The sequence below is a fragment of the Pararge aegeria genome, chromosome 24 (assembly GCF_905163445.1).
Source record: "Pararge aegeria chromosome 24, ilParAegt1.1, whole genome shotgun sequence".
Taxonomy (NCBI): domain Eukaryota; kingdom Metazoa; phylum Arthropoda; class Insecta; order Lepidoptera; family Nymphalidae; genus Pararge; species Pararge aegeria.
In genome coordinates, this window is record NC_053203.1 from 11,639,371 (window position 1) to 11,711,459 (window position 72,089).

The following is a 72,089-nucleotide window of genomic DNA, read 5'->3' on the forward strand; positions in this document are numbered from 1 at the left end:
CGCCCGCTGAGTGACTAAGCCTTTTTAAGAGGCCCATAGTAAGCGAACACGTTTCGGATCCGTATGTCATAACTGGCAACGCGCACCGCTCGAATAGTTTTTTTTTCTATGGTCTTGGACGTACTCAGCAATGGACGTAAATCGGTTGAAGTGACCATGATGACGAAGAACTTAAATACAGAGAAAAGTGCTAAAAACAGCATATTATACCATCCTGGTACGTTTGATTGAAAAAAAAAAATAATTATCGTTCAATTTTTATGTTATTATTCAAGGTGCAACATAAAAATGAAAAACGAATAAAAACTTTACTGTACTTACAGAAATTAAATTATAAACAAAAACAACACAATAAAACACGGGTACAATGGGCGGCCTTATCGCTAAGAAGCAATCTCTCCCAGGCAACCCAACAAAGGGAAAAAAACACAGACTTAAGGCTTAGGTTAAAAATTTAATTTTTTTTAGTTAGGTTAAATATTGGAAAATCCAAAAGTGCACGCCTCATAATCTCATTCATTACAATAAAATTGAGATTATTTGTAAATAATAATTAAACTGTATCTAATTATACCGTGAAAAGTATTAGGCTTCTATTCCTCAAAATACTGAAGCCTATAAAAAAAACCAACTCCATAAGGGAAGTATTTCGCTCGTTATCGTGACCACAAGATCCGCACATACAGACAAACGGACGTCCAAGACAGAACTTTTTTAAACAAATTTTTTAATTAGTTTAAACAATAAAAAGAGATTTAATAATATCATGAGTGTTAAAAAAAGTGTTTTTTCTCAACATTTGTCTATTTATATTTACTTATAAAAGTAGATAATAAAGAAAATAAAAAAAAGTGACATTTTAATTTAGAGAATCACTCTGGGATGTATCATGTGTAGCTTTAAATTATGATTGAATTAATATACTTTTATTGCACACAACAAAAAGTACATAGAAAAAAAAGAAAAGTATAACAAAACAACGCATACAATTTGGCGGCCTTATCGCTACAAAGCGATTTCTTCCAGGCAACCAATGGCGAAGATAAAAGACAGTTACAGAAAAAAGTTAGGTGGTGCATATATACATATACCCATATAATACATATTTCATTACTGTAATATATACATATAATATATAAAAAAAACAATATTTGTAACTAAAGACAAATAAATAAATAACTACAATGATATACATAATACATATATAAAAATAATATAATAGATTAAATATGAAACAAAATATAAGTAATTATCCTCAAATAAAAAAAAAAAAATTAATAAAAGAGAAGAAGGGAGCAGTGAACTATCCCGGTCATTAGTTAATAATTTAATAATTTTATTAATTATCTTAAAGTATCACACACACAACAGGTAATGTAATGTATCTTTCCCTCTATTCCATTGGTAAACGTCTCGATTGACGCACTTTCCAGCTGCTAAGGTGTTATACAGGGTGTTGGTATTTTTAACAAATAAATAGATATACTACGACAATACACACATCGCCATCTAGACCCAAAGTAAGCGTAGCTTGTGTTATGTATATATATTGTACATATTGTACAAATATGACTGACGATTATTTTTATGAATAACTAGCGTACCCAGCCAGCTTCGCCGGGCTAGATTTTGCTTCATTTTATTTAAAGAATAAACTTACATACTTAATTAAATTTTTAATTTAAGTCTCATAATATATTAAATCATTTATTTCTCTCCGTATTCATTCTCTTCTATTCTCTTCTCGAGCGGGTGAAGATCATTATCTACACCCATGTACACCCAACAATAGAATATCATCATAGTAAATAAAAGCTGTATTTGACAGTTTGACAGTTCAAAAATAGGAGTCCTCCGATCGACACCCAACTTTACAGGATTACTCGCCAGGTCAATCCGGAGATTCCCTGAAAGTTTCATTGAAATTGGTCTAGCCATTTCGGAGCCTATACGGAACATACCCACACACTTTATTTTTTAAATATATAGAAGATATACATAAATACTCATAATTAACAGATAAACACCCAGACACTGAAAAACATTTATGTTCATCACAAAAACATTTTCCAATTTTGGGAATCGAACCCACGGCCTTGGACTCAGAAAGCAGGGACTCGCTGCCCACTGCGCCATTCGGCTGTCCAATGTTGTAATAAAATGGATCTGTCGAGATACTTATTAATAAGTTAAATCATATGATGAATATCAGACGAAAAATTTTGTGATTATTTCCGGGAGTCAAGATCAACGTTTACCAAACTTCATGGTCTAATTAACACAACAACAGTGGGAACAGATTGACCTGCTGTACCTTTAGGACTGTACTATTTGTGTCTCTGTCTATCACATAAACATTTTGAACACCCTTTTCGAAGAGAGATGTTTAGTAACGCAAAATTTATTGAGATGTATTAAGATCTATCGAAATATAAATGTATATTTTCGTATCGCTCAGCATCTTAAGATACGAAGATGTAAAATATACATTATAGTTGTCGTGTGTGGTCTCCTGAAGATTTGTATGGAAATATGTGATGAGATGTATTTTGCTATAATATACATCTTTATATTATAGCTGCCGTGTGTGAAGTCGTTTAGTCAGCGATGCAATTCGATTTATAACCCTACCCAAATCGGTAAACGTTCAAGGTACGTACTGTTACGTAATACGTACCTATTACCTATTTTGTATTCAAGGACGATGCAACAACGTCAATATTAACGAGTTCGATTTTGTAGAAAATTCCAGTAGCTTCTCTTGTATCGCATCCTCACTGGAATAAAAATAATCAAAGCAATCACAACCATAAAAGTAGGGCTGATAGACGTCCCTTTCTGACCGATGTAAACACAACATCTGCTATCTCGTTTTCGCGCGGCCGCTACCCTTCGGGAGCTTTCGCTAGTGATACCAGTTCAAAATTTTAAACTTCCACTGCGAATAAATAATTTAAATGTTTAATGCCAGCACATACTGGCTATTTGATTGATATAGATTTTCCTCGCAATATTTGTAGTCTCTATATAGTATAAAACAAATTTGATTTCCCAATTCTATCTGCTTATTCGCTAACTTCTCCTCCACCACGAGATAATTTATCACAGATTTTTAAATGTATAATAAAGCCTCATCGATTGTTACTGTGTTACAGTATATCATTCTGATAAATAATTAAGTATAAATCGCTAGAAAATAATTCAGAGAATAGCTCGGCCGCGTAGTTTGTTCATATTTCTTTAAAAAAATGTCGACATTTTTACATTACATTTTTTAAAAACCCTTAAATGAGTAGTATTTGGAAAACAAGTTTGTATACATACATACACACTGTATAATAATTAGTCTGGAAAAGCTGCTGGTAAAAGTTAAACATGGGATTTAAAAATAGCATAGCATATCTTGCATAGGACCGCTTAACAAATCTGCATCGGAAAATGGATTTTAAAAGGCGTGGGCAACAGCTAGTTAACGATAAAAAAGCTTGCTTATGAATGGTTCTAAATTCATTCAGTTTGTTGTGGGCCTTGGCGCATTTGGAATCCACGTAGCCTTAGTTTTATGATCACCATCCTCTCACAATAATGGAAGCATATAAGTATGAACGCTTTATAAGTGCCTGTGATAGGTCTACATAAATAAAGAATTTTTGAATTTGCGCGTATAATTTATTGTACTCTAAATTATACGCGGATGAAGTAACGAGCAGCCGCTTACTCGTTATACATTATAATTATAGCTATAAACTTTTATATCAACTTGGCTTTACTTAAATTTTGAGCTCTGTTTGAAGAACTCGTAACATGATAAAAAAATATTTTCATTATATTACAAAAGATCTCATTTAATTTCCCTGAATATGGGTAAAATCTCTAAGCTTGCAACATAATTACGCTCTTCTACCGATATACCTATCTCTTTCTTTCAGAAACGTTCTGCGTTCTTATTGGTTGACCTTACAGGTTCTAGAACCATCGACAAACATCATTCGTTCATTGGTTCGATCTCGATCAAGGTAGAATTTTCTCGGTTGCGGATTCGTTTAATATATAAGCGGCGCGCTTGGCGCGTAAACTCAGAATTATTTGAAATACGAAACTGTGCAGACGTGAGAGACCGGTGCAAACCGAAGTGAATATTACGAGTACTATTACTGTAATCCAAGTGTTTATACATTCTACGTGTGTTTATAAGAAGATTTGAATCAAAATGCCAGCTATTGGGATCGATCTTGGCACCACATACTCCTGTGTTGGTGTCTGGCAACATGGAAATGTGGAAATTATCGCGAACGACCAAGGCAACCGTACTACACCATCGTATGTTGCTTTCACGGATACCGAGCGACTCATCGGTGATGCAGCGAAGAACCAAGTGGCCCTGAACCCTAACAACACAGTTTTCGACGCCAAAAGGTTGATCGGACGCAAATACGACGACCCAAAAATCCAGCAGGACATGAAACACTGGCCCTTCAAAGTTATAAATGACTCGAGCAAACCAAAAATACAGGTGGAGTTCAAAGGTGAGGTGAAGAAGTTCGCTCCTGAGGAAATCAGCAGCATGGTTTTGACGAAAATGAGGGAAACTGCAGAGGCATATTTGGGTACATCTGTAAAAGACGCGGTTATCACAGTCCCAGCATATTTCAACGACTCGCAACGCCAAGCTACGAAAGACGCTGGTGCCATCGCAGGTTTGAACGTACTCAGGATCATCAATGAACCCACAGCAGCCGCCTTGGCTTACGGGTTGGATAAGAGCCTCAAGGGCGAGCGCAACGTTTTGATCTTCGATTTGGGAGGAGGTACCTTTGACGTCTCCATCTTGACCATCGACGAAGGGTCACTCTTCGAGGTCAGGTCGACGGCTGGTGACACTCACTTAGGAGGTGAAGACTTTGATAACCGTCTAGTGAATCACCTCGCTGAGGAATTCCAACGGAAATATAAAAAGGATTTGCGCTCGAACCCACGCGCCTTAAGACGCCTACGCACAGCCGCCGAGCGCGCGAAACGAACGCTTTCATCCAGCACTGAAGCCACTATCGAAATAGATGCCCTTTACGAAGGAATCGACTTCTATACTAGGGTATCCCGTGCTAGATTCGAGGAACTGAACTCTGATTTATTCCGAGGAACATTAGAACCTGTTGAAAAAGCTCTCAAAGACGCTAAACTAGATAAGACTCAAATCCATGACGTCGTGTTAGTTGGAGGTTCAACACGTATACCAAAGGTACAGAACCTGCTACAAAATTTCTTCTGCGGGAAGAAACTCAACTTATCAATCAATCCAGATGAAGCTGTTGCATACGGTGCAGCAGTTCAAGCTGCTATTCTAAGCGGCGAGACCGATTCGAAGATCCAAGATGTTTTATTAGTCGACGTTGCACCATTGTCACTTGGCATTGAAACAGCCGGCGGAGTGATGACCAAAATCATTGAACGAAACTCTAAAATACCTTGCAAACAATCACAGACCTTTACTACTTATTCGGATAACCAACCTGCTGTTACCATCCAAGTTTATGAAGGCGAGAGAGCGATGACCAAAGACAACAACTTGTTAGGAACCTTTGATTTGACTGGTATTCCCCCAGCGCCGCGAGGAGTTCCAAAAATCGATGTCACATTCGATTTAGACGCAAATGGTATCCTGAACGTTTCCGCCAAAGAAAATAGCACTGGACGCAGCAAGAACATCGTTATAAAGAACGATAAGGGAAGATTATCCCAAGCCGACATAGACCGAATGTTATCAGAAGCGGAGAAGTACAAGGAAGAAGATGAGAAACAGCGTCAGAAGGTCGCAGCTAGAAACCAGCTGGAGTCATACATATTCAGTGTCAGGCAAGCTTTAGATGACGCCGGTCAGAAATTATCTGACGCGGATAAGAATAGCGCGAAAAGCGAGTGCGAAGAAGCCCTTCGTTGGTTGGATAACAATACTCTAGCGGAGAAGGAGGAATATGAGCATAAGTTAAAGGAAATCCAGAAGATTTGCTCACCCGTTATGAGCAAACTACACGGCGCTGGCGGTGCCCAGCCGAGCGGACCCCAAGCTAACGGACCTACTGTTGAAGAAGTCGATTAATGCTTCGAATAAAATTTTATGTGCGTAAAAGATTATCAGTATTGATTGAATGTGATATTATTTGTGTTTAAGACTGATTTATTTATTGTTGTCTAGTATGAATGTTAAATAATGATCACCTGCTGGTTTTGGTTAAACTTTAAATCACCTGTTGTATTAATTTAAAATAAATGATACCTATTTTTAATTTTAAACTTTTGTTGTTTTATTATTATGCCGATGAATGACATGATTAGACAGCCGGTTGGCGCAGTAGGCAGCAAACCTGCTTTCTGCGTCCAAGGCCGTGGGTTCGATTCCCACAACTTGAAAAATGTTTGTGTGATGAACATTAACGTTTTTCAGTGTCTGGGTCTTTATCTGTATATAATAAGTATGTATGTGTATTATATTCATAAAAATATTCATCAGATGCTATGTTAGTACCCATAAAACAACCTACGCTTTCTTTGGGGCTAGATGGCGATGTGTGTATTTATTTATTAATAATATAAATACTACGACAATCGTAGTATATTTATTTATTTAAAAAAAAATATACTCTATGCCTTCTATTATAGTAGAACTGCCTACTTACTTTTATTCCATAAATACACAGTCTTAAGATGGAATGCTTGTTAATAAACAACTGTTATAAAAAAATAGCCTCAAACTAATAAGGTAGAAGTCTGTGGTAGAACCGTGTGCAAAATATTTTGTGTAGGTTTGCTAGCTCAGTAGCACGGATAGAACCTAGATGAAACCAATGAAAACCAACGAAAGAAAGAAAAAGAAACTAACCTTGCATAGGTATTTACCATAAATTAACTCAACCAACCAACCAACTCATTTATCCTTTCATATCTAGTTAAAGCTGTGGTCAAAAATATATAAATGACACCCAACCAAACTTATCTTATTATTGTATTTATACATGTTTTTAAAATTATTATAAATTAAATAAACAGGTTTGCTAGTTAACCAACTTGGTTGGTAAACTAACTTTTTATATAAAACGTGCTACTACTAAAAATATTGGAACAATTATTTATTTATATTGAAAGTAAGGTAACAAGAAATAGACTGTGTAGTCCTTGGCTAAAACCAAAGAGGATAGAAACTAAAGCTCACACAATCCAATTTTTTTTAAAATTTAAAGTTAATACGGAGATCTTTATTATTATCACGTACCTCAATTTAGAAAACAGTAAATTAAAAATATCAGAAAAATATTCTTGTCGTTTTTAATTTCAAACAAAATTCCGTACAGAGAAGTGATGTTGTATTATTATTATCAAACACCAGAGACCATGAAAAATAACAGTAATTGCTGAAATTATGAAAATTATAAAAAGCAATTGAAAATTCATTAATTGTCCAAAAACAGCGCTACTCATCGGTAAACGGCGATACAAGTAATCATTTTTGTTCTATATTTAATGGAATAGAAAGTGGTTAAATTTTATGATTGTAAAATTAAAACATATTTTATTATTTTTCTTTAATAATTTAGTGTATGACAGGCTGAATGCTCTTAAAACTTGTGTTGATTACGTGAAGTTTATAAAACCACCGATAGATGATGTGCTTAAAACTTAAAAAAAAGAGCTACTCTATAATAGATGGCGTTAGTAGTATGTGAAAAGCTCATTAAGTGCTAAAATGTTACCGTAATGTATGGTAATTTATAAACGAAAATATAAAAACCTATATATACCCATTTATATAAAATGAACCAATATCTAACCGGGATCACGTAACGGTGTATTTGTATGAAATGTTTCCAAGGATGATATTTCCCTTAAATGTTCTATTAAATCAAAAATAATGGCCTTCATACAAACCAGTTTTGGCTAAACCGAAAATTGCAAGAGCACGCTAGAGCATTCTATCAAAAATTAATAAAGCGACGGATTGTATTTCATTAATTCTGTTTAAGATAGCCCTAGACTGTAATTGCATCAAGGCGCTGTTACAGTTCAGATTTTACAACTAACTCGTCTTGCTTAGTAGGTATACTTAATTAATTATTTAAAATGATTTTATATTTTTGTTTTTTTTTATTATGCCACAAAAGGTTAGCCCTGCAATTTCACCTGGTGGTAAAATATGGTAGCGGGGTTTCCTGTTAGAGAGTACAGTTGTCATACCCCGAATCGGTTTTACGCGACATCGCACCGGAACATTAAATCGCTTAGCGGCAAGTCTTTGTCGGTAGGGTGGCGAGCTTCGGCCACCAGACCAGACCAGGGAAAATTCAGAAATATAAATTCCTAAATTGCCCCTGCTGGTAATCGAACTAGGGACCTCTCACTTAAATTCACAGCGTTCACCTTTGCAAGTAGTGTTTCTCATATACAAACCATCAAAATTCACAATAAAGAATCCGAGATTGTGATTTTTTTATTACCAATAAAAAAATAAAAGAACCGCACCGCAAACCAATGCGCAAAAGAGGTTATGATAATATACTTGCACTTATCGGGTAATCAATCCAAGACAATTGCTACTTGTTCCGATAAAAGATTACCTACGTTACTTTCAAAACATCTTATCTTATGTTGAGGATGGTAAAGTAACTATTTCAATAATATCATAATGACCATTATCAAAGCTTTACCGGTCTCCTTTCAGCACGGATAGCATGGGCAGGAGACAATAATATCCCAAATTACAAATTTATCTTCTCTTACAGCTGTATCAACTCTCAGAGCACTGAACCACAAGTGAGAATAATATACAAATGATATACGTCTAATTATAAACGGGGGTAAACTTCTCCTATTTATCCTGCCTCAATTATATCACTTGTCAAGGGATTTAATGGTGGGATATAAATTTTGTCTCCTGCCTTTGCTAGCTCTAGACTGACCTCGACCTCCTTGGTCTAGACCGTAGTCCACAACACAAGCGAAGTGCGTATTGGTAGACACACACCTTTGAGAACATTATGGAGAACTCCCAGGCATGCACGTTTCCACACGATGTTTTCCTTCACAGTTACCGCAGGTGACATTTACTTGCATTAATTAAAATAACGCACATAGCTGGAGGCCGATGTCCTAACCACAATGCCAGTGCCGGATTAACCACGTAGCAAGAGTAGCAATTGCTACGGGCACGCGCGAAAGGGGGCCCAACATATTTCAAAGTCAAAGTCAAAAATATATTTATTCAAGTAGGCCCATATGTGGCACTTTTGATGCGTACATAAGAATTACACGGTAGTGAGATGATGGCGATTTAATACCGCTCATCACTGCCTGACTGAATGACTGACTGACTGACTGACTGACACACGCACACGCACACGCACACGCACACGCACACGCACACGCACATAAACACGCGCACACGTACACGATAGCAAACACGTATTGTATTAAAGATACGTTTATGCGTATTTAAGATACGTATTCGTCATACGGACGTGGATCCTTATCACGGTCACGGGGGCGTTCGGACTAAACAATGATTAGTCCAAAAGTCCACCAACACTCAGATTAACGTCGAACTTAGCCTAGGTCCGAGCCCTTGCAGAAGTGGATAAGTGTGTTGATTGTTGATGAATTTTTAATTGTGTCAATATTTTCATCTTGATAAATTAATTTTAAAATTATACCAAAAACTAAAGTTAAAAAAAACCACGCACGCACTGCTCTACGGAGTTATATTGTATTGCTTTGTGTTATAATAATTATTGAAGGGAAATTAGAACCGTTGTGATTTTAAACTCGATGTAACGCAATGCTTCACGATCAAGAGACAGATTTATAGACGACACATGTATGGGAGGGAATGAGATAGAATACCTACATTACACATTTTGTTTCTTATTTAAGTTACCAAGGAAACCGAACAATATCTAGATAAAGAAACAAGCACATAAAAGTATAGGTCAGAATGAGATATAAAACATTATACATTTTTTTAACTAGTTACCATAGAAACTACATGATAAACTATTTGATACTCTACATCCACCTCAATCTCTCGTAGGCTACTTTTCAGAAGTTACACTTCTGCCGTGTGTAATTAAAATGCACAGGATTTTTTTTTAATTTTTGTTTTTTTTTCGGTTGTTTTTTGTTACTTATATATAACTTTTGCTTAGTTTATTATTAAATTAAAATATTAAAATTTGGTCAGTAGATGGCTACGCATTTCACTACAGTGTTGTCACCTGGTACAAGGTGCCCCACTGGCGCATGCAGCACAATGCTGAGCTGGCAGTTTTTTTCTAGGTTATGCCACACATAACATACGTGGTCGTTAATACTTTAATGTGTGGCGCAATATAAAAATAAATTTTTATTTATTTATTTATTTCTTTTTTACTTCCCCGGACGAGACGTCTAAGAAAACTACTACTTCTAATTCTTGATTAAATTGTGCTATTTTCGCGGAGGCTAACTTGGGCAAAATAGCGGGAAACAATAAGCGATTTAATAACATTCTAATCATCTTAATCCACCGTATCTTAGTATTAACTCCCTTTGTTCGAAGCAATACAAACATACTTTAGTACTTACATAAGTATTTAATAAGTACCTTATTGGCTTATCGCACTGAGTTTATTTTGCAACCATTAACTGCCCACCTATAATAATCTTATAAAGAAGGTTTTTTATGTTTGTTTGTTTGTATCGAATAGGCTCTAAAACTACTGGACATATTTGTACCATTAATTTACAAATAGAAAGCTTAATTATCCGGAAGTAACATAGGCTACTTTCTTCACCCTTTCTGGATATACGAGTATGTCAACACCGGAGTTGCCGACTTTTATATAAGCCTTAATCCCGCTGACATTTGCTCGTCGCAAGACTGTCGTGTTTCTCACACGACCCGACCAATGGATGTTCATAAAGTCGACTCTAAGACCTTAATACAATAGGGTCTAGAACCAAGCCACTGTTCTAGGTAAAGCTATACTAATAATACGCAGAAGTGGTAGATCTTTTTGCGACAGATCTAGTCCGGGGAAGTAGTACCGCCATGTTTATTTCTGCCTTCAAGCAGCTGTTCGGTCTCTTTGTAAGACAATATCCTTGCCCTGTGAAATGCTGCTCTGATTATAGGCGACGGTTTTCCATTTACTATCAGACTGGCCATGTAGTTAATCCATCAATTTTAATTTTATTATCATTATCCCATAACCGGCCTACTACAGGGCCCGGGTCTCCTCCCACAATGAGAAGGGGTTAAGGCCGAAGTCCACCACGCTGGCCCAGTGCGGTTTGGCGAACTTCACACACCTTTGAGAACGTTATGGAGCACTCTCAGGCATGTAAGTTACCCTACGATGTTTTCCTTCCCCGTTGAAGCAAATGATATTTAATTTCTTAAAAACGCACATAACTTGGAAATGTTAGGTGCGTATAGCTGAGATTCGAATTCGGGACCCCGAAGTCCTACCCACGTGGCTATCACCATCCGTCCCAGTTATTTATAAAAACTGGTGGTGATGGTGGTGGCGAACTTGGTGGTGATCGGCTTAATTTTTTGGAGTAACCTTTTTTAACCAATCTTTAAAAGACTCAATATTTTACCCTTACCCTGTATGTAAATTAATAGGAAATGTGCCTATTTGTAAAAAAGTATGGACATTACTTCATAACTAAAAAAAGTACAGCAGGCGAAAGATTGTAGGCGGGGTAATTAATTAGTATGGCCCAAAGTAAGCCTCACTTTATATAAAATAAATGTTTATTGTATGGCAATAACAAATTACCAAATACTTTAATTGACATCCCTCCGCCTAAATTTAAGATTAAAATTATTGAATGGCTCATGCTTCATCAATTATATTCAGTAGACGAATATCTTAAATTATTGTATTTCTAGGTTTATATTTTGGTTTACTTTACATTATTTAATTTTAAGTTGACATTGTAATTTAATTTCACAACTTTTGATACCTTAATTTTCTGACAGTTTGTATAAATTGGAAAAATTATTTTATAATTAAGGTGTTATTATAATTTGCATGCCATAGAATGGCAGATTGTAGCACGTAACTTGTTATGTTTTATTATAAGATCAAATTTGTTAACCTCAATCACGCAAATAAAGATTTGAATTTGAATTTGAAAGGCCCTTGGCAGAGAGAGCAAAATAGCTACTAGGAAATCAGGGCTTTGAGGAGATCAACTGAGTTGCACTGTGTATTATCGGACGTATGTATGTAATATAAGCGGTATCTAATCGCTTTATCTTTAAAATATCACTGGCATATTAAACACATATACAATTATTAATCCAATACAAGAATATACGCGGAAAGTGGCAGATGTAGGTCTAGCAGTTCAACAACTATGAGAGATATAATGCGTTTTTGATATTTGGATTTGGATTTCAAACAAAATGGTGAAAATCGAAGAGGCTAAAAGTTACACGCCTGTTTTGAGACAGGTAAGTAGGCACTTACCCCTTTTCTAATCTTTTTTAATACATTTTCTCAAAAAGTAGACTTTTCTGCACTAGTGTTTTTGGTTTTTACGCCAGACATAACATCCAAATGCATTTAGATTTTTGAATCAAAAAGTTTCTGTACAAAGGTTTATATGAAATAACTTTTTTACAGCATAAATATAAATACTACTACACTAAAACTATATATTTAAAATATATATTAAAATTATTTCGAATTTAGAAAAAATATAGAAGTTCATCAATTCATTCCAGTAAGCAGTTGACAGTGATTATTTTACCTCTAATGTTCTAAACGTTTACCATAAAATGGGAAAATGGGAGAATTTTATGAGCTAGCAACATTCCGAGGGTGTGAAGTGGGACGTGCGCTAGACGTTTTTACTGTTTTTTTACGCTTTTACTGTTTTTGGACACAATGCACTGCATGCAATTATGGCTGATTTAATTCAAAAAATAACTGCTCTAGGGATGGAATTAAATAATACTATGTTTCTATTTTTGCTATCCACTGGCCCGATTTTTAAGTAAATCAGCTTATATATGTTTTAAGGTCACTGAAGTTTGTTTTAGTAATAGTTTTTTTTATATATTTTTTATTTCATGAGGAGGTACCTAGTTATTTTAATAGCACATCAAGAAAGTTTTAACACTAGCAGTTGTTCAAATACTATAATAATAGGCTTTTCAATAAAAAGTAGGTGCAAGCTGTTCAAATACTGCGGTCCGGGTTTTATAACAACGAAATGAAACCGCCTACTCGAAAAAATAGAAACACTATAAATATTTAGAAACACTTTGGCCAGGGAGTCGAAACTAGGACCATTGTGATTCGCAAAAGAACGTGCTAACTTCACTAGGTATTTTTACTCCCTAAATTTTCTAGAGTCATCCGGATCCGGTAGTATAAATCTTTATATATATATTTCTTGTGTGTGTGTGTATGTCACTGAACTCCTCCTAGACGGCTGCACCGATTTGAATGAATTTTTTGGTATACGTTTGGGTGGCACCCTGGATGGTTTGGATTCACAAATTAGCCCGACAGATGGCGCTGGGGTCCGCTAGTAAAAATATAAAAATTCGCTGTTCTGTAAGTCTTAATTGAAGTGAAAATAATAACGTACTTTTGTTCAATAACTCTGTTTCATTTTTGAAGCGTTTAAATTAAATTGTCTTGTGTCAGTTGTCGCCACTCCAGAACGTCCACTGGTGTCTTACGAGCCTCCTCTATGCTACTACTACCATGTACTGCGATCACCCACTAGCCTGAGTGATTATCCCTTCACTCCCGTTAAGAAAGCCTTTTAGTCCAGCATTGTTATGGGCGATGATGATAAAAGTAAATTGTAACCTTAATTAAAGATTTAAAAACTAAGATTCTCGTGGTTAATCAACATTTTTTAAATACAGGGGGTACATATTATCCCAAAATATTAATTACCGTGGTATTCACCCTTTGAACTATATTTAAGAAACGTAACCTTAATTCTAACTAAAATTTAAAAAAAAATTCTAAAACGTTATTATTATATTATATTCAACATTGTGAAATTACGTTAAAAAAACTTATATTTCTTACTCCATTTATAACGGTAATGTTTTCATTTCATAGTTAATCACCCAGTTAATCCAAAAGTGATAATTTATTTTGAGATTATTAAGTTATTATACCTAATTTACAGCCAAGGGTTACTGAATACCGGATTATAGAGTTATATAGGCTTAATATAATCCTACCATAACCCATATACTTACGCGAAACCGTGATAGCCCGGTGGATATGACTTCGACTACACTTTCGGGAGGCCGAGTTCGTATCCCAGCTCGCAACCCTAACTTTTCCAAGTTATGTGCGTTTTAAGCGTTTTAATTTAAATATCACTTGCGGTTGAGGAAAAAATCGTGAGGAAACCTGAATTTTTAGCGCGGCTGTTGTAGACTCCACACGCCTTTGAGAACGTTATAAAGAACTCTAAGGCATGCAGGTTTCCTTAAAATGTTTTCCTTCAACCGATTGATACCCACTGCCGGACATAGGTATTTTGTAAGTTCCAAAATCTACGGTCAAGGGCAGCTTGTTTCCAGCGGTTCCCGGCGACTCGTTTGATGTCAACGGTCCACCTCGTTGGGCGCTGTGATTGCTGGTCACACCGGATTGCTGGTGGATTGATCACCATTCCAGCACCTTAGGACCCCAACGTCCACGGAGCTTTGTGCCCCACCCATTGACACTTCACACCTCGCTAGCTCAAGTTCTTTTACGAATCTCCTCATTTCTGATTTGATCACCTGAGTCACTTCTAGCAAGTGTATATTTGCTTAAATTAAAAATTCACATGAATCTGGAAAGTTATAGGTGCGTGCCGTGAACTGGTAAGAACCTATATTATTTTTCGAAACAAAATATCTTCTGCGGACTTCCTCAAAGGATTGTCTAATAAGACGGTCTTGAATTCAGAGTGACATTATCTCTACATATTGATTTAATCTCTTATCACTGTTTATCTTTTTCCGAGCTTGACATTAACATAGAGATAATTTCCAAAATTGATTTGACACCTTGTTGTTATGACTACGTAAATTACTTTATCTTGCAATACTAGGTTATGCCCGTGTCATTAGCTCTGGTTAGTTCATATCGGAAGCCGAAGTACGTCGCTGTCATTTTCTCCATTTTAATCTAAATTTTTATCAAAAATCATTAAAATCTACCAAGCGGTTCATGTACTTGCTCCAACAAAAGACAAAATAATAATAAAATAGAGTCCGGTCATATTAGCCAGAAAAACCAATTTCCATTATAATGAAATTGTAAAATATCCTATAGAGTGCAAAAAATAAACACCAAGAAGATAATATAATTTATTATCTTTCAACTACAGACACATTTCAGGTAATTTTATATTAATAAGTAGTGAACGAGTAAAGAAAAATGGGGTACCACAGGGTAGCTTCCTAGAACTTTATCTATTTCTAATATATACTAATAAATTATTTAAATAAATACTTATTACACATAGTGTACTTTATACACCTTAAATGGGAGATTATTTTAGTTACAAAAAAAAAACATTACAGAAATGGAGCGAAGATTTAGTATTACGAAAACAGTAAAAGCGCAGAAAAAAACAATTACACGGCGTATTCGCCGGCAACTAAAGTGAACCATATAATAATATTTGAATTTAGAACAAAAGAAGAAGAAGAATATTCAGTTTTCAGTTGTGTTAAAGGATTAACGATTTAAGATATGGTAGGTGTTGTAATGTATGCCTTAACAATATATGCACATGCGTTGCAATTTAAATGATTGTTTTTAATATAGACAGTTGATACGTACATAAAGAAAGTGGCACTTTCATTGACCTAGCATCCTACCTATTCGTCAAGGTCTTTTGATATCCGCGATTATAAAAACAGCAGTCAGTTACTAGGCCGCGATATCTTTGGCAGATAAAGTAATAATTATTGCTTTTGGGACTGTGGATCATAAAATATTGTTCTTAATCCGTGACGTGGTTCTATCTATCTTTGATAGCTGAGTAGTTCCTTGATCAGAATGTGTTTAGAAAAGCTTTTGTCTTGTGTTTTCACTTGAATCTCCATAACATTTAGTGAAAACATAAATGAGCATCATTTACCAAAATCAATGCCCAAGACTTTAAATTCTTAAAATATCCTCAAATTTGTGTTGTGAAACCTCTTTGCAATCATTGTGATTTATTTATTTAATCATTCGCTTTATTGCACAACCAGAAAAAAAGGGTTTACAAAAGGCAGACTTATTGCTAAAGCTTTTTCTACCAGCCAGCCTTCGGAGTGAGGGTGGGGCAAGTGAGATTTTTTAGGTCAGATTGTCCGCGGCTGTTTTGTGAAAACTGACTTTCTTAGAAGGACCTCTATTATCGATACGGAAGCCAAAACTGTATTTTTTTTTAATTTTGGTCTGTCTGTCGGTCTTTATCTTGGCCTATTATGAAAATTACTCCGCGAAAATTAACAAATTAAGCTTAATTTCACAATATGTCATGGATTTCCGTAAAGTAAAGTCTTGGCCGCCATACATTTCCAGGGGGGGCAGATGCCCCATGGTACTCCATGGGTATGCCCATGCTGCTAGGTATTATTCCAATTATCTTTCCTTACATTGTATAAAACAAAGTGGCCTCGCCTCCCGCCATTCGTAAGCTTAGATATTTTAAACTACGTAATTCAAGAGGAAGGTTCCTATGTCGGTAATAAAATATTAGTAATACAGTATACAGTTAAGAAACCCCAAGAAATTCAAAGATTAACAATGTCCTAACAAACGGCCGATTGGCGCAGTTTGCAGCGACCCTGCTTTCTGAGTCCAAGGCCGTTGGTTCGATTCCCACTATTGGAAAATGTTTGTGTGATGAGCGTGAATATTTTTCAGTGTCCGGGTGTTTATATGTATATTCTAAGTATTTATGTATTATTATTCATAAAAATATTTATCAGTCATCTTAGTTCCCAAAACACAAGCTAAGCTTACTTTGGGGATGGATTGCGATGTGTGTATTGTCGTAGTATATTTATTTATTTATTTTATTTATAAACATAGTTTTCAACGCTTACCGGGCCTCTATAATATAGTTGTGAAATATTTTAAATCATTTGTGTATACAAATTTGGCAAGGTGCGAGAAATAGCACCTTGTCAAATACTTCATGTTCAATTAATAGTAAAGTTATCGCTTTAACTGATCAATGATTAGATTTCAATCGACTGTGCCAAGGCATAATGATCCGCTCTATATTTTACCGAATCCTATTAATTGATTTTATCAGCAGATAAAACTATTAGTAATTATTAAAAATGTTTTATGACATTTTAACTATATCGAAAGTAGGTGCTATTTATTACGGTAGGTAATAGCTTTTTGTGACAGAGCTCGTCCTTGGAAGTACCTACTACCACCTCTTTATCAAAGTCGAAGTCAAAAATAAACTTATTCAAGTAGGTCCATAGATGGCATTTTTGGTGCGTACATTACCTGAGAAATGCATACACGGTAGTAAGATGATTACTGTATTCGTAAAATTAAAACTAAAGCTACGAGGGTTCCAAATGTGACCTGGTTTTCGAAAAAGCCCACAACAAACATAGCCGGGTGTACTTTTTTGTTATCACCATGTCACATGGTCATTTAAAAAAAAACGAGACACCTGCTATATAAAAGCGAAAAGGTACATGTTTTCCATTTAAAGCTATGCTTGAAGAGAACAATAAGATAAAGAAAAAATCAAATTAGATTTTAAACCGGACAGCATTGAGGAAGCGTTTAAACAAGATGTGTTTCGGAACCACCCATAGAAGACTGATTACAAAGTCCATCGTGCACAATAGTCATTTCTTATGTATTAAATGCAAAACTTAGGCGTATGCGTAAAATGTAACATATATGCTACATTTTGCCTACATACACTTTCCCTCAACCTGAAGGCAAAATGGAATTTGTCAAGGTTTTACTTTTTGAGTCGTAACACAGTTTTCACCATTTTCAAATTAAGGGTTGTTATTTGAAAGTTTGTTTTATTTATTAAATTATCTCTCAAGACTGAATTAAAACAATAAATTTACGCTACGTAATTTTTTTCTATTACCAACCAAAGTTAGATCTTCCATATTGCCCGCCCTACCGCTAAAGATAACTAATACTTAAAAGTAAATATTTTCCGTATTTAAAATACATATTCCGAATTAACTTTCATCATGAATTCATCATCATCGTCATATCAACCCATTACAGGCCCACTACAGTGTACGGGTCACCTCGCACAGTGAGAAGGGTTAAGGCCGTAGCCCACCACGCTGGCCCAGTCTGGATTGGTGGAATATTAGGTAACTATTGGTTCGGGGCAATTATTTGTAACTTATTTTTCAAGGAAGCTATCAATTTTTATAAAAGAAAATCTTTAAACTATTTTTACCGTGTCCTAAGCTGGAAAAAGGCGAAGGGACGACCTTTGAAACGATGGAGTGACGATATTGGATAGAAGCAGGCGTTACTTTGCGGAAATCCATGATATATTATCAAAATTAAGCTTAATTTGCTATACTCCGCGAAAAGCAGGAGAATCTGTGTGGTGTAATTTATAATTTCTTCAATCCTTATACCCCACACCAAACAGATCTTCGGCAATATACCCTCTACGCACGTTTCGCTCCGAAACCGGAGCATCATCAGGAGATGTTGACTTTACAATGAATAATTGTTCTTAACAATTATTCATTGTCAAATTAAGCTTAATTTTGATAATGGAGTGACGATATCCTAAACGCAGCAGGTAAAGAGTGGATCGAAAGAGCCAAAGATGGGTAAATTGGGACCAAACTGGAGGAGGCCTATACCCAAGAAGGGTTATAATATTATATATCTATGTAGTTTTAGAAGTGAATAATGTGCATAAATAAAAGGTTATTTTTTTTATAGATAATACACATAAATGTAATTGTGATGAATATATATAATTTATATTTCGCTACACCATAAGTTCCCGGAGGACTGTACAGACCTTGGCGAATTAATGTGTGTAAACAAAGACTCGGTATTGAAAAATGACAGAATATTCTATCCTGGGAAAAGTAACGGTTCTCGTGGGAGTTATTAAAAACCGAAAATGTCGATGTATCTTTGATGTTTTTATTCGGTGGTGGTAAATAAAAAGGCTTTATTATTGTTATAACCGTGTCCTCGACTTTAAATGAATTTGTTTTTGTCGGATAGTGATCAAGCTAAAGTGTGGTGATAAGATTACAGCAATAACGTTCTACTTACCAAGTTCCTTACCGCACTCATCTCACGATGTCAAGGATATTGCGAAAGGACCTTATGAGATTAACCTTGCGACTAACCCATCTAGCCTTGCGGATTTATGCGTATATTTAGCAATGGTAGAGGAATTGTGATCCAAATTTACTGCTGCTCAAAATAGCATTTCAAATTCACGAAAATATCATTATTCTTGAATAAATGAAATTATACTTTGCTAAACTATTTAAGAGCATGAAAAGTAATAAAAAAGAAAAAAAAATGTATAAAGGATTTTATGAAAAGAATTATTTAATGGATTTTAGAAAAGTTCTATCGTAGTATTATTTATTATTTTATTAGAAGAATAAACTTACAGTGCAATATACTAGGTTACATAAAATACATAATTCGTTTAAAGGAAATTGCATACAATTCTACAATAAACTACCAATTGACATTTTGGAGATGTCTCTTAAAAAGTTCAAAGTTTGTATTAAACGTAAGCTTATAGAAAAGTCCTATTATAGTCTAAAGGACTACGTAATCGATAAAAAAGCTTGGGTGTAAATTGTTGCTCTAACCAGGTTGCTCTTCTAATAATTTAAAATGACATTGTGAGATGCTGATAACAAAAAAAAAACACCCGGCTAAGTTTGTTGTGGGCTTCTTCTTAGACCAGGACGCGTTTGGAACCCTCGTAGCTTTAGTTTTAAGTTTACGAATGTGGTTATCGCCATCATCTCACTACCGTGTAATTCTTATGTACGCATCAAAAGTGCCACCTATGGGCCTACTTCAATAAAGATATTTTTGACTTTGACTTTGACTTTGACTTTAGTATAAAGGATTACCACCATATCAACCTATTATCGGCCCACTACAGGGCACGGTCCTCCTCCGACAATGAGAAGGGGTTAAGGGGTCCACCACGCTGTCCCAGTGTGTATTGGTGGATAAAAGGACTACGTAATCGTTAAAAAATCATGGGTGTGAATGATTGCTCTTCTAATAAATTAAAATGACAAAATGCGATGGTGATAACAAAAATGCACACCCGGCTAAGAATGTTGTGGGCTTCTTAGACCAGGGCGCGTGTGGAACCCTCGTAGCTTTAGTTTTAAGTTTACGAATATGGTTAGCGCCATCATCTCACTACCATGAAAAGTGTCACAGTTTTCACAGTCTTCATTAACGAAATTACAAAAATTCTTACTTCTCACTACCATCTTTACGCTGATGATTAGCAGCTTTATAGGCATGCAACTTTAACGAATCTGGACGCTGCAATTTTTGCTATTAACGAGGATCTGAATGCAATTAAAGACTGGGCCGAATCGTTCGGCCTACTAGTTAAACCAAATAAGTCACAGGCTATGATCATTGGTAGTAGACAGCTAAGGAGTCGTGTGACTGTGAATGATTTGCCTCCGATTTCTTATAACGGTATACCAATTGTGTATTCGTGCACTTCTAAAAATCTAGGACAGTAATTTAACTTGGTCAGCTCATATAAACCAGGTAAGTAAACGTATGCACTATGTGGTTCACTCATTGAGGAGGCTGCAGAATTTTCTTCCGCTTCATAACAAAATTATGTTGGCCCAATGTTTATTGCTTCCAATACTTGATTACACCGACGTCTGCTATTTGGATGCCACTGAAGAGCTACTTGACAAACTTGAAAGACTTCAGAATTTGTGCATTCGCTTTATCTTCGGATTGCGCAAATTCAATCACGTTTCTGATTTTCGTCAAAATTCAAATTCAAATTGAAAATTCATTTATTTCAAGTAGGCCTAATATAGGCACTTTTGAAACGTCAAGTCTGTCTGTTTGTAGTGATTCTACCACCGGTTCGGAAGGCAGATTCTACCGAGAAGAAGCCGGCAAGAAACTCAGCAGTTGCTCTTTTCCAACATCAACAAATTACATTTTGTATTTTAACATTCATTTTTCTATCTTGTGAGAGCTGAAAGCGGAGCCGGATGATTCCAAGCAACCTTCAATCGTCAAACGTCGTCAATTAAAGTGGCTGCCAATTCGTTTTCGCCGGAAAGTGCATATTTTAACTGTCCTTTACAACATCCTATATAATTACTGGATATTTGTGTGAGCGTATGAAGCTATGTCTTCCGCCTACGAGACCCTTGCGGTCTTGCGTGTCAAAAAATCCTCTTGATGTCCCTTCATATAATACTATTTTCTTCCAGAAATCTTTCTCCGTCCACGCTACACACCTTTGGAACTAACTACCAGAACATATTAGACACTGCCGATCGGTGCACTCTTTTAAACACAATGTAAAGGAGCATTATCATCTATCGTTGTCATAGTATATTTATCACTGTGTACTTATTATAGTTATTATACAGTAAATATTTATATAATACAAATATATATCTATATTTGTATTATATAAATATTTACTGTATTATTTTTATGTATTTTGTTTATATAGTATATTCAAATGTTATTGTATTAGTATGTAGAATTTTGTTATTATTTAGATATATTAAATATACTTAGTAGTTATGAAGTATATTGTACCTTTATTTGACCTATACCACAATTAAATCATCTTAATCACATCCTGGGGTAGCTGGAAGAGATCTCTTATAGAGATATGCTTTCCTTTGTACACTTCATGTATCTTATGTTCACAATCACAATTTATGGTACATAAATAATAAATAAATAAATAAATAAGTGTCATCCTTTCGTTTTCTGAGACGAGTTTTGGTATAACCTCACTCCTCGGTGGAACAGGAAAAACATCATCATCATCATATCATATATAGCAGCAGTAGAGCATTTTGTGACAGTGCTCGTCCGGGGAAGTAATATCACCTTGCTTATATCTGCCGCTAAGCAGCATTGTTGCAGTTGCAGCCCTGTGAAGTGTTGCTCTGTTTATAGGCGATGGTTTCCACTTACCATCAGGTGGACCATCTGCTTGGACCGTCAATTATTCATCATCATCACCATCATATGAACCGATAGACGTCCACTGCTGGACATAGGTATTTTGTAGGGAGTTCCAAATTCCACGGTTTTGTGCCGGTTGGATCCAGCGGCTACCTGCGACGCGCTTAATGTCGTCTGTCCACCTCGTTGGGGATCGATCAACGCTGCGTTTACCAGTTCGGGGCTGCCATTCCAGCACCTTGGGACCCCATCGTCCATTCTTTCTCCGAACAATGTGCCCGGTCCATTTCCACCTCAGCTTCGCGACTCGTTGAGCTATGTCAGTAACTCTGGTTTTTCTACGAATCTCCACATTTCTGATTCAATCACGGAGAGATACTCCAAGCTCTCTCCATCGTCCGCTGAGTGACGTCAATTATTACTACAAAAAAAAACCATTATTGGCTCACTACAGGGCACGGATCTCCTCGAATGAGATGCGGTTAAGGCCGTAGTCTACCACGCTCACGAAACAAACAATATGGAGTTTCAATTCAGTTCTTCACACGTTCCATTTTTTTTCCACACCAGTCTTAATCAAAGTTTTCGGGCTTTTCAGTGCTTTCTGACTGCGAGTGTGGCAGTGAACATTATTGCGCATGGCTGCGTCATCGGGTTCTCCGCCATACTCATTCCCAGCCTGCGCCGCCCTGAATCTCATATCCAGGTCACCACCAGCGAGGAATCATGGATTGGTATGTGTCAAAACAATATTGTCGACCTCACTAGTCTTTTTTCATCATCATATCAACCCATTATCGGCCCACTACGGGGCACGGGTCTCCTCCCACAATAATAAGGGTTTCTACTTCTTCTTTCTCTGGGCTTGTCTCCGTACTTGGGCGCCCGGAACCTTCGGTTGTACGTAGTGCCACTGGTACTGCTCCCCGATGGGTCACTCCAGCCAGCCGAGCTCACTCCAGAAGTTTAGCAGGCCGCCCAGGTCGCCAAGTGTAATAATAGACTCCACACGCCTCTGAGAACATTTTGGAGAACTCACAGGCATGCAGGTTTCCTCACGATCTTTTCCTTCACCAATGAAGCAAGTGATATTTTAATAGTTAGAACGCACATAACTTAGAAAAGTGAGAGCTTGTATTCTAACTCGGCACCCCGAAAGTGAAACCGAAGCCGTTACCACCGGCTATCACCGCTTCTTCTTCAGACTTTTTTATAGTACTTTGTAATTGATGGACACAAACTACTGTATTTGCTTAATTACTTTGTGGAACGCTTCTTGCGCAGTAAGTCACCAAAGCCGCACTTCAAAGCGATTTAGTTACAATGTCTGTTACAATGTCTCTTACGTGTGGAGTTTTATTTTTGGTAAGAAACTTAAACTTGGGATACTCAACGTGAAAGCTTAAAGGAACCAACAACTTACCTGCATATTTAACTTGTTATATTTTATTATATCTCATTCAGATAGTAAGTTCAATTTTTTTTTTTCAATTTACGACTAGTATTACAGGACTTTTCCTAATGCACTAGCGAATATTCTGATGCACCTATCAACAGACATTATAAACTATACTTTACTAACCTACATACTAAACATTTTCAATATAACAAATGCACCACAGAGCCCTTTGTGATTTCAGGCAGAGTACAACAAAACAGATCCGTCCTCTCAGCTATTATGTTCAAATAGAAACTTTAAGAAATTTAAAAATCATTTAAAACTATTTCAGCTTCCATTGTGGGCTTCGCGCTGATCATGGGGAACTTCATCATCACGCCGCTCATGGACACTCTGGGCAGGAAGAAGTGCCATTTACTAACTATATTACCCGTCCTCGTCGGCTGGTTCCTACTCCTCCTAGTCAACAATGTAGCTGGTCTGATCACTGCACGTTTTCTCCAAGGCGTATCCATGGGCATGCTGGGTCCTTTAGGCTCAATCATAATCGGAGAAATGACAGACCCTAAGAACCGAGGAGCATTCTTAACAAGCGTGTCCCTCTCTTTGACAATTGGAGTCCTGTCCACCCACGCTCTTGGCACGTACTTCAGCTGGCAGCAAAATGCCTTGATATGCTCGTTCATCACATTCACAAGTCTCCTGCTCATAATATATAACCCTGAATCTCCATCTTGGCTGATAGCTAACGGGAGGTTTAAGGAAGGAGAGGAAATCTTCTTCTGGTTAAGAGGAAGGAATCCAGAACAAGAGGCTGAGTTAGAGACCATGATAGCAGCCCAAAGAATGAAAAGAAAATCCAGCGTTATAGATGAGGAGCTACCTTTCAAACTCAAAGTTAAAAGGTTTTTCGTATATTTAAGAAGTACGTCAAAAAAGCCAGAATTCTACAAACCTATAACCATCATGTTTCTTTTATACACAATGTTCCAATTTGCTGGAATCAACGTTATAAGTTCTTACGCTATGGATATAATTCACCAAGTCGTTGGCCCGGAGGCAAATGCGAAGTTTTTGATGGTGCTCCTGGATGTGGAAAGACTGATCTGTAATATTATAGCTGTGTTCCTAATGAAGATGTTAAATAGGAGGACTTTGCTGTTCAGCAGTGGCGCTGTGTGTGTACTATCTTACATAGGGAAGTGTTCGTATGTTTACGCCAAACAAAACAATATGTTGCCATTCGATAATCAATGGGTACCAATAGTGTTAATAGCTTTATACATGAGCTCTTTAACCGTGGGTATTTCCTCAATACCTTTCGCGATATCAGGCGAAATATTTCCAATGGAGTATCGAGGGTTAGGTGGCGGAATCAGTGTATTAGCTTTGTCATTAAACTTTTTCATAGCGGTGAAATCCTTCCCCATTCTGACACACACCGTGGGATTGCCCTTGACTTATTTATTGTACGCTGCAATTGTGGTTGTATGTTTAATAGTTATTTATTTCATGATGCCGGAAACAAAAGATCGGACTCTTCAAGAGATTGAGGATAGCTTTAGAGGTGTGTCATCTGCTGATCAAAAGAGTGCAGAACCACTTAAAGGTTACACAAACGGTGAGATGCGTAGATGCAGTTCCCATATACTGTATTAATAATAAATGATGTAAGCACCGTACTATGTGGAATAGGCTTTCTCTGGCGCTGCGTGTAGAGCAATATGTAGACCATCAAACTGCTTTGGTGAGGATTGGTACACAAATAAAGGAATTTCTTTAGGTGAATGCAGGATAATTTGTAAATATTAATTTTACTATACGTATTGTTAAGTATTTAGCGCACACAACCTTGATTAAGGCAATGATATATTTATGCATTTTATAATGTGAAATATGCCGCGTGGTGTTAGATCAGAATATAGCTGTCACCAACCCTCCTCTCCGTAGAAGAGCTAGAGTTACCGACATAGCTCAGCGAGTCGAGAAGCTAAAGTGGCAATGGGCGGGGCACATAACTCGGAGAACCGATGGACGTTGGGGTCTTAAGGTGCTGGAATGGCGACGCCACACCGATAAACGCAGCGTAGGTTGCCCCTAACGAAGTGTACAGATGACATCAGGCGAGTCGCTGGAGGCAAGCGGCGCAGGACCGTGTATTGTGCAACTCCCTACAAAAGACCTATGTCCAGCAGTGGACGTCGATTGGTTGACATGATGATGACGATGAACTCTCCTCTTCTCACGGTCCTCATGCGAGGCGACTAAGAGAATTTAACGGAAATCGGGCAACAGCTTCCGCCATGCTACTACAATTATCTACTGCGATCAACATCACGTCTGCCCAGCGTGAGGATTATAGACAAACCCTCCCGTTGGGAGAGGCCTTTGGTCCAGCAGTAGACTTTTATAGGCTATTGTTGGGGTGTGATGAAAATTTTAAGAGAGATGAGATTGTACAGAGAATTATCGCTCGATTTTTAACTGTCTGTGATCCCATTGCATTGTTATGATTGTAAAGACATTATGGTGCAATAAAGATTGTAAAGTCATTCATTTAATACGTTGTGTCTGTGTTAATGTAATCTCAAGTGCAATTGATGGAAATAAAAGTCAGATGCGCTTATTGTCTTTTATTTATTTAAAAAAATATCACATAATCCCCTATAACTGTTGGACCTGCATTTAATACTAACTGGTTTGGCTGTACGGTGATATACCTTTGCTTTTTCCCTAGAGGAAAGAATAAAATCCCCTGGTTAGCGTCGTAAATTAAAAGTTAAAACTAACATTATTTATCTATAGCACGAAACCAAAGAATAAAAAAATTCGCACTAAAAACACGCCCGTTTACACTAACGATGAACAAGGCAATGCCTAAGTAAGTGACGCCTAATCATAGAAGATTCCTAGGCCTATATATTTACTATACATTTACCTTTCATCAATCGATTTTTTCTGGGCCCATATAGCTTGTCTATTGTTCTTGCCACAAGGTGTGGTATTTTGTGTTCGATTATCTAAAATTTAGTATTCTTGTTATGTAACTAAGGTTATTAAAAAAAAGAATTTATATTTTTTTTTCTGTCAAGTGTCAGTTTACGAGTTTCCTAAACATACCCCACCGCAAAATCGGTGTCGTAACTTTTAATGGCGCCTAACGTCCTTAGTCATCATCTGAGAGTGTGTGTAACGTTATTTTACTCATAACCCAAATCATTAGGCATCCCATTTAAGCGTTTCCTGGGTTTAGTGAAAACGGGCAACAATTGTTAAAATTAATTTTGCGACTTTTCTTGATGCAAAAAACTTTGAACACTTTTTGCAGAACTTTTCCCTATAATTACAAAAAAAAAAATTTGAGTATTCGTTGATACAAGATGTCTTCATTTAACCAACATATTCATCCTCCTAACTACGGGGCCAGCTCCTAAAAGCTGAAAAGCGTTTCCGGTGTCTTTCACTCGTATCGTCATCCCTCTTCCACCTTCTCAAGCTCTAACATTCTATCCTTTTCACAAGTATCTATTCTATCTATCTTATCTTTCAGCCCTTTGAAATGACATTCAATTTCATATAACGTTTTACCTTTTGTCTCTGGGAGTAAAAAGAATAAGAAAGCCCCACATATAGATATGCATAGACCATAAATACAGAATGTCCCTTTAACGCCAATCGCCCCAAAAGAAGTAGGCGCAGTTTTGACAACCACAAAAAACATTAAGGATAAAGTCAGTCCCGAAATACCACTTCCTAGAGATCTATACGCTAAGGGGAATATTTCTCCAGCTATTGCCCAAGGTATTGGCAAGATTCCTAATGTCTTACCGAATATGTATGAAAGCGTTGGTATCACAGGAGTCCATTTGTAAGGATCTGGAATATATCCGAAATCCCTTAAGTACAAAAGCACAGATGTCGTGAATAAAGACGCCACGGTAATGAAGATCCCCAAAAACAAGACGGTGCGTCGGTTAAGCTTGTTGACGACGATGCAAGCAATGATTCCACTAACAAATCTCACAACATCCACCATCAACATGCTAGTATAAGACTCTATTTGTCCGTCTGTCACTTCACTCATCATTGGAACAGTATATGATGGTACTACAGTCATACCAGATACTTGGAACAGCACAAACATAAACATCATGATGACTGTGGGCTTATAAAACTCAGGTTTCCTAACTATATCCGAATAATACTTCAATTTGGACACTTTTGGTGTTGTTAAAGTCGTTTTCTTCTGGGTGTTGAGTAGGACCTCTAGTTCTTTTTCAGAGTTTACGTCGAAACCTCTCAGCCATCTGAAGGATTTTCGGCATTCGTTGAATTTTCCTTTGGATGCTAGATAAGGTGGAGTTTCTGGAGATATTGAGATCAGGATTAAGGAGACCACGTAACAGCTTCCACAGGCAACAGCAGCGGTTCTCCAGTAAAGAATCGTTCCGAAGACATGAGCTACCAACATGCCTGTGGCGAAGGAAAACGCAATGGATGCCAGGAAGACCCCTCGATGCTTGGGAGCTGAATACTCAGCTATGGAGACTGGTGCAGCAGCTGCTTGTAATCCCATGCCGAAGCCCTGATAATAAAAAAAATTGGTTTGATTATAAGAATAAAATTGGTTTGAGTATAGATAATAAGAACATTAATAAAGAAATACATTAATGATTAATAAGAAGAATTTGAGAAGTTCTAAGATTATTATTCAAAGTCAAAGTCAAATATTTCTTTATTCAAATAGGCACATAGATGGCCTTTTGCGTACATTACTTTACATTATTATAAAATATGTCATAGAAGTGAGTTGATGGCGATAACTAAGTTCGTCAACTTAAAGCTAAGAGGGTTCCAAACGCGCCCTGGTCCAAGAAGCCCACAACAAACTTAGCCGTTTTTTTTTTATTACCATCTCACATTGTCATTTAAAACTATGAAAGAAGCAACCTGGTTAGAGTAATAATTTACACCCAAGCATTTTTATCGTTGACGTAGTCCATTATACTAAAATAGGACTTTTCTATAAGCTTACGTTTAATACAAACTTTGAACTTTTTAAGAGACATCTCCAAGATATCTGTAAAATTGTATACAATTTCCTTTAAATTCATTACGTAGTCGTACGTAGTATATTGCACTGCAAGTTTATTTTTGCTTCTAATGTTCAAATTATTGCAGTCACATTTTCTCTTAAATTTAGATACCAAGTGTTTCCAAGATTCACGTTGTTATTATTTTTTACCGTTCGATCCTGCTATAATCAAACCTGTTACCAAAAAACTATTACTATTATAGTAAAAACGATTTCGTAGGAAGTAATGTAAAAAATATGGCGAAATATATTATTGTGATATATGCAAAACGGATCTGTGACGACATGTGTCCCACGAGATAAGCAAGAGCATCGTTCAAAATGTCAAGGTCACAAGTAACTTTATACTTTATCTATCTAGCGTGTGGTACCGTAAATAAGTTTTTGTTAATATGTTATGTACATGCTTAGTATCATAGTGTCGCGCTGACTTAGTGGTTAAAACCCAAGACGCTGCAATTTCAAATCAAACTCGAAATCCAGTTTTTTTTCAAGGTTAAGGAACATACGTACCTACTGTTGAATTATTTTGGTTGCTAGATAGCTGTTAAGTTTTCTAACTTAATCCTTTTGTTTGGAAGCCATTTAGGACAGCATAGATATCATAGAATATTTAATATAATTTTCTGTTATGGCTTTACAGAGATTAGTAGAATATAATTATACATGTAGGTCTTTTCTCTTTACCACAGACAATTCAAAGACTAACCAGAAATATTACTTTTAGGTTTATGGTCATTTTGGTTTGAGGTGTTAACTATGATAGTAAAGTTTTGCTCGCGTCCTACATTCGTACCAATTCATACAATAGCATTTGAAATCGCTGTACTATTTTCATCGATAAATTTAAATTGTAATTTCACTTGACTCGGTTGACTTTGATAAATTATTCTGCGTGCTGGTTCCCAATTACGAATACTATTCAGCTACACTGTTTTACCACAGATATCTCGAGAATTCTTATTCAAATAAGGAGTATACTCTATCCAAATAGCTTATATAAGGCATTTCGACAGAGGTGTGGCTCAGACCGAGCTCAAAAATGTGCATTATGTGATAGAACTTCTTTCAAGATCTACCCAATGTTTTCTCATACCATGAAAACGCAATCGGAGGGAGACATTGGGATGTCTGTCAATGGGAGCTTCTTGTGTCAATCAGGATTGCGCAATGGCAGGCACGCGTGGCTTAACACCTACGTCTCAGGTTAACGGATTCGTGGCGGCACGTTTAAGGACGTGTTCTCAGCTTGGTACGTCAATTATTATTATTTAAAAAAGACGAATGATACAAGACAGAGTGTAGCAATTCGCTTGATATAAACTGTCTAACTTATTTACACCTTTTATTAATTACTTCAATCATCATCATCATCACATCAACTTATTGACGTCCACAGCTGGACATAGGTCTTTTGTAGGGAGTTCCACAATAGACAGTCCTGGGCCGCTTGCCTCCAGCGGCTCCCAGCTACTCGCCTGATGTCATCTGTCCACCTGGTTGGGGGCCGACCTACGCTGCGTTTACCGGTGTGGGGTCGCCATTCCAGCACCTTAAGACCCCAACGTCCATCGGTTCTCTGAACTATGTGCCCCGCCCATTGCCACATCAGCTTCGCGACTCGCTGAGCTATGTCGGTAACTCTAGTTCTTCTACGGATCTCCTTTTCTGATTTGATCACGTAGAGATACTACTAGTAGCATAGCTCTCTCCATCGCCCGCTGAGTGACTCTGAGTCTTCCTATGAGACCCATAGTTAGCGACCATGTCTCAGATCAGTAACTTATAACTTATAACGTACATAATGCACGTACTTCAAGTATGTCACCACAATAGCTTTATGTAATTGTTAGATTAAGAATTTTGTCAACCTTGAATCTATAAAATTAAAACCTATAAATCTTTTGAAACCTTTGGCGGAAGAAGATACATAATTAAGGATAAATTAAAAATTTCAACCCTGACACTAATATTCTTCATTTCTCAATCATTTTCAATATAGTGTACATTGTTTTACTAGTCAAGTTCTTTTATTTGATACTCATGTTGAGGGAGTTGAGAAAAAATTTGTAATACACCATTTTCCGTCGGCCATCTTGGCTCTACTTTCATCTAACATAGCTAAAAACATTGCCGACAAATTCACCTTAAAAACAAAATGAAAATTAGTTTATCGGTTCGGGAGCTACGATGACACAGACAGACACACACAGACACCCGAACGTCAAACTTATGGTAGCCCGTTGTTTTGCTTAAAAAATATCAACTTTGAAATCATATTGTTCTGATTAAGTAATGAGGATTACCTGCAAAGATCTACTTAATAGCAAGGCTATAGGGTCCTTAGCAGTCAGAAGCAATGCCCAGCCTGCGAGTGTTGGCAATGTGCTGAGCTGGTTCGTCAGTCTCCGGCCAAGTTTCTGCAGGCAAAATGGCGCCGTCAGGATACCAGAGATGAGAGCCAGTCCCAGAATTGAAGCTGAAATTTGAAACAAACACTGCTGATTAATGGCGGTTGAGTTTTCTTTTTATGCGTTGCTTCGGCTTCTCTTTCGGGGGAACTCATTCGATCAGCAAGGCTAGCATGGGCAGGAGGGCTACATAAACAAACGCAATCCACACACTCGGAGCTATGGATTAACGAAATTGAGTGTAAACACAAAAAGGAGGCGTTTCCAGACCTCAACACACGACTTACAACCAAACTACTAAAACTAAGTCGGAACAAACTAAGGACGGTAGTAAGCATGATAACAGGACATTGTCTACTAAACAAACAGCTTTCCATGTTAGGTATAACCGACAGTCCTCTGTGCAGAGCATGCATGGAGGCAGATGAAACACCGACACACGTATTGTTCCGATGTAGAGGAGTAGCAGAGCAACGCGCAGCAAACCTTGGGTCCGCAGCATCACTCCCTGAAGCACTTGGCGACCTGGGCGGCCTGCTAAGCTTCTGGAGTGAGCTCGGCTGGCTGGAGTGACCCAGCGGGGAGAACCAGTGGCTCTATGTACAACAGAAGGTTCCGGCGACCAAGTACGAAGACAAGCCCGGGGAAAGAAGAAGAAGATGAGCAGGAGACAATTATATCCCCGGGGAAGGATAAAAATTTATCTTCGCCCACAGCTATATCGACTCTCAAAGCACTGGCGCACAAGTGGAAATAATATCCAAAAAATATATGTGTAATAATAAACGGGGGTAAACTTCTCCTATTCCCTGGTCCCGTGTTTTAGCAGGTTAATTATATCCCTGACAGGGGATATAATAATCGTGGGATAAAAATTTTGTCTCCTGCGTGTGCTAGTACTGCTGGCACGCCCCTCGAACTTTTCCCAGTTACGTACAGTTTTCTTTAAGCAATAATAATAATATCACTTGCTTTGACGGTAAACGGTAAACGAAAACATCTCGAGGAAAACTGCTTGCTGAAATTTTTATTGCCGCATCAACCCGTTCCTTGTAAGAATTGATTTCACCAATGGTTGTCTGAAAGAGATGTTGTCGCTTTAGCAATAAGACCGCCTTTGCATACCTAAAGTATTTTTTTAAGTTTCTTTATTGTTTTTTATTCATGGCCATTTTAACGTAAGCAATACTGATTAAATTGAAAACATGGACTACCATTTTTAAGCTTAGTTATCGGATTTTGATTAAATGGATGAATACACGTTTATTGTACATCACAGAAAAAAATATATAACGGAAAAAAATAATACATAGAGCAATTTAGATAGAGGGTATGATAATTTTCGAGGTTGTATCGTTAATTTATAAAAGACTAGCTGTTGCCCGTGGCTTCGTCCTCGTTATTACGATTTTTACAAATCCCGCTGTAATAACTATAATATATTTATTGTAATAACTTAACTTTGTTTTTCAAATTTTGTTTAGCCCTATTTATTCAATATAAGTTAAGTAATTTGTGGACAATGACGTGGTTCCTGTGCTAGTGTTATTTTATTTTTAGCGCAGTCTATTAAGTAATTTTTTTGCCTGTCTGGTGTCCCTAAACAATATAATAAAAAAAAGAAACCGTTTGTCAGCCAGTATTACTCGCCATCCTCTCTACTAGCCCTATGCCAAATATCAAGTTAAATCGTTGCTTAGTTCGTCTCTTAGTTCTGCATGAAGGACGGACAAACAAACATACACATTTTTGCATTTCTAATAGTAGTAAGGATCAAAGTCAATATGATATGCTGGTTGACTGTTTTTGTTTTAATTCAAACATAACCTTCATAGAGTTGCTTACGTAACAGCAATCAAGTATTACTTGATATCACACGTCGCGCCTTGGTTCATTCAAGAGTCATCAAATAAGTGCCAAGTCATTTAATTTTTATGAGAGAAAAAAAACTAAATTTGAATAAAAAACAATGAAGGTACTCTGGTAATCGTATGTACAAAATATAACAATGTAACCAGCTCTTTATAAGAGTACCTACCAGATATTTTTGAACATACTTAATTTTATTTGTACATCCTGTTATAACGATAAAGAGTTGTAAATTGATTGCTACTGATAAAAGCTAATTAAAAGTGACAGCGTGAGATGATCATAATCAACAAAAAATCTACACCTACACGGCTGGCATGGGCAAAATGGCAGAAGACAAAAATTATATCCCTGACAAGGGATGAAGACATATATAGAGGAGAAAATAAAAAAAATCCTTTCCCCGCGAGAAACATGGCTCCTGCCCATGCGCATATTCACCGTGCTGATGGGTACTGACTTCTTCAACCACCATAGTTGTAACCAATAGAAGTCAGTCCATGTAAGTGTATGTTATAAACTAGTGGATAAAGACGTATATATAGATACTAGCGGTCCCTTCGGCTGCGTATAAGTAAACATTAAAAGATAGACATACGCTTTCGGGGACTTTTTTTATAACTTGTAATCTATTGTATAGAAGCAGGCGTTACTTTGCGGAAATCCATGATATATTATCAAAATTAAGCTTAATTTGCTATACTCCGCGAAAAGCAGGAGAATCTGTGTGGTGTAATTTATAATTTCTTCAATCCTTATACTCCACACCAAACAGATCCTCGGCAATACACCCTCTACGCACGTTTCGCTCCGAAACCGGAGCATCATCAGGAGATGTTGACTTTACAATGATTAATTGTTAAGTCTAATCTTAACAATTAATCATTGTAAGGATTGAAGAAATTATAAATTACACCACACAGATTCTCCTGCTTTTCGCGGAGTATAGCAAATTAAGCTTAATTTTGATAATATAACTTGTAATCTTGTATATGATTTAATCCAAACTGCAAGCTTTTACGCAGCACACGCAGCGGATGCTCAAAAAAGGGTAAAAAAATCCCGATTTTGAAACATTCTTTATTGCTGCTATGCTCCTATTGGTTTTAGTGTGATGATAGCCTTCCTCGATAAATGGGCTATCCAACACTGAAATCGTTTTTCAAATAGTACTAGTAGTTCTTAAGATCCACGCGTTCAAGTAAACAAATATACTCTTCAGCTTTATAGTATGAGATGTGCATATATGTATAGGATATGTGTAGTATTAAGTATACACATATACTCGTACACGTGGATATAGTAGATATATTATAAGCGGTGATAGCGTGTGGTTATTACTACAATACTAATACCAGTACTAGTACCAGTTGATCTTAATGATGATACATAAATAACAAATTGTACGCAGGCGATATTAAAACCAAATGTGCATTTTCACATACCGCCACTCGTCAGGTTTTAATCTTTATTCGTCTAGTCTCACGGGTCACGGAAATTGCGTTTAAACAACTGTCATTATGTGTATTACTGAAATTGCTTGTTCGTTGGAATCACTGGAAATTATACATAAATACTTGATTTAAGCTGTAATGGAATGACTAGAATTTGTTTTAATGGGTTACTATCTCAAACTTATATACTTATAGATATACAACGAGTAAATGAAAACCGAAATACTAAAGTAGTACCGAAGTTAATAAATAAAAAATAACAAATTATTACTTTTCCCACCTTTTAGTACTTTTATATAATTTTATATAAATTTTTCCTTTATTTCACATTAAAGACACTCACATTACATTTAATTTTTGATTTTAGAATTTTAGTTTTTTCTTTTTTTTTAGTTTTTCATGTTTATTAATTTCATAATTTTTGATTTTGTTTATTATTTACCTCTTTGATGATTTTGTATTTCTCGATGTAAATAAGTTTGTTTTAATGAAAAATATCTTTTGTTTGTTTATATATCATATTCTATGTTATTGTTCTTTTTTATGATTATTTTGTTATTGTTTAGTTGCGAGGATTCAGTGACGACGAAGATAATGGGGCTGGCTGAAAACCAGTGCTGCGCGTTTTAGTTTAGCTATACTGAGCCAGCTCCTTTGTCACACATTTTTTTTTAAATTTTTATACTTAAACAATTATTTTATTTCACAAATGTAACATTTTACACAAATGTGTGACAATAAATACGATTTTTCTTTCTTTCTTTCTAAATAATACTTCACAGGCTTTAAACGAATAAATAAATAAATAAATATACTACGACAATACACACATCGCCACCTAGCCCCAAAGTAAGCGTAGCTTGTGTTATGGGTACTAAAGATGACTGATGAATATTTTAATGAATTATATATACATAAATACTTAGAAAATACATATAAACACCCAGACACTGAAAAACACCCAACCCAGACACTGAAATTAGGTGTGTACTGTCTCTGAGACTTCTATATATATGTGAAACTGAAAACCTAATAGTTTTTGAGTACCTAAACAACTGCCATAGTTTTTACAGAAAGAAAGCAGGTACAGCCCTAACGCATATAACGTATGCAAAATTAAAATCTTGTAACTCCTGTCACTTTATTAAATACGCGTCGCGTAGCGTAGGTCTATGCGCGTTTCGGTATTTTACATTGATTTTTATATCGATTACGATATCGATTTAAATATAAATTTTGATATCGATTGTGATATCAATTATGATATCGTTTTTGATATCGATTGTGATATCGATTATGATATCGATTATGATATAAATTATGATTCTGATTTTAATATCGATTGTGATATCGATTTAATATCGATGATGATATCGATTATGATTTCGATTACTATATCGATTATGATATCGATTGTAATTCTGATTTAATATCGATTGTGATATCGATTTTAATATCGATTATGATATCGATTACGATACCAATTGTGATATCGATTACGATATTGATTGATACTAATTATGATATCGATTATGATATGATCGAATGTGCGTAAAGGGTACTTTGCCGAAGATCTATTTGGAGTGGAGTGTAAAGATTGAAGAAATTATAAATTATACCATAGGGGGCATCCATAAATTACGTGAGGTGTTTTTTTAAATTTTCTGCCCCTCCCTCCCCCCCTGGTGAGATGTCGTGAGATTTCATTCAACCCCCTACCCCATCCCCCAAACTCACGTGAGATTTTTCAAAATGTGAGTTTCTTACGTAAACGCGTTGGATTTGGTATAAAACAAATATGGTGGTTTGACAGTGAGTAAATGTATAACGTCGAAGTATGAATGAAATTATTTTCTTTCGAACAAATTAATAAATGATCTTAATCGTATTACGATTACGCTTAAGATAAAATCTTAAGCATTTACAATCTGGATTAAATGGACCAAAATAGTATAATTTATTTTTGTTTCAATCAGAAAAAAAATTGCGTGATATTTGCCGAGACCCCCCCCCCCTCTCTCCAACGTAAGATTAGATGAGATTTGACTCGACCCCCTCCCCCCCCTTAAACACCTTACGTAATTTATGGACGCCCCCATACAGCTTCTCCTGTTTTCCGCAAATTAGTTTAATTTTCATAAAAAATACCTAATTTTTTTTTAAATATTGATTCGGTTCCTTCGTCAATTACCATTGCGTTATCTCTTAGTCAAATCATACTCAGGTCATACATACATACATATTCAGGTCAGTTTTTTTGTTATTCAATCAATCAATCATTTATTGCGAAAATGGGTTACCAGCATACGATTTTATTTTATGCAAATTGCAGTTGGTATAACCAGCTTTACGGCAATCAATATATCAAATTATTGTTTCGCAATAACAAAATACTAATTCGCGACTTTCAGAATCATACGAGTTATATATCACAACAAATAATCTGTTTGACCTGGTTCTGTGGTTCGGATGGACGACTGCAAATCACGGGTAGCTTCGTTCGATTTGTCTGCGATAATTGTTTTTTTTATTTTTATTAATACTCTTTATTTGCATAGTACCAGTTGAAAATAAGGAACAATAAACAAAAACAAATAGAAACGGTATCGAAAAGGCGCTTAGTAGCGATCTCTGCCAGGCAACCTTAAGTTAAGGAAAGTTGTGGATAATAAAAAAAAAACATACGAATAACTACATACTAATACTTGAAATAGATTACACTAATAATATAAAACATAATTATATCTAATAATTATTAAAAAAAAAGTGTTGCTTCTAAAATTGTTGTTTCCTATCAGAAAGTGACAGAGCCCGTAGGGGGGAAGTACCAAATAGACTTATTTCAGCTGAATTTCAGCATTGCATTTTTTTTTTATTTCACTACAAGTCAGCCCTTGACTGCAATCTCACCTGGTGGTAAATGATGATGCAGTCTAAGATGGTAGCGGGCTGACGTGTTAGGGAGTATTTTAGTCATATCCGGTTTCTACGCGACATCGCACCGGAAAACTAAATCGCTCAGCGGCACGCCTTTGTCGGTAGGGTGGTAACTAGCCACGGCCAAAGCCTCGTACTAGACCAGACCAGAGAAAATTCAGAAATTATAAATTCCCAAATTGAATCCGGGACTTCCTACTTAAATTCACAGCGCTCATCGTTGCCCCAGGTGTCTAACACACCACTGCAGTACTAAAGACCCGCTTAGTGGAGTCGTAAAACACCCGCAGCAATGTATAGCTATACAAAAAAATTCAATACCAGTTCGGAGTTAGTCGCACACATAGCTACCAGCTAGCCACAGAGTTAAAAACATACAGAACCCTCATTCAGCCATTGTTGTATGCAGTGCGCCCAGACATCTCACTTCACACCCGCGGAATGATGCTAGCTCACAAACTTTTCTCATATTCCCCATTTTATGGTAAACGTTTTGATCATTAGAGGTGAAATAATTATTGTCAACTGCTAAATAGAATCAAGTTACTAACGGCCTGTTCGAGAAACACTACTAAAGTAGAGTAAATAACGTAATAAACGCTTCTAAAGTGCCTGTGATAAGGTCTACATGAATAATACATTTTGAATTTGATTTTGAATTTAAAGTGGAGTGGTTTTTGGTGCTTCAATATAAGTCGTGTACACGGTTTCTGTATGATCTTAATTCTGTGCAGCAAGCTTATACCGTCGAGTACAAGTTATGGGCAGTAAAGATGTAGGGTATCATGCTGGTCTCACCTATCCAGGACTCGTGCTCCGGAGTGAGCCGCACAGCGGAGTCCGGCTGCCGTAACTGCTCGAGCAGCACGCCAGGGTACGCGATGTTGGCGCCCGTGCCGATCATGTACATCACCACCCCGCTCACCGCCAGCAGCTAAGAGGCACACAACTTGTAGTGATGTCATTGCTTATAAATAAATAAATATATATACTACGACAATACACACATCGCCATCTAGCCCCAAAGTAAGCGTAGCTTGTGTTATGGGTACCAAGAAAAGGTGATGAATATTTTTTAAAGAATCAATCAATCCTAACCGTATTCGGTCACAGCGACTGTTTCGGATTCCGGCTGAGAGCGCCGCTGGTGAGCTTTAGATGACTCGCATAACCTGATTCTGTGCTAAACGTGCGGCTGCATTCGCTACACGTCAACACAACGGCAATGTAGTTATATGATACAGCCGCTGGTGGTCGGGCCTTTAGCTCATCGCGTTTAGCATGATATTGTTCCATTGTTCCGGCAAGATGGGAGACCTTTACGAAAGACTCACATTGGCGGCGCTTAGTGAACACGAACGTGACGAAATTTGAGTTGTGACGACTTAAGGAGCTTGATGCTTTTAAAGAATATCATACACATAAATACTTATTATTCATAGATAGGTAAACATCCAGACACTGAAAAACGTTCATGTTAATCGCACAAACATTTTTTTCCAGTTGAGGGAATCGGACCCACGGCCTTGGACGCAGAATGCAGGGTCGCTGCCGACTGCGCCAACTGGCTGTGCAAATGCTACTTATAGAATTAGTAGAGTTTTCTGTGACAGTAATCTGTGATTAGTAGAGTTCTGACTGCGGTTCCGGGGAAGTATTGCCCGCCATGCTTATGTCTGCTAGGCAGCATTGTCGCGTGTTTTGGTAAGTGGAATACTGTTCCAGGGCATTCCAGGAACACTTCCAAGATGTTTCCCAGTGTTGATAAAGTTGAGGTGTGGGTGTTAAGCCTTATGAACCGCTGGAGGCAAGCGGTCCAGGACTGTGGATTGTGGAACTCCCTACGGGAGACCAACAGTGGACCATGTCTAGCAGTGGACTACCCAAACTGGTCCACTACAGGGCAAGGGTCTCCTCTCATATTAAAAGGGAAATCTTTCCTCAGCTTGAGTATAATAAGAAATTTAATTCTCACATAAGCGGGTGAAGAAGAAGAAGAAGAAATACTTTATTGCACACAAACATCAAAATAAATATAACATAAAGAATATATGTTGTTTGGGTGAGTTATTTTTTGGGGTTAACAAGATTAATATTAAGAAATACCTGTCGCAAAAATGGCGACACCGGTTGTTTCTGTTGCTCACACTCCATGCTCCTTGTCGACACGATCTCAATTTTCTTCTCGGCCATATTTTATTACTTTGTAAATAATACTATGATAGGGAAGTTCGCATCATTGTACTGCCGTGATTTGGACTCTGTAAAGAGAATGTAACCTCCATTACTGGATATAGAAGCAGGCGTTTATCATCACCATATAAACCTATTACTGGCCCACTGCAGGGCACGGGTCTCCCACGCATGAGAATGGCTAAGGCCGTAGTCCACAACGCTGTCCCAGTGCGGATTGGTGGACACCACACATCATCATCATCATCATCATATCAACCCATTACTGGCCCACTACAGGTCTCCTCCCACTATGAGAAAGGGTTAAGGCCGCACTGGGGCAGCGTGGCGGACTACCCACCACGCTGGCCCAGTGCGGATTGGTGGATTCCACCCACCTTTGAGAACATTATGTAGAACTCGCTGGCATGCAGGTTTCCTCACGATGTTTTCCTTTACCAATGAAGCAAGTTATATTTGAATTACTTAAAACGCACATAACTTAGAAAAGTTTGAGGTGCGCGCTGGGATTCGAACTCGGCCCCCCGAAGGTGAAGTCGAGCTCCTACCCAATGCGCTATCACCGTTCTATGTGCATATTTACACCGTTCTATGTACTTTAGGAAAGTCGTGTGAACATATGGTATGAAATTATAGAACTGAATATATTATATATGCCTCGTTAATTTAGGACTTTACTAGACTTTCTCGCGGAATCAGTGAATGCATTGTCGAGAACAATGTAGAATAAAATGTAGGGTAAAATATTTGGTTGCTTTTTTTCACGCTTTCGTATAGGTTGTTTAAACCCACCCACGTCTGTATTTATATCTCTGTAACTACTTATTTTCTTTGGTGTACAATAAAAGTGTATTCATTCATTCATTCATTCATCTGCAGCGGAACACAAGTTGTACTAGAAAAACTGATACAGCTGTGTACGCTTTTATAGCAAGATATTCTTGTTATAAGCATTTTCTACGTAACTTTGATGCTGCGGCTGTACAAAAAGAGTACGGAGAGAGTTTACGTAAGAACATTGTAATTGTGTACATAATAAATATTAGTTATTAATGTTAAATGATGCCTTTAAATAAAGTTTTAAAAAAAATATCGATGATATCTACGAAGGAGTTTTTACATTTTTTTCTTTAAATAATAATTTTATTGGATAGAAGCAGGCGTTACTTGGCGGAATTCCATGATATATATTGAAAATTAAGCCTAATTTGCTAAAAACAAGTAGGAGAATCTGTTTGGTATATATATTAATAAATCAACAATTCCCGAGGATGCTTCGGAGCTAAACGTGCGTAGAGCAGTGGCGTGCATAGAGGGTATGCACAGGGTATGCAGACGATACAAAATGAAGAAAATCTCCAGTACCACTTATAAAAACTTTAGGTTAGGCATTGTAAGAGTTATTAAAAGCCTACCTGCATACCCTGTGCATACCCTCTATGCACGCCGGCGTAGAGGGTACATTTCCGAAGACCTGTTTGGTGTGAAGTATAAAGATTGAAGAAATTATAAATTACACCATTCAGATTCTCCTGCTTTTCGCGGAGTATAGCAAATTAAGCTTAAATAAATAAATAAATAAATATACTACGACAATACACACATCGCCATCTAGCCCCAAAGTAAGCGTAGCTTGTGTTATGGGTACTAAGATAGCTGATGAATATTTTTTTATGAATATAATACACATAAATACTTACAATATACAGATAAACACCCAGACACTGAAAAACATTCATGTTCATCACACAAACATTTTGCAGTTGTGGGAATCGAACCCACGACCTTGGACTCAGAAAGCAGGGTCGCTGCACACTGTGCCACCGAGCCGTGACTGTGGCCGTCAAAATTATTTAAGCTTAATTTTCATAATAATAATTATTATTTATTTCAGACGATTCCATCCATAGATTAGAAGGCTTCTTAAGTTTTTCGCTGGGGTTATTATACCCGCGTCATTATTTTACTAATACTTGTATAATATCCATGCAGTAACAGAGCCAGCCGTAGCGAAAGGAATAAGGATTGCTTCAGTGATTAAAACTTGCATAATCCAGTTTCTATAACACCACAGTTTCCCTTCACTTTATAACATTACTTCCTTTGAATATGTTAGAGCTTAAAGCTTTGATAGCCCAGTGGGTGGGACTTCGGCTTTGTTTTCGAGGGGGCCGAGTTCGAACCCCGGAACAAACCTCCAACTTTTCTAAGTTATGTTAAACATCACTTGCTTTAAAAATGAAGGAAAACGTCTTGAGCAAATGCTTGCCTTTGTTCGCCATATTTAAAAGTTTCATAACTAATATAATTAAGTTTTACTTTTGCTGACAATTTTTATGTATTCGTATGGTTTATAAGCGGCTACTTAATTGGTGTATGTGTTATTTTCTTTGTATTATTTTTATTAAGTAAACTGATTGGGCCTTAATAAATAAAATAAAATTAACATAAAGTTATCAAAGGCGTGTGGAATGATGAGGTAACTTAGAGTGGGAAAATAACTTTTAACCTTTTTTTTTATTCCGTTACAAGGTAGCCCTTTACTGCAATCTCACCTGGTAGGAAGTGATGATGCAGTCTTAGATGGTAGCGGGCTAACCTGTTAGTATATAGTATAGTATGGTAGTCATACCCCTAATTGGTTTCTATGCGACATCGCACCAGAACAATAAATCGTTTAGCGGGACGTCTTTGTCGGTACGGTTGTAACTGGCCACGGCCAAAGCCTTCCACCAGACAATGTAATTAATAATAATCTAGCGGACCCGCGCGACTTCGTCCGCGAATGAGTCGATAAAAAAAATAGTTGTATGTCCAATAACTATAACCTAAAATAAACTATTTAAAAACTAAATAAAATCTAAAACGTCCTCGAAACCACCGCAGCGAGGCACAGTTCCTAAGATGCTGGCAGCATTTCCCCTCTGGATGGCCAAACTAATTCGTTGGCCAAGGTAACTGCCCGCTCTAGGATCACCGGTAGACTCGATAACCCTGTTCGATAATTCTTTGAAAAGGGCTCTTGCCTCCGGACCCCACGGTCCCAAAGTCTCTACACCAAAAGGCACAAAAATGAAGCTGCTATCCAGGTTATATTATGTCCAATATAAATGATTCCGACATTCCAATATAAATGAATCCTAGCTAGATCGATTTATCGCCCCCGAAACCCCCTGTATACTAAATTTTACGACAATCGTTGGAAACGATTCCGAGATTCCAATTATATATAGGGTGGCGCAAAAAAAACGACTATTTTTTTTTTTTGAGTCTCGGATGAAAAAATGTTAGTTTTTGATGTTTTAAGAGCCCTCTCCAAAGGACAGCTCAAAAAAAAATTTTTAAGAGGTCACTCCAATTTTTTTTAAATTTCGAAAAACGTCGAAAATCGAATTTTTTTTTTTTTAAATTTTTTTTCTCGTTACGGTATAATTTTATAGACCAAAAAAAAATAAGTTTCTGAAAGTTTCAGTTAAAAATTTTAATTTTGAAAGGTCGCTCATAATTTTTTTTAATTTATTAGTAAATGACTTTAGATTTTTTCGAGTGACCTTTTAATATTAAAATTAAAATTCCGGCCATTTTTTTCCTTTATTTAGTACAATAATCTATAAAAATACACCACGAGATGAACTAAAAATCAAGGATAACAAAAAAAACACAATTTTTTTCTAATTTTATCATTTTATTTAATCAACTACAACATTTTTACAGTATTTTAATGAACTAATAAATTAAAAAAAATTATGAGCGACCTTTCAAAATTAAAATTTTTAACTGAAACTTTCAGAAACTTATTTTTTTTTGGTCTATAAAATTATACCGTAACGAGAAAAAAAAATAAAAAAAAAAAAAAATTCGATTTTCGACGATTTTCGAAATTTAAAAAAATTTGGAGTGACCTCTTAAAAATTTTTTTTTGAGCTGTCCTTTGGAGAGGGCTCTTAAAACATCAAAAACTAACATTTTTTCATCCGAGACTCAAAAAAAAAAAATAGTCGTTTTTTTTGCGCCACCCTAATATATATATTTATATACAAGAATTGCTCGTTTAAAGATATAAGATATAAGATAAACAAACTATAGCCACCGTGTATGTATTTCACATGAAGCGGAAATGGTTTTAACCTTTATATTTTCATTGTGGCAGCCGGAACTCGTTTACAAAGGAAGTAAACTACTTATAGGTGGTTTAAGTACGCATAACAAAATGGTTCGAACGTATTCTTAGGCTTAGCAATATTAGCCATCTATCGTGTTTCGATTTCCTGCATAGATATTATAAGCTAAAATAATAAAATACATTTTTCATCCCTCAATTATACACACTGACAAGGGATAAATATCCCTGTCCACCTGCCAAAGCAAAGGAGAAATTTACCACCGTTTAATATTATACATTATTCAGATATTATTCCCCGTGCGCCCGTGCTCGGAGAATAAGTACAAGTGTGGGAAACGATACACATTTTGTATTGTAGTGTAGGAAATATTTTTCTCCATGGGAGAAAAATATTCATAATAAATATATAAAATATCATAATAACCGTGCTCGGGAACGCTCGGGTTATTCAGGTATCTTAACCATGAAATACCCCAAAACTGCCTCATTAGTTAGCATGTTCGATTACGGATCGCTACGTCCTGGATCGGGATGAAGACTTTTTAAATATTGTCTTTTTCCGTGACGAAATTCCCAGTACCGAAAAATGTTCGAATAGATATCTTAATCTGATCAAATGCTTCCAAGCTTTGAAATGCAGAAAAAATGTTCTACCTTTTATAACTCGTTGGTGTAGTAAGCTTTAAAGTCGGCAGTACAAGGTTACTTCGTGGTTCCGCTTGGTTCTCTTAACGCTTAGCACCAATGGAACAGTGCCATTTTGTTTGTTAAATGATCCTGTCTGTACGTACCGATCCTAATAATTTTGTTAATGTGAAAGTGTGGATGTTTGTTACTCAATCACGCAAAAACGGCTGAACGTATTTGGATGAAATTTGGCATGCATGTAGCCTTTGACATGGAAAAGCACATAGGGTACCTTTTATCCTGAACATAGGGAACCGGTGGTAGAGTCACTACAAACAGACTGACTTGACGTTTCAAAAGTGCTTATTAATTAGACCAGAGAAATAAATGAAATTTGGATTTTAAGTACTTTTTTGATTCCTTAAGTAGAGGGAAAATTTTAAATTGTTTACAAGCTAAGCCGCGGGCAGACTTTGAAATTTGCATGTAGTAAAGTATGCATGACACCTATGCTATGGAAAAGGACGTACTTTCTATACCGATCTCTCAAATAGTTTCCGTGGTAAGATTGTTAACGAGCTAATCTCTAGAATGAATTCTGAAGTCCACGCAGAGGAAGTCGTGGGCAGAAGCTAGTAATAATACATAAACTATGACAATACACACATTGCCACATTCATAGCCTAGAAGAAAGCGTAGTTTGTGTTATTGGTTCTAAGATAGCTGATGAATATTTTTGTGAATAAAACGCCAAAACACTGAAAAACAATCATGTTCATAACAAAAACATTTCCAGTTGTGGGAATCGAACCCAAACTTGGACTCAAAGGCAGGGTCGCCGCCTACTGCGCCAGTCAGCTTTCACATGCTGTTCGAGCAATACAGTAACTCTATGGGTGCTTAGCTTTAAAGTTAATTACGTTTTTAATTAAATTCATGACAAAAAATAATTGGAAAAAAGGTACGTTCTTACGTATCTGTAATTTTAATTAGATACCAAGAAAAAGATTACTTTTCCTAGTAAGTATGTAAGCAGTACGCAGTAAGCAGGTTTTCGTACCATGAAATTATAGCTGCTGCATGTTTGTGTTTTAGTCCATTGGTCAATTAGAACGTATCATATGAACATGGTTCTAATCCCGTTTTGGGTCAAATTTGGTTGAATATATTTGAGTGTTAAGTCATATGGGATCTTGCTATGGGGCAAAGCAGCTGATATAGATATTATATTTTTACAAAAAAGAGCTGTCCGATCAATATACAAACTTAGATCACGCGAATCACTCCGTGATAAATTTAAAGAAATAGGTATACTTACAGTAGCTTCGCAATATATTTATGACAATTTAATATTTGTAAAACAAAATATTAATCAATATAAAAAAAAAGTGGATATAAACAATCGACTTACGGTCATAAATTAGTGATATCAGCATATCGTCTTAGGAAAGTACAGAAAACCTTTGTGAGGCTGAGTGTATGCTTTAATAACATGATACCGAAAGTAATATTAGATTTCCATTACATAAGTTTAAAGAATGTATAAAAACACATTTAATACATCGAGGTTACTATACTATAGATGAATTTCTTAATGACAAGGTTGCTTGGAAGCAAGCCGCTCCGCTTTCATCACACACAAGATAGAACAAAGATTGTAAAATTTTAAAAGAGCAACTGCTGAGTTTCTTGCCGGCTTCTTCTCGGTAGAATCTGGCTTCCGAACCGGCGCGGTGGTAGAGTCAGTACAAACATACTTGACGTTTCAGAAGTGCTTATATTAAGCTTACTTGAAATAAATGAATATTTAATTTTTGAATTTTGTGTGTATTGGAAATAAAGTTGTGTATAGTAGATTTGAGGCGGTGATAGCGCGGTGGCTAGGACTTCAGCTTCGCTTTCCGTGGGCCGAGTTCCAATCCAAGCACGCACCACCAACTTTTTCTAAGTTACGTGCGAATAATTAAAATATCACTTACTTTAACGGTGAAAGAAAACATCGTGAGGAAACCTGCATGACTGAGAGTTCTCCATAATGTTCTCAAAGGTGTGTGGAGTCCACCAATCCGCACTGGGCCAGCGTGGTGGACTACGGCCTTAACCCCTTCTCATTGTGGGAGGAGACCGCCCTGTAGTGGGCCTATAATGTGTTGATATCATGATGATGATGAGATTTGATTATTTTTCATGTAATTCTTAGTACTGACGAGATTTTAGAAATGTCGATTTTAGAAATGTCGATTTTAGAAATGTCGATTTTAGAAATGTCGATTTTAGAAATGTCGATTTTAGAAATGTCCATCCCCGTGGCTCATAGTGAACGTTCAAGGCGTATTCCGTAAGTTTTTGATCTATATGTTTCCTATACGTGGCTTATCAGTTAAATGATTTGTGATGACACATACAGACAAAAGATAATTTGAAGCCCCGGAAAACAAAGTAACAGGAGTTCATAAAAAATTAAAGAAACGCAGACGAAGTCGCGGGCAGCACCTAACAGCATAAGGTAGGTATACATCCGCAAGCCAAAATCTAATTACGTATTCACAAGAAAACAATAGGTACAATTCGACTTCCTTATAGACACATGACAAAACAATGCTTAAAAAGATTGGAGTTTTTAGGAGGTAGTTCACGACTACTAGTAATATTGAAGCATTAATAACCACTCCACTTTAGTAGTGTTTTTCGAACAGGTGGTTGGTCACTTCACTCCATTTAGCAGTTGACTAATGATCTAAACATTTTCTATAAAATTGGGGAAATAAGAAAAGTTTGTGAGCTAGCAACTTTACGCGGGTGTGAATTGCGCGGGGCGTTTTCACTGTTTTTGGATACTATGTATGCATGCTTTAATGGCTGAATCTGTATATTCTTAATTCTGTGAGTAGACCGTATCCTTACTACATCATATTTATAATAATGTTTCTTGATTTGTTTTTCTTCCAGGTAACCATAGAAACGGGTTGACGTTATTTTGAGGCAAAGATGGAGTACGTATACTGCAGTCAACTTTGGGCTTTTGCCAAAAGAATGTAACATTAATGTTATATGTATTGTTATTTTAAATGTTTATGAAATAAGAATATAACAGTAATTTTAAAAAGCTGACTTTCATTTCTAAGTTAGTACCTAAAATCTATATTCTTAAATTTTTTGCAGCCAAAAAGTTAATCACATTCATACAGGAATATATTTTTGCTGACAAGTAATCTACATAACTTTAAACGTATTAGAAATACAACGGTAATTTTAAAAAGCTCACATTCATTTCTACATGACGTACCTACCTACTGTACCTTTCAAATGATTCTCAAGCTAATGAAGTTTTGATTACCTAAAGAGAGCAAAAAATTACGAACCCTGTGCTACCAAAAGAAAATAATAAGTTTTGTTTTTTTTATATATTTATAATAATTGGCGGCCCAAGTAGATGGCTCACAAGCACGGCTAGCATGGACAAGAGATATTTTAATTTTAGATAATAAAAAATTATCTTCTCCCACAGCTTTATCAGCTCTCAGAGCATTGCAGATAATATATGTGTAATAATAAACGGAAGTAAACTTCGACTATTCCCTGCTCTCCCTCTCCTGCACGGCTTGCATGGGCAGGAGACAATTATATCTACGGGGAAAGGATAAAAAGTTAACTTCTCCCACAACTTTATCAACTCTCAGAGCACTGGCGCACGAGTGGAAATAATATCCCTATAATATATGTGTAATAATAAACGGGAGCCAACTTCGCCTATTCCCTGCTCTCCTTTTACAATTATATCCCCGGGGAAAGGATAAAAAATTATCCTCTCACACAACTTTATTAACTCTCGGAGCAATTACGCAAAATTGGAAATAATATAAGTGTAATACTAAAGAGGGGTACACTTCTCCTTTTCCGTGTTACCGTGGACAGCAGGTGGACACTTTAATTATATCCCAGGGGATATAAATTTTGTCAGTGCTCTGAGAGTTGATAAAGCTGTGGCAGAAGATAATTTTTTATCCTTTCCCCTGGGAGATAATTGTCTTCTGCCCACAGTGGCGTGCATAGGGTTTGTGGCCAGGGTATGCACAAAGCAGGTAAATGGCATAAAATTGAAAAAAATCCCCTCATATACGAGTTATATAAGATAATTTGGGTATGCAGTGCTTTTGTGCATGTATTAAGTGCACGCCACTGTCTGCCCATGCGTGCCTTGGGCTAGCACGGCAGGGAGATAAAAATTATGTCCCCCGATAATATCCCCTGGAAAGGGATATAATTAAATTGTCCACCCTGTTAAATCACTGGAACATGGAATAGGAGAATTTTACCCCCGTTTATTAATGATAATATAACATAATATGATAAATAAATATACTACAACATTACACACATCGCCACCTAGCCTCAAAGTAAGCGTAGCTTGTGTTATGGGTACTAAGATAGCTGATGAATATTTTCATGAATATCAGTGGCGTGCATAGCGGGTATGCACAGGTTATACAGATGATATAAAATGAAGATAATTTCCAGTACGAGTTATAAAATAAATAAGAATAGGCATTGTAAGGATTATAAAAAGCTTTCCCTTAAGAATTTATAACTCTTACTGGAGATTTTCATCATTTTATATCATCTGCATACCCTGTGCATACCCTCTATGCACGCCACTGATATTCATGAAAATATTCATCATATGATAAATATAATACACATAAATACTTATAATATACAGATAAACACGCAGACACTGAAAAACATTCATGTTCATCACACAAACATTTTCCAGTTGTGGGAATCGAACCCACACACATATATTGTTTGGATATTATGTCCACTTGTGCGCCAGTGCTCTGAGAGTTGATAAAGCTGTGGGAGAAGATAAATTTTATATCCTTTCAAACAGATAGGTATATCCCCGGGGATATACCTAATTGTCTTCTGCCCATGCTAGCCGTGCTGCTGGACGTTAATAAGGTTTATCCCCTGTCAGGGGATATAATCGGGGGATATATTTTTTGTCTACTGGCCGTGCTAGCACTGGTTGGACACAGAGCGACACATTGTAGAGAATGCTCCTTGCTTGTCCTACGAAGTGTTGCCTGGTTTTTATGCGTTTTCTAGTTACCATCAGTTGGCCAATTGCTTGGTAACTACGTTGATCATTATAAATTAAACAAAACAGGTAAAAGCCCTCTAAAAATTATTACTAAAATGTGTTTTTTAACTCCGAATGAGAAACTATTCTTCTTTTCTTTTAATTTCAATTATAGTAAGAAAATTATTTACGATTACCTTTCACTGTTAAAAATTAAAGGATTTAAAATTCAAGTTAATTTTTTTACAAGATTACAATATTGCGTAGGTAAAATTTAAAGTTGATGAACTTTTGACGGAGAATATAGGAATAAAAACTCAAAAAATTTAATTGTGATAGTAATATGAAATGAAGTCATACTATAATCATTTTAATTAAGTACCTACCTTCCGAGTAAGTTTTTGATAAAAAATAGCTAAAATTAAAAACTGTATTACGAAAAAAACTCAGGTTGCTCTTTTCTGACAGGTATACTCAGTAGGTGCTTAAATACTAAAAACAACGATAATTTAAAGAGTTAACTTACATTTCTGTGTTACGTGTAATGTTTAGCACGTATTACACAAATATCTCACTTGTCACGGTCCATGTTGCCACACTCACAGACCCAGTGTGGTCGCCGAACGCGGACGCACTGGTGGAAACCACGCGACGGTTTGTGTGTGCATGAACTTGAACACGAAATGGCGAAGCGTTTTGCGACATAGAGGCTTGGTTCCGTAGAGTCGCAGTCAGTTCGACTCTATGTTTACACTATCGGTTGTGCCAACATGAATGTAGCTCGACGGCCTCCCTGGAACAGAGGTGAGCGCTGTGAAAATTATAAAAAAATTCAAAATTGATTTTTTCAAGTAGGCCTAGTTTATAAGCACTTTTGAAACGTCAAGTCAGTCTGTTTGTAGTGACTCTACCACCGGTTCGGAAGGCAGATTCCACTGAGAAGAACATCATATAGTTTAACAATCTTAACAATTTTTCTGGTTTGTGAGTGGCCTGCTTCCAAGCTGCCTTGTCGTTAACTTGTGACTTTAAGTAGGAGGTCCCGGGTTCTATTCCCGGCAGGGGAATTTGGAAATTTATAATTTCTGAATTTTCTCTGGTCTGGTGGGAGGCTTCGGCCGTGGCTAGACACTACCACCCTACCGACAAAGCCCTGCCGCTAAGCTATTAAGTGTTCCGGTGTCATGTAGCGTAGAAACCAGTTAGAGTAACCATCTTAGACTACGTCATCACTTACCACCAGGTGTGACTGCAAGGGCTAACTTATACAAGTTAGCCCTTGGAATTAAAAAAAATAGCTAAGCTATGTAATTGAGTGACAATTATTTTAAAGCACACACGCACACACAAAGCACTCAGTTAGGAATTTATGACGCGTCCAACATCGAAGAGTGAATTAAGGTTTAAAAAGATGAAATACTTTAAGGTTAGGCTTTTATAAAGCCGGAAACGCATCGGTGGCTCCTCTGGTGCTGCAGATGTTTATGGGCGGCGGTGATCACTTATCATCATGTGACCCACTTGCTCGTTTGACCGCTATTAATATAAAAAAAAAGTTTCAAAAATACTTAAGATTTATGTAATTTCAGTGGCTTCAAGAGTTCTATAAAAAAAACAGCTTGCACGAGAACACGTATAAGAAAAGACGGAAATACCGATTTCCCGTCGATATGAACATAAAATAAGCACTCTCATTTACTCTGATCAAAGTGAATTCGGTGGAGTTTTACCACAGATAGGTTACAGTGAAAATTTAATTTAAACCGATAGTTAGTTGAGTGTAATTTATGTATTGTGTTACGATTTTATCGGTATATTTTATACCCATCGTTCCATCTGTTACACAGAAGAGTATATAAATTAGTTTGACAGTTGACTTATTAATTAATGACAGTTTAAGTCATCATATCAACCCGTTACCGGCCAGCTACAGGGCATGGGTCTCCTCCCACAATGAGAAGGGGTTAAGGGGTCCACCACGCTGGTTCAGTGCCGATTGGTGGTCTCCACACACCTTTAAGAACATTATGGAGAACTCTCAGGCATGCATGCCTTTAGCATTGAAGCAAGTGATAGAAAATTTAATGTACGTTCATAAAAACATATCTAAATTTAAGAAATAATGTGACTGCAATAATTTAAACATTAGAAGTAAGAATAAACTTATAAAGGAAATTCCATACAATTCTACAATGAACTAACAATTGACATCTTGGAGATGTCTCTTAAAAAGTTCAAAGTTTGTATTAAACGTAAGTTTATAGAAAAGTCTTATTATAGTATAAAGGACTACGTAATCGATAAAAAAGCTTGGGTGTGAATTATTGCTCTAAACAGGTTGCTCTTCTAATTATTTAAAATGACATTGTGAGATGGTGATAGCAAAAAAAAACATCCGGCTAAGTTTGTTGTGGGCTTAGACCAGAACGCGTTTGGAACCCTCGTAGCTTTAGTTTTAAGTTAACGAATGTGGTTATCGCCATCATCTCATTACCGTGTAATTCTTATGTACGCATCGAAAGTGCCACCTATGGGCCTACTTGAATACAGATATTTTTGACTTTGACTTTGATATTTTAATTACTTAAAACGCACATAACTTTGAAAAGTTGGTGCGTGCTGGGATTCGAACTCGGCCCCCCCCCGAAAGTGAAGTCGAGCTCCTACCCAGTGGGCTATGACCGCTTACGTAGAAGTAACAGTTCAAGAAGTTTTTTTTAAATTATACATTTAAATATTTTTTATATTAAAAAGAAAACTACACCCATATACCACGGAACCCTAATTATTCGTTCCGTATTCATAATACTAAATGTCAGTGTCGGTTCTTGCCATTCGAACTCATAGGTGATAAAAGTGGGGACCTTCGAATAGTAACAGATATTATTATTTAGATTGGAGTTACGACGTATTAAACGGTGAAGCGGGCTTTTATAACTTTATTTATTTCACTACAAGTTAGCCCTTGACTACAATCTTACCAGCTGGTAAGTAATGATGCAGTCTAAGATGGTAACGGGCTAACCTGTTGGGGTATGGTAGTTATATTAAATCCATACACCCAAACGGTTTCTAAAGCGCTGATAGCACAGTAGGTTGGACTTCGACTCCAGCACGCACGTCTAACATTTCTAAGTTATGTGCGTTTTAAGGAATTAAAATGTCACTTGCTTTAACGGCGAAGGAATACTGCGTGAAACTGCGTGCATGCTTGTGAGTTGTCCATAATGTTCTCAAAGGTGCATGGAGCCCGCCAATCCGTACTGGGCCAGCGTGGTGGACTACAGCCTTACCCCTTTTTCATTGTGAGTGGAGTTAAGTGCCCAGTATGTGGGTCGGCAATGGGTTAATATGATGTGTTACAGTAAATTTAATAAGTGGGTAAATAATTAAACTTTTGATAACTAAAAATTCATATTTGCCAGATATGTATGTTCATGACATTGAGTTGGTGGGTATTTTGATATAAATCCGACTGCATTAACGATGTACCGCGGTCCTACATGGACTCGAACGATGCAAAGATACCTCCTGGTGTCTTAGTCGTTTATCAGATGGATCGGTTTCTACGTGAAATAGATGACGTTTATTTTCAATATTCAATCTAACCTTAATCTATAGATTTATAACTTAGCAACGTTGATATTGTCAGTAAATATCCATGCAATTTTATCCAATAATAACTATGCTAAGCAACTTATCAGCAGATTACAGATAGATTGAACATAGACAACGGACGTTAGCGGTACGTCTTTGTCGTTAGGTTGGTACTTTCCTACAAGACCAGACCAGAGAAAATTTTGGAATTATTAAATCCCAAATTTCCGCTGTCGGGGTCAAATCCGGGACCTTGCGTAGTTAGGTTATTTTTTTTTAATTTATAGTTGACGGAACAATTTTACACATTAATGGTTGTATGGAATCTTGGAGTTTTTCAGTGTCTGGATGTTTATCTGTTTTTATAAGTATTTATGTAAATTAATCATAAAAATATTCATCTTAGCACCCATAACACAAGCTACGCTTACTTTGGGGCTAGATGGCGTTGTGTATATTGTCGTAGTATATTTATTTACTTATAATCACTTTAATCACAATTATGGTCGGGAAGAGCCGGCAAGAAACTCAGCAGTTTGTTCCTTTTCAAAATTATTTTTAAGTTAAACAATCTTTCGTTATATATATCAATCGTCAAAATCGTAGTGGTATTGTTTGCATTTTCCTGTTTACTTTTAAGAGCTCTCCAATATGTAGAGCGATGTATCTTGGAGAGGTTTGTTATACACGATACACGATAAACGAGTATATGACAGTATGCGATACTATACTTTCCTTTTGAAATGATCATTCCTTTTGAATGAATGAATAAATAAATATAAATATACTACGACAATACACACATCGCCATCTAGCCCCAAAGTAAGCTTAGCCTTTGTTATGGGTACTAAGATAACGATGAATATTTTTTTGAACATTATACATAAATACTTATAATGAATATTATAAAAACTTCTATTATTATTTCTGTGTGTGTGTCTGGGTGTTTATATTTTAAATAATATAAGTATTTATGTATGTTATCAGTCATCTTAGTACTCATAACACAAGTGACGCTTAGTTTGGGGCTAGATGGCGATATGTGTATTGTCGTAGTATATTTATTTATTATTTATTTATTTATTGAAAAACCCAGACACTGAAAAACACAAACATTTTTCCAGTTGTGGGAATCGAACCCAAGAAAAGAAAACGTAGGGTCGCTGCCCACTGCGCCAATCGGCCGTCAAAATCTAATACACTTTTATTGTACTCCACGAAAAAATACAGGAAAATTGAAAATAACAAGAACAAATTACAGAATGCATACCATTTGGCGGCCTTATCGCTACATAGCGATTTCTTCCAGGCAAAAAACAGCTCCAGAAGAGACGTAGGTGGTGCACATAAATAAAAAATAAATAAATAAATAAATATACTACGACAATACACGTATCGCCACCTAGCCCCAAAGTAAGCGTAGCTTGTGTTATGGGTACTAAGATGACTGATGAATATTTTTATGAATAATATACATAAATACTTTAGAATATATATATAAACACCCAGACACTGAAAAACATTCATGCTCATCACACAAACATTATCCAGTTGTGGGAATCGAACCCACGGCCTTGGACTCAGAAAGCAGGGTCGCTGCAAACTGCGCCAATCGGCCGTCAAAATATGTTTATAAATATATCATCATCCGTATTAATTCGAAGTCCTACCCACTCGGCTAACACCGCTTCGCTATAAATATATATACAACGTGTAACAGAATTACGAAATAATGTTGAAGGATGCATAAGTATATTTCATAAGGAAACGCACTGTAAAATTATTAAATCAAAAGAAGCAAATTTATTTTACCATACAAACGAATTCAAAACGTTCTAAGTTTGACAACCCTATTTTAGATAAAAGACCGACATGTGCATAGTATCTACGCTACGCGACTCGTACCGAATAAAGTGACAGCAGTCACTTGATTTTAATTTTGCATTTGATGTTAGGGCTGCATTTTTTTATTTCCGTAAAAACTATGGTGGTTTACTCGTAAACTAGTAGTGTTTCGGTTTTACGGATAAAACTCAGAGACAGTACATAATATACCTCTAAAGCTTGAGAATCGTTTCGGTTTTCATTTACACGTTGTATATTGTACTTTTTCGTTGCACTTCACAATAACGGGCTTTTTTAAAGCAATAACCACTGCGCATTGTTTTTTTTTATTAACATTTCTCCAAAGTTGTTGTATTTTATGTGCAAAAAAGTCTTGGATCGATCTGTCTATCTATCGTTTAGGTTGCACCATCACCACTGTACCATCATCCTGCATATTTAATGTGCAGTAATGACGTTGCATTCACTTATTACTTGTCCATTTAAATAATATTTTCTGATTATTTATATTTTTAACATTTTTTTTTTTATTCAACTTAACAAATTTGCAAAAGCTTATATTCTTGTCTATTTTTATATTTTTATGTTTTTTTTTGTTTATATTTTTAATCAAGGAATAATAAAAGGCTTTTTTATTTATTTTATTATTCATTAATGACGTTGCATATATTGGTCACACTCAGGTCAATGACTGAGGTTGCGTGTTTTTAGGCAATCAAAGTAGGTTAAATTTAAAACTGACCTAAAAAGAAATTTAGCAGTGCTTGCATAAAAACTGTATAACCCTCAACAGGGCTAGCACGGGCGGGAGATAAAAATTATATCCCCCGATTATATCCTCTGACACAGGATGTAATGAACGTGTCCACCTGCTAAATCATTGGAGAATGGAATTGGAGAATTTTACCCCCGTTAATTAATACACATATATTATTTGGATATTATTTCCACTTGTGCGCCAGTGCTCTGAGAGTTGATAAAGCTTTGGGAGAAGTTACATTTATATCCTTTCCCCGGGGATATAATTGCCTCCTGCCAGTGGCGTGCACAGGGTTTTTGACCAGGGTATGCATAAAGCTGGTACATGGCATAAAATGTGAAAATTCACCTCTAATACGAGTTATATAAAATAATTGGGGTATGCAGTGCTTTTATGCATGTATGAAGTGCACGCCACTGCCTCCTGCCCATGCTAGCCGTAGTTTATCAAACTCCTTTGTCCCACCGCTAGGCAATGCGGACCGCCCTGTGTCCATCAACCTGAGGTGTAGGTGTTATTATAGTATGTTCAATTTTATAGTGTCGGTGTACCGACAGGCAGGAGAATTTGGCGTTTCAATTTAAACTTTTATTTTTTTTATAAATTTTGCCATTTATTTGAGTACCAGTTAACATCTGTACCTGCAATGATGATTTGATATTTTATATTTTTATTTAATTTTATCATGTTACGTAGTCATACCCTCGGGACAGCCATAGTATATCTGCTAACTAAAAAGGAGCCGTATTGCATCATGTTCAAGAAACGTCGCGTCGGCGCAGCGAATTCCGGAGGCTAACTTTGAATCGTGATGCTAACGTCAACGTTTTTTACCACGCTTCCTATCGGAATTAATCGTAAGACCTAGGCTAGGGATCTCGTGCCCCAAATCGGCCGAGCATAGTTAATAAGTTTAGTTTTAATATTATAATGATGAATAATGTAACTCTTAGACTTAGATTACCTTTTCATTCTGCACCCTGCTGCGATAAATATAAGTATCGTCTTTATTTGTTTAGTATCAGTATTTGGCCTAAAAATAAAAACATTCATTATTTTCATAACTCGGTTTGCAAAGCGCTTTGCGGTACCTTAAAATCAGGTTGTGTACCCACTCTCGAAGAAAGTATCGCAGGATATTCCGCGAAGTCGCCGCGCCGCTACCTACTTGGCGTTGGCACTAAACATTGCAAGTCCTCTACTGGGCAAACTTGTAAGAAGTGTTTTCAAAATTCAAAATTCAAAATTCAAAATTCAAAATTCAAAATTCATTTATTTCAAGTAGGCCTAATACAAGCACTTTTGAAACGTCAAGTCTGTCCGTGTGTAGTGACTCTACCACCGGTTCGGAAGGCAGATTGTACCGAGAAGAAGCCGGCAAGAAACTCAGCAGTTGCTCTTTTCCAACATCAAAAATTTACATTTTATATTTTAACATTCATTTTTCTATCTTGTGAGAGATGAAAGCGGAGCCGGATGCTTCCAAGCAACCTTGTCATTAAGAAACTCATCAATTGTATAATAACCTCGCTGTAATAAATGTGTTTTAACACATTCTTTAAACTTATGGATTGGTAGGTCCAAAATTACCTTAGGAATCATATTATAAAAGCGTTTTGTTTCCAAAGGTAGGTTATAAACGAAGTTATAATAGCCTAGTGGTTAGATCTCTCTCCCTTTTTTCGGCGTGACCGAGTTCGATACCCGGCACGCATCTCTAACTTTCCGGAGTTATATAATTGATAAGAATTTTTAATTTGCGACGGCCGATTTGCGCCGTGGGCGGCGACCCTACTTTCTGAGTCCAGTTCGTGTGTTCGATTCCCAGAATTGGAAAATGTTTGTGTAATAAACCTAAATGTTTTTGAGTGTCTGGGTGTTTATATGTATATTATAAGTATTAATGTACCCTTTTCATAAAAATATTCATCGTTTATCTTAGTACCCATAACACAAGCTACGCTTATATGGGGCTAGATGGCGATGTGTTAAAAAAAAACATTTGCTTAAATGGCGAAGGTAAGTAGACACTTATCTACTTCCCCGGACTAGCTGTGTCACAAAAAGGTCTACTAATGCTAAATTCATGATGATCATAGTAAGGTTGGTTTAGTAAATAAGAAACACTTTCTTTACTCTTTATATATTTTATTTTAAAGAGCTAAATAAAATTCTTACCACAGACACAAAAAAGTAAATAAAATCATACACAGATAAAATATTCAATAAACTTTTAAATGAAACTTCATAAATTTATTTCTAATGTCCTTAGTTACATTTTAACATTTAAAATTAAACGATGGTTAGTTTCTTATTTTTATATATTTTTTAATACTTTTATCATTATGTTTTCACATTATTTATATTCTAATAAAAGCAAAATTATGACTAGCTAATGGACTAAATTGTTAAAAAATTAACCAACATGAATACTAATAAATAAAATAAAATAAGGTTAATAAAATTAAAAACAATAATATCAATATTTGGTACGCATCGTAAATGCTTACAATTAACAAAATGTTATAATAATTTAATAAAAGAAAACAATACACTTAATGTCTTAGTATATTTATTAATAAACGAAAAAAGATATTAGTTTTACTCTACGTAAAACTAGGCGAATAATTTCGAATTTACGTAAATACCTAATCAGTATTGTTAAAATTTCATTTAATTTATACTTACATAGTAAACTTAGTGAAATAACAAACTTAGTTGCAGTAAAATAATTAACATTAAGCCCGAGGAATTAAAAAGATAAGAGATATATGTCAAACCGCATGTAATCCTAACTTATTATCCTGTGAATAAACATAGACAATAAGCTCTTTTTCCTAAATTATAGTACATAATAGATTTTTATACAGACTAAATCGGTTCACCTAAGAGTGAAAATTGTAATATAGACGAAGATGTCTTGAATTTGTTGGGGGAGTGTGTTCGGAATAGAGCAATAAGGGACCAATAAATATGTAAATTTAAAATAAATCTTCATGATGTGGGGATTTGGCAAAGTATCTATCTCCGACGGCACCTTATTCAGAGGTAGCCAGAATGCTATTAGATTTTAAGTTAAGATTTTAGTAGTGGGAACTACTGATGGTGAAGTATTAATTTTGGTAAAGGGAACGATGGGACTGACATTCTTAATGTTAAGAAAAGTCCTGAATTAATAAAGAATAAAAAAAAAAATCAGACTAAAGGGCTAAAATAGAACCCACCTTACCAACCTTTGTACTTTGATTAATTATAGGGAAAAAAGTGAAGCATTGGGCGTAAATTGATCGCGCTGGTAGTTCATAAACATAAATGATTTTACCCATTTATTAACGGAAAGTGAAATATTTCTGTTTTTATTTTAAGTACAGTGCAAGTCATTGTTTATCCAACATCCACACTAAAATATGCCTGCATTACGTTCTATTTACACCGGAGTTTGAAGAGTATGGGTAGCGATTAAATTTATGTTATTGACTTAATATTATCTATGGATTGTGTACTCGAATAAGGTTAATAATCTGTGTAATTAGATTTAGCGTTACCAACGCCATCTAGTGTAACAGGTCTGTAGTAATCCTTCATTTCACCCCAACCGCGCGGCGCAACGTTGAAATTCGGACCACAGACTATAGATAGACGCGGGCTTTTTGGCGAAGCATAGACATCGTTTAATTTTGTTGGCGCCAAAGATACAGGTACTTCGACATTTTGAACTTGTCTGGTTGGAGGTGTAACAGGAAATGGTTCCATTTTCGGTATGTTTGAAGTGTGTTTTAGCGCGGACTTTGGGAACGTTTTCTGGTTTCGGAGACTAGATGGCGGGCGGTATGGCGTGTCGTGATTGGCGACTGGAGTGGCGGATGTGCATTGGTTTGATGTGTTGCGACCTGGAAAAAACAATTATATTCGTGTTACAAAAGATTTATGTTCGAGTGGCGGTGATAGCCCGACATAGGTAGGACATCGACTTCACTTTCGGGGGAGGCAAGTTAGAATTAATTCTAATTTTGCGTAACTTAGAAAAGTTAGAGTTGCGTGCAGGGATTTCGTTTTAGGCAATTCAAATATCACTTGATTCAACGGTAAAGGAAAAGATTGTGAGAAAAACCTGCATAACTGAGAGTTCTCCATAATGGTCTAAAATTTGTGTTATGGGTACTAAGATGGCTGCTGTTCGCGGAGTATAGCAAATTAAGCTTAATTTTCATAATATATATGTGTATTAATAAACGGGGGTAAACTTCTCCTATTTCATGTTCCAGTGATTTAGCAGGTGGGCACGTTAATTATATACCTTGTCAGGGGATATAATCGGGGGATATAATTTTTATCTCCCGCCCGTGCTAGCCCTGCGGTAGGTACAAACGACACGTCACCTAGAGTTTTTGTTTTGATTCGAAATTTTTGGCAGGGCTCGGTGTAATGATTGCGAGACGTTTTGGCGCTAGAAATAATATAAAAAGTAGTGAAAATCATGTTTGTTTTTCTTGCAGCTAATGTGCACAGAATGTAGCTTTTGCTATTATTGTGTCTTTTTTTACAAAGTTACAAGAATATTTTGTTTTAATTATGTTTTCGGGAAGTTTTGATGACCTTCCTGGCGCAACGGCGTGTGCTGTGAATGTGAGCAGGAGCTCCCGGATTCGATTCCCGGCAGGAGCAACTTGGGAATTTATAATTTCTGATTTTTCTCTTCTCTGGTCTGGTGGAAGGCTTTGGCTTTGGCCGTGGCTAGTTACCCTACCCTACCCTACCGACAAAGACGTGCCGCTAAACGATTTAGTGTTCCGATGCGATGCTGCGTAGAAACCGATTAGGGGTATTTAGCCCGCTACCGTCATAGACTGCATCATCACTTACCATCAGGTGAGATTGCAGTCAAGGACTAACTTGTAGCGGAATTTAAAAAAAAAGTTTTTACCAAAGTTTTAGCTAAATTTGCTATCAACTGAGATACAGAATCGGCCTGCAGATTTACACTTTCCATCAGGCGAGATTGGTGTGAAGCGCGACACTATTTCTCATTAAGGAAAAATAGTAAAAAGGTTAAAAGGGTTAAAGGGCTTCTTTTTTCTTTTCTCAGATTTTGTTATTTTAAATGTATAACTTTGCCTGAAATAAAGAGATTATTATTATTATAAAAAGGGTAATCTTACCTCGTCCTTCGTGCACCCATTTGACTGAACGCTTCTTCCTATTGACGTACATGCTTTGCCCCTTGCTCATGTGGTTGCTGGAGTCTGATAGTGACTTGGAGATGGATCTCGCCAAGTCCATCTGCTCCCGAACCGTGGGGTGGACGCCGGGGACGTAGAACGCTGATGACGCGAACGTTTTTTCTGAAAAAACACGAATTTGATGATTAGTTCAACATCAATAGCTTTCTGCTTTCACTCTTTAGCCTTATAATAGAGCTTGCGATTTGATCATTACAAATAATTTCGTTAACCGCTTTTAGATCCACAAGATCCCCAAGTTTTTTGAGAAGACAAAAAATACAATATGTTGGTATATTTTTATAAATCTTTATTAAAAAAGGTATATTTTTTTATCTCTAAGAGATATATATATAAAGAACAATTTCGCCGAGCCATACACACCTATCTGTTATAAATAATTGTGGCTTCGGAATAATGTAAATTGATAAAATAAGAGTAATTTTAATAATTAATGGGCTTTTTTTTAAGAAAACCTTATATTATTCCCTCCCTTTTTGCCATCATCATCATATCAATCCATGGACGGCACACTTCAAGACACGAGTCTCCTTCCACAATTAAAAGGGCTTAGGTCTTAGTCCACCAAGCTGGCCCAGTGTGGATTGGTGGACTTCAAACACCTTTTGAGAACATTATCGAGAACTTTCAGACATGCAGGTTACCTCAAGATGTTTTCCTTCACCCTTGAAGTATGTGATATTTTAATTGCTTAACGCACATAACTTAGAAAATAGAATATACTACGACAATACACACATCGCCATCTAGCCCCAAAGTAAGCGTAGCTTGTGTTATGGGTACATAGCTGATGAATATTTTTTTATGAATATAATACACATAAATACTTAGAATATACAGATAAACACCCAGACACTGAAAAACATTCATGTTCATCACACTTACATTTTCCAGTTGTGGGAATCGAACCCCCGACCTTGGACTCAGAGAGCAGGGTCGCTGCCCACTGCGCCACTCGGCCGTCAAAAGTTAGAAGCACGTGCTGGAATTAGAACTCAGCTCCCCTTTCCGTTTTATAGCTAGTTATTCGGTGCGATGGCGACGTTGCGGAAGGGAAGTTTACGTCTATGAGCAACTTGCAAGGTACCTTCCCGAGCGGCTCAGATACTTTAAACTAGCATTTAATAAGGGCCCATAGCCCATTTTATTATTCATAAAAATATTCATCAGTCATCTTAGTACCCATAAAACAAGCTACGCTTACTTTGGGGCTAGATGGCGATGTGTGTATTGTCGTAGTATATTTATAAAAAAAAAAAATAGCCTGTTGCATTTTAGTATCAAATACCTATTGCTTTATTGAAAGATGTTATCTAGATTTGGCCTTATTTTACTAATAAGATAAACCCTTAACAAAAATTGTGTGTAACGCTGTTGGATTACTAATAAATAAAAAAATAAATAAATAAATCAAATAATTGACTCCACCCCAGATCATTGGAGACCGTGCGCGAAGGTGAAATAGACACAAGATCGTGAGTATAGATACTTTATTTTTACATCTCTATTTAAATTTGGCGTGGCAGTCCAAGTGTCTCGCCTTGCTCTTCATTATTCAACTTGCTCGGACAACATGTTGTGTCAATACTAATCGCTTCTAGTTATTTTTAACTCTTTACTTTCATTCGGTGCAATTCGACCAGATGGTGGGATTTAACATTTAAGTAATTATAAAATATCAGTATCATTCTTTTTCAGAAGGACAGTTGACCCGGTGACCCGGTGACGCTGTGACCACCTGAGGGGTCACGGCTGAGATGGGCGATCGAGAAAGCTCGCCATGAGAAGAGCCCCAGGGCTCGACGACATCTGGGACAAAAGGTTTTCTCCTTCGTGGACTTGGAACTCGGCTCGGTTCAACGTTGATCGGACTGGATTATCATTAGCGTTTTAACGACCAACTGGTTCGGTTAGGTTGGGATTTGTGAACTTATAGACCCACAGCGCTGCTCCAAAACCGAAAGACGGGCCCCAACGATTGTTATCATATGTTAATGATAATAATCGGAACCAACGTGCTCTACAAGGCACGGGGGTGGGGGGGCTCACCGCCAATTTCCTAACTCTGATTTTGAGCTAATTTTTACAGAAAACCCTAATTTCCTTGGTTCCATTCTCAAGCTGGGAATAGGAACCAGGATATTATAAGGATGGTCGACCTCCCTCACGCAGCGGTGAGCCCTGTGAATTTAATTAGGAGGTCCCAGGTTCGATCCCGGCAGTAGCAGTCTCGGAACTTGTAATTTCTTTTCTGGTCTGGTGAGAGGCTTGGATTCCCGGTAGCACCTCGCAACGCACCTCTAACTTTTCGGAGTTATGTGAGATTTTAATTTAAGTAATAAAATAATCTTGTGAATCTTAAAAGTCAAGCAATAGGCGGGCGGTGCGACGCGGTGGGTCGTAGAATAAAAGTTTAAGTTGGAGCGGGTAATTAATATTTGAATACACGTAATATGTAGAAGGTTGCTGCTCTTACCAAATTTTCTATCTTTTTTGATGATATGCTCTTCAGCATCCGGCGCCGGTGTGAAGATCTTGTTCAGGTCAACCTCTTTGTCATCCACGATGATCGGTTTGTTTTCCAAGTCTTCCTGCAAGATGGAACTCGATTAATTCACACAGAACACTTCACCATTAACATCATCCTCTATTAGTGTCCCACTTCTAGGTACAGACACATTTACCCACTATGCTGATCTAATGCGGGATGGTGGGCTCCAACCATTAGTATCAAATTTTACTTATAATAACTAGGACTGCGTTAACGTGCCTTGAAAAACACCAATTACCACGGGGTTAAGAACTTCTTAACATGAAAACCCAATTAGCAATTTTTACCCTGACCCGCAAATCGTACTCAGGAGCTCGTGTTACGTAGTCAAATATGTTCACCCCGAGCCTAGCGAGGCAGTTAATAATTTTTAAAAATCAACACCGTTAAAACCAAAGGGAACAATAAAAAGGCAAAAATATGTACATGAATTCAAAGACGAAGGCAACATTGTTACATTACTCTTAAATATTTCGTCTACTTTTTCCCTAAGTCTATGGTTGTACATAAATAGACCATAGACATATTTGCCAGACGGCTGCCAGCTTATACGTTGACAGGTCGCGTCGCTCGGGTGTATTGTGCATAAAACTTCGATAAGCAAATTTATGTAATTTATAATGCTAATGATACGCTTAAGTATCTGAAAAAAGTACTAGGAGCATATAAAATAACAGCAAGTAGTTCATAAAAGACATGTCTGGCGTGGTTGTCTATATGCCTACCATTACAGACAGTGGCTTACGCTCAATACATTCAATTAAATAAAAGTTAAAACTCAAACCCGATAAGGGGGTCATTTACTTTTAAAAGAAAACTAAAAAGCTAGAAGCTTAGAAAAGAGTACTTTTAAAAAGTATAAGCAACTAAAATTAAAATTTTATCAACAAAGATTTTACATTTAAAAAAAAGGGGTAGTCGGTGGCCTCCCATTCCATTCATCTTATTCTACGGGGGTTAACACATTCTCTATAAAATTGTCAGAAGTTACCGTTATTTTTGAATTATGAATTTTGAACCAATAAAATCATCGTCATCATCTCAACCGATGGACGTCCACTGCTGGACATAGGGAGCTTGTATTCCAAATTCTATTGATTTGTGCTGCTTGGGTCTAGCGGCTCTCTCAGACAAGCTTGATGTCGTCTGTTTACCTCTTTCGGGGTCGACCAACACTGCGCTTACTCGTAATGAGAAGATGAGCAATATCGCGGAATATCCGCATTAAGCGCCACTGGACCTAAATTAATTAAACTAAATTCTATAAATAAATGTACATAATATATACACACAATTATGCGGCCCATATTCACTACCTTTAAAAGCATTCGAAACTAACTTTCCAGTAAAGCAATTTACAGTTTGTAAATTTCGAAAAAATAAGCCAAACAAGATTTTAAAACAAATCACCTTTTTTACAAAGATTACCAAACAAACAAAAATGTTAGAATAATAAATCCAATTCAAAGCTGCGATATTGTTAATAACAAAATATCATTTCATAATATTCGTATAAAATTTAAAAAAAAAAATTATTTGAAACCCTGATGTATTTTTTTTCGTTGCCCTGAAAATATTTTACAAACTGTGACAAGTATTTACAAATTGATGATAATGGGTCCACGGAAATGCAAAATTATGGACAGTCTTACAAGAATGTACTCCGGTGGGGGCAGTTCGATTCCGGACAAATCAGCATCGTTCTGTATTATCGATAAAATATGTTAAAATTATGTACATCACTTATTTTCAATTTTGGAGAAAAAAATAACAGCATTCTAATAGAAAGAAAATGTAGATAGTATAAACTTTTTGCACACATTTACATAAAGCATCTATTTTAATACTAAATATAACAAAATGTAAAGTAATGAATACCTATTTGTTATGTTTTGGTTCATTATTCAAATGTCATTGGCATATTATCGGTTCCTAGGTCAGAAGACGTTGTACGCACTTTTTGCTCAAATTTCACAACGAAGTTTATTATAAAGTTTCAAGCAATGTAGATACTTATTTCAATGTAATTAACATACAAATTAGATTAGAATCACTTTGTAGCGCATTTTATAGCAGTATTGGCACATTTCCAACAGCTGCTATGCTAATTTATTATCAAAAAACTAAAACATATTTCGTTTAAACTTTAAAATTGAGGTCGCAGCTTATATTTTTTGTTAGTTCTTTGATTATTGAATTTGATGTCCGTACTATGACAGTATTAAGAGTTTTATTTTAACTAGAAAGAGTTCCAATAAATCATAAATAATAATAATAAGAAACTTAAATCGTGTTCAAATTAACTTTTACAACAAAGTTCAGAAAATAGGAAGAACCCTCGTAGCTCTAGTTATTTTATATTTATATTAATTTACTCTATTAATTATTTATTGTCAATTGTGTTAGTTTTTGTAGTAATGCTTTATTGTTTATGTATTTTATTGGCATTGACAGTATGCCCTAAACAGTGTCAGCTTCGCCTCTTCACTACACTTTGCAAAACGGCGTGCGAGCATGACCGTTAAGGCCGCATAATTTTATTATTCATCATCATCACCATATCAACCTATTACCGGCCCATTACAGAGCACGGACCTCCTCCCACAATGAGAAGGGTTCAGGCCAGGGTTGGTGCATGAAGCTTAACATTTATGTCTCAGTTTAATGCACACAAGATGGCACGGCGGACGTGTTCCATGCCCTGCGAACTATTACATTTTTTAACTGTGTATTTGTATCTTTACATTTTGGTATTTATGTATATCTATCAACACTTTTGGCACTATCCCGTTCTCTTGTTTTAAGTCCTATCTACAAAGGTTGCCTGTAAGAGATTGCTTGCAGCAATAAGGCTGCCTTTGCATGTCTACATTGTGTACTGTATACTCCTTACTGTTTCTTTTCCTGTATGTTATACGTGCAATAAAGTGTTTCTTCTTCTTCTTCTACTTTTTTCTTAGACGATGGTTTTTCATTTATCATCAGATTTTGGTCTGGGAGGCTTTGGCCGTGGCTAGTTACCACCCTACCGACAAAGACGTGCCGCTAAGCGATTTAGTGTTCCGGGGCGATGTCGCGTAGAAACCTATTAGCGGTATGACTACAATACTTGCTAACAGGTTAGCCCGCTACCATCTTAGACTGAATCATCACTTATCACCAGGCGAGATTGCAGTCACGGGCTAACTTGTAGTGGATTGAAAAAAAAACTGGGTCATCTGCTTCGATCGCCAATTATAACTATAAAAAACATATGCCCATCAAAATTTCAACGCGAACGAAATCCTCTAACTAGTATAATATAGACGCACGTACAATATGTACATCAATCAATGTTACCTCTAATTACACGGTAATGCGACTTGCCAATTGCGAGCCACTCGAGCCTATAGGATCGCTAATTATTTATCAGATAAATGTGTCAGCGCCCAAATTTGACGTCATTCGGGAAACTTGTAAATGTAGTAGCGATGTAGGGCGCGAGTCCAACACTTTAAACGAAACTTTACGAGGAAACATTAAAAAAAAAATATTTAAAGAAGGCCTATACTTTAGCCAAACTGAATGTGAAATTTATTGAACAAACCGAAAACTGTATGTATAGGGTTGTCCCACTTTTAATAATCAAGAATTGTAATCTTATCACCATTTCCAATCCAAACATTAAAAAATTATTACCATTTCGTAACCTACGCATATCGAAGATTCTGAGGGTAGATTTTTAATAAAATATATATAAACCTAATGATATCATTACTAATCAAATAGATTAGATCAATGTCATTTATCTGTAAATGAATATGTAAAATGATCCTTTAAGAGAAATAAATGATTCTATAACCTGAATTTTTTTAAACACCTTTTTCTGAAAAATAACTTAACCGACCAGTTAAATGTGTAAAAACACATTTAATACAGCGAGGTTACTATACATTTGATGGATTTCGTAATGAAAAGGTGGATTGGAAGCAGCCAGCTTCGCTGTCATGTGCCGCAAGATAGAAAAATGATTGTAAATATTGATGATGCAAAAAAAAACAACCAAGTACTGAGTTCCTTGCCGGATCTTTTCTGCAAAATAAAGAATTTTAAATATGAATTTGAATTTAGAATCTACTTCCGAACCGGTTGTAGAGTCAGAAACTCAGTAGTTCGCTCTTTTCCAACATCAACATTTACAATCATTTTTCTATCTTTCGGGAGGTGAGAGCGAGGCTGGCTGCTTCCAATCTACCTTGTCATTGAGGAATTCATCAAATGTATAGTAACCTCGCTGTACTAGATGCGTTTTTACACATTTTTTAAATGTTATGCATTGGTAGGTCAAGAATTTCCTTAAGAAGAAGGAATATATCCTTGTTGTAAAAGCTTATACTCAACCCCACAAAGGAGTTCTGCACCTTTCGCAGACGATATGCAGATATCACTAATTCATGTCCGTTTCTGGTAAGTCGATTGTTAATTTCAGCTTTTTGTTTATAAAGTCTTACAAAAACTATATTATTATAAATATATTGCGAAGCTACTGTAAGAATACCTACTTGTTTAAATTTTTCACGAAGCGATTCGCGTGATCCTAGTTTATATATTGTCTGAATGGCTCTTTTCTGTAGTATAAATATACTTTCAATATCTGCAGCTTTTCCCCACAGCAATATCCCATAGGACATAATACTGTGAAAGTATGCGAAATAAACAAGCCTAGCTGTTTCAACATCGGTAAGCTGTCTAATTTTGCTGATTGCATATGCAGCTGAGCTGAGTTTACTCGCTAGGCTTTCTATATGGGTACCCCACTGTAGCTTACAATCTAAGGTCACTCCTAGAAAAATGGTGAAGTTTTCTATTTTAAGTGTTTCTCCATTTATTATGATGTTTTTATCAATTTTTTTTACGTTAGGCAAAACAAATTAAAAGTAAGTTATTAACAGTAAACCAGTCTGACACATGTGACAAAGCACTGTTTACGTCGTCAATATTATCTTTGTTTCTATCGGTCTTAAAAATGAGAGATGTATCATCTGCAAACAGTACAATGTCACAAGTGCTTATACAATAGGCCTACTTGAAATAAATGGATTTTGAATTTTTTGAAAGGACTGTTTTTTTTTTCATAAATGATGGATAGACATAGATAAAGAAAGATATCATTTTAATGTTCAAAATGTAAGTGCACTCGTCATATTGAGCTTGGCCCCCATTTTGTAAGTCAGCTGTAGCTTTTAATCCAACATTAAACATACCCACCCACTCGAGAACTTATTTTTACGAAAAAATGCGAACGTGCCTGTTGCCGGGTCAACGACCGGGAATGAGTTTAAACATCATTTGATATTTATTTATTAATTTATTGGGACTTTCAGCAATTAATTATACATAAAAAAATATGATTCCTTATCCCTACTGATATTATAAATGTCAATGTAAGTTTGTTTGTTACGCTTTCATGCAAAAACTTCTTAACCGATCCTCATGAAACTTTGTACACATATTTTTGGAAGTGCTAGAAGTAATATAGGATACTGTTTATCCCGACATTAAACTCGGTTCCTTTGGGAGAGGCGATGAGTGTTTGAAGATTTTACACCATAACTCCGAAAAATTATAACCGATTTAAATAATTATTTTTGTACTATAGAGGTATATTATGTGTTTAATTTTGCCCAAACTGTGGTTGGAGGTAGAGAACAGAACTCTTGAACGGACAGCAGCAAACCCCTCATTTAAGGCTTAGCGATACTGAATACTTTAAATTTTTTTTAGATCCACAACTAAATTGCCACATCAAAAAACAAAATCAAACGCAGACGATGTCGCGGGCAACAGCTAGTATGATATAATATAATAAAATATATACATTTGTACGAGGTATGCAAAACCATTTAAAGGTATACACTACATGCTGATTTCGCTTATGGACTAATACTTATGGTATGTTACAATCAATAAATTGCATGACAGCTTGATAATCTCGGGTCGCATTAGATTGTAGTAGTGCACATTGGACAGCTGCCCGTTCCCCTTTATATTAAAGTCAAAGTCAAAGTCAAGTATTTCTTTATCCAAATAGGCACATAGATGGCACTTTTGATGCGTACATTACATTCGTCATCTTAAAGGTACGAGAGTTCCAAACGCGCCCTGGTCTAAGAAGAAGCCCACAATAATTTTTCAATTAGCCGGTTGTTTTTTTTGTTATCACCATCTCACATTATCATTTTAAACTAATATAGAAGCAACCTGGTTAGAGCGATAATTTACACCCAAGCATTGTTATCGTTGACGTAGTCCTTAATACGATATGACTTTTCTAGAAATTTACGTTTAATACAAACTTTGAACTTTTTAAGAGACATCTCCAAGATATCAACTGGTAGTTTATTGTAAAATTATATCCACTTTCCTTATCGGTGTGTGTGTGCAGTGTGTGTGTGTGCGGCATCGAAGCTACCGAACGGATGAACCAATTTCCATTTCGTTTATTTTTTTTGAAAGGTGAATTAGTCGGGTCTTAGTTAAGTATTAACATTTACTCAGACGTGCCGCTTTAATAATTCTAACTTAGACAGGATAGGGTAATACGGATTAGCGACGGGTTTAAAAATTTTAAATACAGTATGTCCGCATTTTTATCAAATCTGGTTCATTGATCTCCTGCCAAGAATCTTGAATGCTTTCAAGAACTTTTCGGTTTTGTTTAACATAGGAGTCTTCATACGATATTATCTTAACGAGACAAAAACGAGATTTACTCTATAAGTTCCAAAAGTCAACGGATGCACTTTTCGCATTCACAATATTAGTATCTTTGGATTTTTTCCAAGTGTAGGTAAAACCACCTTAATTTGTATTGAGCTCAACGATTTCACGAAAAAATGCAAAATAAAATTGCAACTTCGCTCAGTGTTTGGGCTACGGCCTTCATTCCGTGGTGACCGAGTTCTATCCCCGGCACGTACCTCTAAGTTTTCGGAGTTATGTGCGCAATTAAAATATAACTTGCTTTAACGGTGAAGGAAAACATCATGAAGAAACCATGCCTGAGAGGTCCCATAGTGTTCTCAAAGTCTACCACTGGTGCCAGCGTGGTGGACTTTGGCCTAAACCCTTCTAAGAGAGAGGAGACACGTGCCCAATGATGATGATCGGACATATTTATTTATTTATTTATTAATGAATATCCTTAGTATACTTACAGCTAGCCAAAACGTATACTAAGTCAGTTACAGATGTAAATTACAAAAATATTAGTTCATTTGTCTGAATATAATTTAGGAACTTAGCTAAACTTATATTAAATATATCAATTTGTTGGTGCTGAGCAATCATATTATTAAAAAAAAGAGAGCGCGCGAAATGTTGTAGCATTTCGAGCATAGTGCGTACGTAACGAATCGTGTGAAAATAGTGGTAATTTTTCCCTGCAAGTTCGTACCGTTTTACCAGGCACTCGCACAGCTAACGAGCATTTTCTAAGTGTGTCTGGATTGTCAACCTTATTGTTAAGGAGTAAGAAGTAGTGTAAGAGACCTGCTACGCCTTTGTTCCAAAGTATCCAAACCCACCATACCTGTAATCACGCTCTTAAAATTTCAAATCATACTAGACGTCGAAAAGTGATTGACCAAACTATTTTTTACGCATATTTCCTCACACTACAGTTATTTCAGTGATATTTCCTGAGTAGGTAGGAAGTACGATGACTCGACCTCTTTACCTAAGCTTTTGACTTTCCGCCAACTATTGATCTTCGAGAAAGTGGAAGTTTCTTTGACATGTGTCACTATGCCATTGCGCGAGAACAGTGTATTTAGTTTATCTGGGTGAGGAAAAAGTAGAGTTAGTTTTTTTAGGGTTTGGAATTTTAACTTGACTAGTTTGACCACCCAACCGTAAAGATGTGCCGTCAAACTTAGCGTTCCGGTAAGATGACGCGTATTAACTACTTGGGTTGATATACAACGTGTAACCGAATTACGAAATACTGTTAAAGGATGCATAAGTATATTTCATAAGGAGTCAATATTAAAAATATTAAATCAAAAGAATCATATTTATTTTTCCATACAAATTAATTTAAAATATATTAAGTGTTCACTTACGACAACCCTATTGAAGACAAAAGACCTACCTACGCTACACGATGCGTACCTTAATAATAGATTAAATAAATGATAGGAGACACTTGATTTTATTTTTGGATGTGATGTTAGGGCTGTATCTATTTTTTTGAGTAGAAACTATGGCAGTGGTTTACTCAAAAACTATTAGCGTTTCGTTTTCCCAGATAAGTCTCAGAAACAGTAAATAATGTGCCTCTAAAGCCTGTAAAATAATATTTTAGTTTTGATTACACGTTGTATAACCGATATATCTACCATATCTATTGTATTTAAGATACGCCTATATTAATAGGCGATGTCTGTTGCGTGTGCGTCTGTCAGTCAGTCAGTCTGTCATTCAGTCAGTCAGACAGAGATGAGCGGTATTATATATGAGGGGCCCCCTTTCGCGCGGGGCCCGTAGCAATTACTACTCTAGCTACGTGGTTAATCCTGGTTCTGCGCCACATTAATTGATTAACGCTCGGCATAAGACAGACAGACCGGCTCGAAGCAGTTGTCATCAAGCTACCCACATGCAGTAGATGTTAAATACAATAACAACAGTTGTATCATCCCGAACCCGAGC

The 72,089-nt window shown here is 36.4% G+C and overlaps 4 protein-coding genes across 14 annotated transcripts in view; 2 read left to right on the plus strand and 2 right to left on the minus strand.

Annotated features, from left to right (window-relative positions):
• The first annotated feature begins 4,060 nt into the window (after positions 1 to 4,060).
• LOC120634449 (heat shock protein 68-like) lies at positions 4,061 to 6,291 on the plus strand. The gene has a single exon (XM_039905021.1). The coding sequence runs from the start codon at positions 4,211 to 4,213 to the stop codon at positions 6,095 to 6,097; it is 1,887 nt and encodes a 628-aa protein (XP_039760955.1). The 5' UTR covers positions 4,061 to 4,210; the 3' UTR covers positions 6,098 to 6,291.
• Positions 6,292 to 12,354: 6,063 nt separating this feature from the next.
• Positions 12,355 to 25,619, plus strand: LOC120634499 (facilitated trehalose transporter Tret1-like). Its single transcript, XM_039905157.1, has 3 exons — positions 12,355 to 12,490; positions 22,813 to 22,948; positions 23,945 to 25,619. Exons 1-3 carry the CDS (start codon positions 12,443 to 12,445, stop codon positions 25,270 to 25,272), a joined length of 1,512 nt encoding a protein of 503 aa, XP_039761091.1. The 5' UTR covers positions 12,355 to 12,442; the 3' UTR covers positions 25,273 to 25,619.
• A 140-nt stretch (positions 25,620 to 25,759) lies between these two features.
• Positions 25,760 to 50,054, minus strand: LOC120634561 (facilitated trehalose transporter Tret1-like). The gene is made up of 5 exons (XM_039905259.1): positions 49,932 to 50,054; positions 39,486 to 39,640; positions 38,178 to 38,313; positions 31,015 to 31,187; positions 25,760 to 28,198 (listed from the first exon to the last, which is right to left on the minus strand). Exons 2-5 carry the CDS (start codon positions 39,570 to 39,572, stop codon positions 27,086 to 27,088), a joined length of 1,509 nt encoding a protein of 502 aa, XP_039761193.1. The 5' UTR covers positions 39,573 to 39,640; positions 49,932 to 50,054; the 3' UTR covers positions 25,760 to 27,085.
• Positions 50,055 to 58,204: 8,150 nt separating this feature from the next.
• Positions 58,205 to 72,089, minus strand: part of LOC120634505 — a 20,726-nt gene continuing 6,841 nt past the window's right edge. For 7 of the 11 annotated variants that reach the window (XM_039905165.1, XM_039905167.1, XM_039905166.1 and 4 more), the window contains 4 exons: positions 65,051 to 65,101; positions 63,324 to 63,438; positions 60,767 to 60,949; positions 58,205 to 59,497 (listed from right to left, as the gene is read on the minus strand). In XM_039905165.1, the coding sequence (XP_039761099.1) occupies positions 59,121 to 59,497; positions 60,767 to 60,949; positions 63,324 to 63,438; positions 65,051 to 65,101 (726 nt within the window). In that variant the 3' untranslated portion in view covers positions 58,205 to 59,120. The remainder of the gene's footprint in view (positions 59,498 to 60,766; positions 60,950 to 63,323; positions 63,439 to 65,050; positions 65,102 to 72,089) is intronic. The other 4 variants (XM_039905172.1, XM_039905163.1, XM_039905174.1 and 1 more) reach the window with 2 other exon arrangements.

What these genes read in the sequence shown, in the direction of transcription:
- LOC120634499 (XM_039905157.1), top strand. Translation starts at nt 12,443, where the DNA reads ATGGTGAAAATCGAAGAGGCTAAAAGTTACACGCCTGTTTTGAGACAG. An exon ending in ACACGCCTGTTTTGAGACAG is followed by an intron (nt 12,491 to 22,812) that starts GTAAGTAGGCAC and finishes CGGGCTTTTCAG; the next exon opens with TGCTTTCTGACTGCGAGTGT. An exon ending in CAGCGAGGAATCATGGATTG is followed by an intron (nt 22,949 to 23,944) that starts GTATGTGTCAAA and finishes AAACTATTTCAG; the next exon opens with CTTCCATTGTGGGCTTCGCG.
- LOC120634449 (XM_039905021.1), top strand. Translation starts at nt 4,211, where the DNA reads ATGCCAGCTATTGGGATCGATCTTGGCACCACATACTCCTGTGTTGGT.
- LOC120634561 (XM_039905259.1), bottom strand. Translation starts at nt 39,572, where the DNA reads ATGGCCGAGAAGAAAATTGAGATCGTGTCGACAAGGAGCATGGAGTGT. An exon ending in TGTCGCCATTTTTGCGACAG is followed by an intron (nt 38,314 to 39,485) that starts GTATTTCTTAAT and finishes TGTGCCTCTTAG; the next exon opens with CTGCTGGCGGTGAGCGGGGT. An exon ending in TATTAAGTAGATCTTTGCAG is followed by an intron (nt 28,199 to 31,014) that starts GTAATCCTCATT and finishes TTTTATTATCAG; the next exon opens with GGCTTCGGCATGGGATTACA.